The 72,089-nt window shown below is 40.6% G+C and overlaps 1 protein-coding gene, 1 non-coding gene and 2 pseudogenes across 2 annotated transcripts; 2 read left to right on the forward strand and 2 right to left on the reverse strand.

The window, feature by feature from the left end:
* Positions 1 to 28,262: 28,262 nt before the first annotated feature.
* Positions 28,263 to 29,956, reverse strand: LOC128577058 (DNA-directed RNA polymerase I subunit RPA34-like; annotated as a pseudogene).
* A 3,076-nt stretch (positions 29,957 to 33,032) lies between these two features.
* Positions 33,033 to 33,953, reverse strand: LOC128577511 (N-lysine methyltransferase KMT5A-like). Its single transcript, XM_053579745.1, has one exon. The coding sequence runs from the start codon at positions 33,918 to 33,920 to the stop codon at positions 33,033 to 33,035; it is 888 nt and encodes a 295-aa protein (XP_053435720.1). The 5' UTR covers positions 33,921 to 33,953.
* Positions 33,954 to 36,894: 2,941 nt separating this feature from the next.
* LOC128578712 (U6 spliceosomal RNA) lies at positions 36,895 to 36,998 on the forward strand. The gene has a single exon (XR_008377849.1). It is a non-coding gene; the product is annotated as a U6 spliceosomal RNA (small nuclear RNA).
* A 1,137-nt stretch (positions 36,999 to 38,135) lies between these two features.
* Positions 38,136 to 39,088, forward strand: LOC128577510 (E3 ubiquitin-protein ligase NRDP1-like; annotated as a pseudogene).
* Positions 39,089 to 72,089: the final 33,001 nt, after the last annotated feature.

Raw genomic sequence — 72,089 nt, forward strand, 5'->3', positions numbered from 1 at the left:
ACAAGATCCTAACAAACAGAATCCAGCAACACATCAAACAAATAATACACCATGACCAAGTGGGTTTTATCCCAGGGTCTCAAGGTTAGTTCAATATATATTATAGTAAATCTATAAATGTAATTGAGGACATAAACAAATTAAAAAACAATGACTATATGATTCTCTCAAGTGATGCAGAAAAAGCTTTTGATAATATCCAGCATCCTTCATGATCATAACAATAAAGAAAATTGGTATAGAAGGGACATTTCTTAAACTGAGAGAGGCCATCTACAGCAAACCCACAGCCAATATCGTATTGAATGGAATTAAATTGAAATCATTTCCACTCAGATCAGAAACCAGGCAAGGTCACGCGTTGTCTCCACTGCACTTTAACATTCTAATGGAAGTTTTAGCCATCGCAATTAGAAAAGAAAAGGCGATCAAGGGTATCCATATAGGGTCAGAAGAAATTAAACGTTCACTCGTCACAGATGATACAGTTGTATATCTGGAAAACACCAGAGATTCTACTACAAAACTCTTTGAAGTGATAAAGGAATACAGCAGGATCTCAGGTTACAAAATCAACATTCATTAATCGGTAGCCTTTATATATAATAACAATAATCAAGCTGAAAAACAGTGAAGAACTCATTCCTTTCACAGTAGTGTCAAAGAAGATGAAATATTTGGGAGTTCATCTAACAAAGGATGGGAAAGATCTCTATAAAGAGACCTATGAAACTAAGAAAACAAATAGCTGAAAATGTTAACAAATGGAAAATCATACCATGCTCATGTCTGGGAAGAATCAACATTGTTAAAATGTCAATACTACCCGAAACAATATACAATTTTAATTTAATCCCTATTAAAGCTCCACTGTCATACTTGAAAGATCTTGAAAAGATAATACTTCATCTTATATGGAATCAGAAAAAACCTCGAATAGCCAAGACATTACACAGAAATAAAAACTAAGCAGGAAGAATCATGCTACCAGACCTCAGACTATACTATAAATCGATAGTGAAAAAAACAGCATGGTACTGGCACAAAAAAAGAGAGGTAGATGTATGGAACTGAATAGAGAACCCATAGATGAATCCAGCTACTTACTGTTATTTGATCTTTGACAAGCTCATTGAAAACATTCAGTGGGGAAAAGATTCCCTGTTTAACAAATATTGCTGGGAGAACTGGCTGGCAACCTATAGAAGACTGAAACTGGACCCACACTTTTCACCACTAACTAAGATAGACTTTCACTGGATTAAAGATTTAAACTTAAGATATGAAACTATAAAAATACTATAAGACAGTGCAGGCAAAACCCTTGAAGAAATTGGTCTGGGCAAGTATTTTATGAGAAGGACCCCGCCGGGCAATTGAAGCAACTTCAAAAATACACTTCTGGTACCTGATCAAACTAAAAACCTTCTGCACAGCCAAGAACACAGTAAGTAGAGCAAGCAAACAGCCCTCAGAATGGGCGAAGAAATTTGCAGGTTATGTCTCTGACAAGGTTTTAATAAGCAGAATCCACAAAGAACTCAAGCATATTAGCAAAAAAAGAACAAGTGATCCCATCTCATGCTGAGCAAAGGACTTGAAGAGAAACTTCTCTGAAGAAGACAGGCGCATGGCCTATAGACATATGAAAACATGCTCATCATCCTCAATCATCAGAAAAATGCAAATCAAAACTACTTTGAGATATCATCTAACTCCAGTAATATTAGCCCATATGACAAAATCCCCAGACCAGAGATGTTGGCGTGGATGTGGAGAAAGGGGAACATTTCTACACTGCTGGTGGGAATGCAAACTAATACATTCCTTTAGGAAAGATGTTTGGAGAACACTTAAAGATCTAAAAATAGACCTGCCATTGAATCCTATAATTTCACTACTAGGCATATACCCATAAGACCAAAAATCACATTATAACAAAGATATTTGTACCAGAAAGTTTACTGAAGCCCAATTCATAATGGCTAAGTCATGGAAGAAGCCCAAGTGCCCATTGATCCACAAATGTATTAACAAATTGTGGTATATGTACAACATGGAATATTATGCAGCCTTAAATAAAGATGGAGACTTTACCTCTTTCATGTTTACATGGATGGAGCTAGAACATATTCTTCTTAGAAGTATCTCAAGAATGGAAGAAAAAGTATCCAATATACTCAGCCCTACTATGAAACTAATTTATAGCTTTCATATGAATGCTATAATCCAATTATAACCTAAGAATATGGGGAAAGGGGAAAAGGAGGAGAGGGGAGGGGAGAGGCTGGGTGGAGGGAGTGTGATTGGTGGGACCACACTTATGGTGAATCTTATGAGGGTCCATGTGAGACTTACTAAATTTAGAATATAAATGTCTTAACACAATAACTAAGAAAATGCCAGGAAGGCTATGTTAACCAGTGTGATGAAAATATGTCAAATGGTATATAAAAACAGTGTATGGTGCGCCATGATTGCATTAACGTACACAGCTATGATTTAAAAATAAAAATTAATTAATTAATTAATTCTAAAGAAAAACAATGGTAACACAAAAGCATATGAAAGTATAAATCTAGGGGATGATGGGAAGATAGCGGACTGAAGCCAGCTTTCTACAGAGGCTCCTGTCCTGAAGTAGAGTTAGGGGACGAAAATTTAGCAAGTAACCTGATGGATTCAAGCAACACCAAGCGAGAAAGTTGAAGAACGCACATCAACCACACTGAGGAGAGCTGCAACCACAAGGAAGCAAACAAAAGGTACAAAACCCATCACCAAGCAGACGGAAGTCCCCCCTCCCCCAAGTGATTGGCTTAAGGGCCCCACAAACAAAAGGGCAGAAATCACAGGCCATCCCACTACACTTCACAGGAGAGACCTACTACAAACTGGACCTACCTCCCTTACTAGGATGTCTAGGTGTGCTCCTGCCAGGCATAAAAATGTATAAATCTGTAAATATCCTTTGCCAGAAACTCTGAGCACCCAGCACTTCCCCCCACTCTCTCTGAGGTATGAAAGCCTGTCACCCAGGAGTTCGGATTCTTGGGTGACTCCTAAAGGGGAGAGGACAGTCCCCGAGCTGCGGCTGGTCAGCGCTGATTCTGGGCACAGGAGAGAGGTGAGGACAGTCAGCAGAGGGAGACCCTCACCAGGGTGGTGCTTCCCCAGGGGAGGTGCAGCAGCCCTCCTTGGGCAACAATACAACCAGGCATATAACTGAGTCGAACTCGCTACCAGCTGCTCTGAGCTCCCTGCTGCTCTGAGCTCCTGGCACTCCTCCCGTCCTTGCTCTGTGGTCCGGAGACCTGAGCGCCTGCTGTGTCACCGGGCAGGGAGCTTGGTGGAGCTGAGTCTGTTTCTCGCTGCCCGGCGGTTCTGGGCTCCAGCCACTCCCTCCACCCCACCCCTACTCTGAAGCCTGAAGGTTTGTGCTGCGATGGTACAACTGGGTGAGTAACTGGGAGGAACTGAATTTGCTCGCTGTCGACCGGGCTCCCTACGGCTCGGAGCCCCTGCTGGCTCTGGGCTCCAGGCGCTCCCCCGCCCTCACTCTGTGGTCCGGAGACCTGAGCGCCTGCTGTGTAGCCGGGCAGGGAACTGTGGGGAGCTGAGTCTGTTCGCTGCCCGGCGATTCTGGGCTCCATCTGCTCCCCCCACGCCACCCCCACTCTGAAGCCTGAAGGCTTGAGCTGCGGCAGTGCAACGGGGCGAGACCCTTGGAGAAACTGAATTTGCTCACTGCCGACTGGGCTCCCTGTAGCTCTGAGCCCTTGCTGGCTCTGGGATCCTGGCGCTCACCCTGCCCTCGCTCTGTGGTCTGGAGACCTGAGCGCCTGCCATGTGGCTGGGCAGGGAACTGGGTGGAGCTGAGTCTGTTCGCTACCCGGCGGTTCTGTACTCCAGCTGCTCATCCCACCCCACCCCCACTCTGAAGCCTGAAGGCTTGAGCTGCGGCAAGTACAACCAGGTGAGAGACTGGGAGAAACTGAATTTGCTTCCTGACGACTGGACTCCCTGCGGCTAGGACACCCTGCTGGCTCTGGGCTCCTGGCGCTACCCCTGCCCTCGCTCTGTGCTCTGGAGACCTGAGCGCCTGCCGTGTGGCCAGGCAGGGAACTGGGTGGAGCTGAGTCTGTTCACTGCCCAGCGGTTCTGGGCTCCAGGCGCTCTCCCCACCCCACCCCCACTCTGAAAGTGGAAGGCTTGAGCTGTGATGGTACAACCGGGCGAGAGACTGGGAGGAAATGAAATTGCTCGCTGTCAAACGGGCTCCCTGCGGCTCAGAGCCCCTGCTGGCTCTGAACTCTCGGCGCTCCCTCCCACCGTCGCTCTGTGGTCTGGAGACCTGAGCGCACACCGTGTGACTGGGTAAGGAACTGGGTGGAGTTGAGTCTGTTCACTGCCCGGTGGTTCTGGGCTCCAGCCGCTCCCCCCACCCCACCCTCACACTGAAGCCTGGAGGCTTGGGCTGCGGCGGTGCGGTGGAGCCAAAGATTGGGAGGAATTTAGTGAGCTTGCTGCCAGCGGCTCTAAGCTTCCAGCACCCCACCCCACCCTCACTCTGGGATTTGGAGGCCTGTCCCCAGGGAGCCCAGATTCTTGAGGGATTTGTCGAGGCATGAATAGTGCCTGAACTGCGGCTGGTCGGTCCTGACTCTGGGACACAGGAGTGGGGATGGGGGAGACACACATCAGAGCGGCAGTTCCCTGAGGCACCTGAAGCCATACCCCCGCCTCCCTGGGCAACCAGAGGAGGCCACCCCTGAGTATAGGATTTGCCTAAAGTGACTCACAGACCCCGGATACATCCAGAGTAGGGCCGACTCAGAGAACTGAGACTTCAACCCAGAGTAAGTGCTTCACTGAAGTCAAACAGAAGCCAGCTGACAATATGTCAGAACCACTCAGACCCACCACACCAGACAGGGCCCCATTCTCTCAGACTACAACACTGAACAGGCCCTCAACAAAACCCTAGGGGAAAAATCAAAGGGAGTAAAACAACCATGGGGCGGAATCAGCGGAAAATTTCCAGTAACATGAATAACCAGAATAGATTAAACCCCCCACCAAGGAAAAAAATGGCAGATGTAATTGAAGATCCCATTCATAAACAACTGGCAGACATTTCAAAAATTGAATTCAGAATTTGGATTGCATACAAGATTGATAAAATGGAATTAGGAATCCAAGGAGAAATTCAAACGTTGTCTCAAGAATTTAACGAATTTAAAGAAAAAAACCACCAAAGACGTAGACACACTGAAGCAAGAATTTGCAGCCCTTAAAGATATGAAAAATACAGTAGACTCCCTCAGCAACAGAATGGACCAAGCAGAAGAAAGTATTTCTGACATCGCAGATAAAGCTTTTGAACGCTCCCAAACTCTCAAACAGGAAGAGAAATGGAGAGCAAAAACGGATCTTTCTCTTAGAGAGCTCCGGGATAATTCGAAGAACGCAAATATACGAATAATAGGAGTTCCGGAAAACGATGACGTGGCATCGATGGGCACAGAGGCCCTTCTACATGAAATTATGAAAGAGAATTTTCCAGACATGCCTAGAGATTCTGAAATTCAGATAGCAGACAGTTTCAGAACTCCAGCACGATTCAACCCCAATAAGTCGTCACCCAGACATATCATAATTAGCTTCACTAAAGTCAACATGAAGGAGAAAATTCTCAAGGTTATCAGGAGAAAGAAAGCCATTACCTACAAAGGTAAGAACATTAGAATGACTGCAGATCTCTCTGCTGAAACTTCTCAAGCCAGAAGAGGGTGGTCATCGACTTTTAATCCCCTAAAGCAAAATAACTTTCAACCCCGGATCTTGTACCCAGCTAAAATGAGTTTCATCTATGATGGAGAAATTAAATACTTTAACGACATTCATATGTTGATGAAATTTGCCACAACCAAACCAGCTCTTCAGGACAGTCCCAGACCTACCTTCCATAATGAACAACCCAATCCTCTACCCCAAACGTAAACTCTCTCAGAAACTTCTGATCAAACTCCAACATCAACAATGGCGAAAAGATTAAAAAAGTTCACTGGACTTTTGAAAAACTCGATACCCAAAATTTCACCAAACTTATCAATAATATCCATTAATGTGAATGGCTTAAACTGTCCTCTAAAGACACATGGATCAGCTGACTGGATACAAAAACTCAGACCAGATATCTGTTGCTTACAAGAGTAACATCTTAACTTAAAAGACAAATACAGACTCAGAGAGAAAGGATGGTCATCCATATTTCAGACAAATGGTAACCAGAAAAAAGCAGGTGTTGCAATTTTATTTGCAGATACAATAGGCTTTAAACCAACAAAAGTAAGGAAAGACAAGAATGGTCACTTCATATTTGTTAAGGGTAATACTCAATATGATGAGATTTCAATTATTAATATCTATGCACCCAATCGGAATGCACCTCAATTCATAAGAGAAACTCTAACAGACATGAGCAACTTGATTTCCTCCACCTCCATAATAGTCGGAGATTTTAACACTCCTTTGGCAGTGAGGGATCGATCCTCCAACAAAAAGCTGAGTAAAGAAATTTTAGATTTAAATCTAACCATCCAGAATTTATATCTAGCAGACATATACAGAACATTTCATCCTAAGAAAACTGAATACACATACTTTCCATCAGCCCACGGAACTTACTCCAAAATCGATGACATCTTAGGTCACAAATCTAACCTCAGTAAATTTAAAGGAATAGAAGTTATTCCATGCATCTTCTCGGACCATCATGGAATAAAACTTGAGCTGAGTAACAACAGGAATCTACATAGTCATACAAAAACATGGAAGTTAAATAACCTCATGCTGAATGATAGCTGGGTCAGAGATGAGATCAAAAAGGAAATTGCCAAATTCTTGGAACAAAACGACAATGAAGACACAAACTATCAGAACCTCTGGGACACTGCAAAGGCAGTACTAAGAGGGAAATTTATAGCACTGCAAGCCTTCCTCAGGAGAACGGAAAGAGAGGAAGTTAGCAACTTAATGGGACATCTCAAGAGACTGGAAAAGGAAGAACACTCCAACCCCAAACCCAGTAGAAGAAAAGAAATAAGCAAAATCAGAGCAGAACTAAATGAAATTGAAAACAAAAGAACAATACAACAGATCAATAAATCAAAAAGCTGGTTTTTTGAAAAGGTCAACAAAATAGATAAACCATTGACCAACCTAATGAGGAAAAAAAAAGTAAAATCTCTAATCTCATCAATCAGAAATGACAAAGACGAAATAACAACAGACTCCTCAGAAATCCAAAAAATCCTTAATGAATATTACAAGAAACTTTACTCTCAGCAATATGAAAATCTGAAGGAAATGGACCAACACTTGGAAGCACGTCACCTTCCAAGACTTAACCAGAATCAAGTGGAAATGTTGAACAGGCCCATTTCAAGTTTGGAAATTACATCAAACATACAAAATCTCCCCAAAAAGAAAAGTCCGGGATCAGATGGTTTTACGTCAGAATTCTACCAAACTTTTAAAGAGGAATTAGTACCTATATTATTCAAACTGTTCCAAAATGTAGAAAAAGAAGGAAGACTCCCCAACATGTTCTATGAAGTAAACATAACCCTGATCCCCAAACCAGGAAAAGACCCAACAAAAAAAATTTAAATTACAGACCAATATCACTAATGAATATAGACGCAAAAATATTCAACAAGGTCCTAACAAACAGAATCCAGCAACATATCAAACAAATCATACATCATGATCAATTTGGCTTTATCCCAGGGTCTCAAGGCTGGTTCAATATACATAAATCTATAAATGTAATTCAGCACATAAACAAAGTAAAAAACAAAGATCATATGATCCTGTCAATCGATGCAGAAAAAGCTTTTGATAACATCCAACATCCCTTCATGATCAGAACACTTAAGAAAATTGGTATAGAAGGGACATTTCTTAAACTGACAGAGGCCATCTACAGCAAACAGACAGCCAATATCATATTGAATGGAGTTAAATTGGAATCATTTGCACTCAGATCAGGAACCAGACAAGGCTGCCCATTGTCTCCATTGCTTTTTAACATTGTACTGGAAGTTTTAGCCACCACAATTAGGGAAGAAAAGCCTATCAAGGACATCCACATAGGGTCAGAAGAGATCAAACTTTTGCTCTTTGCAGATGATATGATTGTATATCTGGAAAACACTAGGGACTCTACAACAAAACTCTTAGAAGTGATCAAGGAATACAGCAACGTCTCAGGTTACAAAATCAACATTCATAAATCAGTAGCCTTTATATATACCAACAATAGTCAAGTTGAAAAAACAATTAAGGACTCTATCCCATTCACAGTAATGCCAAAGAAGATGAAATATTTGGGAGTTTATCTAACAAAGGATGTGAAAGATCTCTATAAAGAGAACTATGAAACTCTAAGAAAAGAAATAGCTGAAAATGTTAACAAATGAAAAAACATACCATGCTCATGGCTGGGAAGAATCAACATTGTTAAAATGTCCATACTACCCAAAGCAATATATACCTTCAACGCAATCCCTGTTAAAGTTCCACTGTCATACTTTAAGGATATTGAGAAAACAATACTTCATTTTATATGGAATCAGAAAAAACCTCGAATAGCCAAGACATTACTCAGAAATAAAAACAAAGCAGGAGGAATCATGCTACCAGACCTCAGACTATACTACAAATCGATAGTGATCAAAACAGCATGGTATTGGCACAAAAACAGAGAAGTAGATGTCTGGAACAGAATAGAGAACCAAGAGATGAACCCAGCTACTTACCATTATTTAATGTTTGACAAGCCAATTAATAACATCCAGTGGGGAAAAGATTCCCTATTTAACAAATGGTGCTGGGTGAACTGGCTGGCAACCTGTAGAAGACTGAAACTGGATCCACACCTTTCACCACTAACCAAAATAGACTCTTACTGGATTAAAGGCCTAAACTTAAGACATGAAACTATAAAGATACTAGAAGAGAGTGCAGGGAAAACCCTTGAAGAAATTGGGTTGGGTGAGTTTTTTATGAGAACGACCCCCCTGGCGATTGAAGCAGCTTCAAAAATACACTTTTGGGACTTGATCAAACTAAAAAGTTTCTGCACAGCCAAGAACACAGTACATAATGAAGCAAACAGCCCACAGAATGGGAGAAGATATTTACTGGTTATGTCTCTGACAAAAGTTTAATAACCAGAATCCACAGAGAACTCAAACGCATAGTAAGAAAAGAACAAGGGATCCCATCGCTGCTGGGCAAGAGACTTGAAAAGAAACTTCTCCAAAGAAGACAGGCAAGCAGCCTTCAGACATATGAAAAAATGCTCATCATCCTGAATCATCATAGAATTGCAAATCAAACTACTTTGAGATATCATCTAACTCCAGTGAGACTAGACTATATCACAATATCCCAAGACCAGAAATGTTGGCGTGGATGTGGAGAAAAGGGAACACTTTTGCACTGCTAGTGGGAATGCAAACTAATGCATTCCTTTTGGAAAGATATATGGAGAACACTTAGAGATCTAAAAATAGATCTACCATTCAATCCTGTAATTTTTCTGCTGGGCAAATACCCAGAAGACCAAAACCCACATCATAACAAAGATATTTGTACCAGAATCTTTATTGCAGCCCTATTCATAATTGCTAAGTCATCAAAAAAAAAACACAAGTGTCCATCAATCCACAAATGGATTAACAAATTATGGTATATGTACACAATGAAATACTATGCAGCCTTGAAGAAAGATGGAGACTTTACTTCTTTCATGTTTACATGGATGGAGCTGTAACATATTCTTCTCAGTAAAGTGTCTCAAGAATGGAAGAAAAAATATCCAATGTATTCACCCCTACTATGAAACTAACTTAGGACCTTCACATGAAAGCTATAACCAAGTTACAACCTAAGAACAGGGGGAAGGAGGAAAGCGTGGGGATGGAGGGGGGGAGGTGAGTAGAGGGAGGGGGATTGAAAGGATCACACCTGTGGTGCATCTTACAAGGGTACATGTGAGCCTTGGCAAATGAGGAATGTAAATGTCTTGGCAAAGTAACTAAGAAAATGCCAGGAGGTCTATGTCATCTAATGAGATAAAAATGTGTCAAATATTCTATGAAACAATTGTATGGTGCCCCATGATCATATTGATGTACACAGCTATGATTTAATAAAAAAAAAAAAGAAAGAAAGAAAGTATAAATCTAGCTGGTTTAAGTAAGCATATAGTCAAATTCAAAATAATGTAATTTTGGAATGGTGAATATAAATTATTTGGATCTTTAGTATGAAGGTTAAAATATAAAATTATTAAAATAAAAATAATAATAGCTACAATAATTTGTTAAGATATGCACAATAGAAAAAGATGCAAATTATGATATAAAAATTTAAATATTGGATGGGGAAAATTATTCATGTTATCAAAGTTAAGATGTTACAAGATATTTTATGCAAGCTTCAAGGTAGCAACAAAGCAAAAATCTATAGTAGATAAACAAAAGTAAAATATATTGAATGGAAGAAAACCACCAGCAAAAATAATTTCATTTAAAGGAAGACAGTAAGAGAGGAAAAAAATAAATGAAGAATCTGCAAAATGAGAAAAGATTGGGGCAGCACCAGTGGCTCAAAGGAGTAGGGCACCAGCCCCATATGCCGGAGGTGGTGGGTTCCAACCTAGCCCCGGTCAAAAACTGCAAAAAAAAAAAGAAAAGAATGAACAAAATGGCAGTAGTAAATACTTAGCCATTAGTAATTATCTTGAATGTGAAGGTATAAAGAAGCAAGACATAAGCATATGCTGCCTACAAAAGAATTACTTCACCTTTAACAATATACATAGATCAAATCTGAAAGACTGGAAAAAGATATTAGATTTAAAATGAAACCACAAGACAGCAGGGGTGGCTGTACTTCTATCAGGTAAAATACGCTTTAAGTCAAATACTGCAAAATGATATAAATAATGTCATTATATAATAATGGAAGTATTAATTTATCAAAAGATGCACTCCCAGCTCAGTCTCCCCAGCAGTCATCTCTACATCCACCATCTCGGTTCCAATCAATCAATTTTTGCTGCATGTCAGCACTTACTACCATTGCATTGAGAGCTGTGCCAAGAGAGAAGGTAGAAGAATGCACATCAACCCTGCTGAGTTGAGCTGCAAAGCCAAGGATACAAACAAAAGGTACAAAATCCATCACCAAGCAGACAGGAATCCCCACCCCCATGAGAAGGGCTCGAAGTACACCATAAACAAATGAGCAGAGTTTAAAAGTCCTCCCAATATACTCTAAAAACAGGACCTACTTCCCCTACTAGGGTACCATGGCGCTATCCTGCCAGGCATAAAACTGTGTAAAACTGTATACATTCTCTATCTGTAATTCTGAGCTCCCAGCACTCCCCTCCACTCTCATTCTGAGGTCTGAAGGCCTGTCAGGAAGAAGTCCAGATTCTTGGGTGATTTCTCAAGCATTGTGTACAGGGCCTGGACTGCAGCTGGTCAGTGTTGATTCTGTGGCACGGGAGTGAGGAGAGGGTGGTTGGCTGATAGGGAACCATGCCAGAGTGGCAGTGCCCCAAGGCATAGAGCAGCACACGTTTTTGGCAACAGTAGGGCTCACCCCCAGATATTATGAAGTCACACCCCCTGTCTTTGGGCAACCAGAGGAGGCCGGGCATCTTCTCAGGTGAAAACCACCGGCAGAAGAGCATGGGCACTAGAAAACGAATACACAGAGCCAGGAGATTCCCAGGGAGGGGCTGACACAGAGGACTGCTTTACTGAACCTAAGACGCACCCAGACCCCAGGGAATCATCAGCATAAACAAAGGAGGGCAGGCAGAGGCTGGAACTGACAGGGAACCGTGTTACAAATACCAAGCACAGTGAGATAGGCACTGAGGCACAGGTTCTGGGAACTCAAAACAACTTCTCTTCTGCAGGGAAATTTAGCAGGTACAGAAACAAATTCCTGCAAACTTGTACTGTTCTGTCAATAATATCAATCAGGGGTAGGGCTGGAACTGAGTGAACAGCCCCAGCCTCCCAAGGTTGTCAGGCCTCAGCCCCAACACTGGATAGTGGCAGAGAGCAGTGGCCTGGCTGAGCAGACATAGATCTTCTTGTGCTTCAGGCAGGTGCAAACCCCTGGAGTATCTCCTCCAGGGAGGAGTTGGAAGCAGTTGGGTCACAGCCCTGCGGGGTTATCAGTGACTTAGTGTGACAGAGGTACAAGGTGGGGAAGAATGCATCAACCTTCTGAGACTAATCTATTAACTGGGTGGGTCCTCCTGACTTCACGGAGCACCGGAGCAAGGTATATTTGAGTTGCCAGCAGACCCCTGAAATCTAGTTCCCAGAGAAATTTTAAACTCTCCCACCTAACACAGGTGCTGGCTGAGACAATTGATTTGGAATTTTGAACTGAGCCAATCACCCAAGGAATAACCAAGTGGTGCCCTGGGTGTGTGGTTGTAGGAATGCCGCGGACCGCCCGGTCGGTGGCCTTCAGTCCGAGGGAATGCAGGGAGAAGGGACGAGGAAGATCGAGAGATTGGTGAAGAAATGACAGTCTGACACACTACGGGTGAAGTATGCAGCTGTGAAATTTACTAGGTGCACATGTTGGTATTTATACATTTTTTACACAATTACATAATGCAGTTTTCATTCTGCTGGTTATCTTTATTGCTTACAAATGTAGTTTATTATGCATTGTCAGGTTTCTCTACATTCCGTCCCCCCCCCGGAGGGTAGCGATTTATCAGTTAACTTTACTTGTTTCCTCTTATTTTTGTGTTGTAACCGCCTGTAATTCTTTTCTTGGTTTCTTATTATCTTTTTTGAACAGCTTGACATTCTTCTCATTTTAATGCTTGACTACTCCTATTTCTACTTTTAGTGATTATAATTTAAGAATTGATTTTTGGCATGAATTAAGTTCTTTCATTGATTTCTATTATATATGAGAGTTGATGAAGCATGGTGTTCTGAATAGAACTTTATTGTATTATGATGAGTGGATGTGTTCTAGTGAATTTGTAACTTATGTATGTAACTTGTTCTTTGTACTCTTGGGTTTGTTGTTTCAGCTCACTGGTATTTGCGATGGAAAAACATCTTTGTGTGCTCATTGTTGGTGCCACTGAGTCTGACAAGCTCACGAGGCTGTGCTCTATCTGAATCAACAGTGCATTGTGCTCATTCTTAAGAAAGTACATATTGACAATTTATTAGAGTGAATGAGTTTCAGGTACAGAATGACAATCACATGAACAGATGCCACAATCTTTAAACTTTGGCAAATACCTAAGACACGTAGTGCAACATTTCTGATGCTTGTACGTGTTGGGGGCGCTGGGGGCTAAGCTCCGCAGAGCACAATCCACCTTCCCGTCGTTCTATAATGCGGACAGCGCCGCCTCACAACGGCTATATGCCGTGGGCGCGGCATAGGAAGGTTTGATTCTCCTTTTCCAATTGTTACCTGTGGGGAGTGGGGTGACTTAATGGTGGTATTTCTCCACAGCTGAGAATTCAATCCATAGTAACTGTTTCCCCAGGGTTGGACAGAGACCAGCTGAAAACAGGACAGAGCCAATTAGCCCCACCACAAGAAACAGGTTGCCAGGATCTCAAGCCATAGCACAATATGGGTCCTTGGCAAAGCACCAGGGGAAAAGTCAAATGGCATAAAATAATCATGGGGCGGAATCAGCAGAAAAACTCTAGTAACATGAATAACCAGAGTAGATAACCCCTCCAAGGAAAGATATTACAGATGCAACTGAAGATCCCTTTCATAAACAGATGTCCGAGATGTCAGAAATTGAATTCAGAATTTGGATCACAAACAAGATTAATAGAATTGAGGAAAATATGGAATTAGAAATTCAAGGAGCAATTCAAATTTGGAATTAGAAATTTGAGAAGAAATTCAAAATTGTCTCAAGAATTCAATGAATTTAAAGACAAACCCACCAAAGACTTTGACACACTGAAGCAAGAATTTGCAGTCCTCAAAGAACTGAAAAATACAGTAGAATCCCTCAGTAACAGAGTAGAGCAAGCAAAGGAAAGATTTCTGACATTGAAGACAAAGGTTTTGAATTCTCCCAAACTCGAAAGGAGAAAGAGAAATGGAGAGCAAAAACGGATCATTCTCTCAGAGAGCTCTGGGATAATTCAACAAAGGCTAATATCCGCCTAATTGGAATCCCAGAAACAGATGAAGTGGCTTCTCAAGGCACAGAGGCCCTTCTCCATGAAATATGAAAGAGAATTTTCAAGACATGACAAGAGATTCTGAAATTCAGATAGCAGTTTCAGAACCCAAGCACAACTCAACCTGAATAAGACATCCCAAAGGCACATCATAATTAACTTCACTAAAGTTAATATGAAGGAGAAAATTGTGAAAGCAGACAGATGTAAGAAAACCATTATCTACAAAGGGAAGAATTACTAGAATGACTGCAGGTCTCCCTGCTGAAGCTTTTCAAGCTATAAGAGGGTGGTCATCGATTTTTAATCTCCTAAAACAAAGAAACTTTCAACCCCAGATCCTGTATGCAGCTAAACTGAGTTTCAACGATGATGGAGAAATTAAATACATAAATGACATTCACATCTTGAAAAAATCTGCTATAACCAAACCAGCTCTTCAGGATATTCTCAGACCTATCCTCCATAATGACCAGCCCAACCCTCTACTACAAAAGTAAACTCACTCAGAAACTTTTGATCAAACTCCAACTTCCACAGTGGCGAAAAAATTAAAAATGTCTATCGGACTTTCAAAAACTTCAATACCCAAAATTTTACCAGACTTATCAATATTCTCCATTAATGTGAATGGCTTAAATGTCCTCTGAAGAGACACAGGTTGACTGACTGGATCCAAAAACTCAGGCCAGATATTTGCTACATATAAGAATCACATCTTACTTTAAAAGATAAATAAAGATTCTGGGTAAAAGGATGGTCATCCATATTTCAGGCAAATGGTAATCAGAAAAAAGTAGGTTTTGCAATTGTATTTGCTGATTCAATAGGCTTTAAACAAAAAAACATAAGAAAAAATGAGAATGGTCACTTCATATTTGTTCAGGGTAATACACAATATAATGGATTTCAATTATCAATATTTAAGACAATTATATTCAACATTTACTAAGTTTCACATGTACCCCTGTAAGATGCACCGCAGGTACAATCCCACCAATTACCCTCCCTCCACCCATCTCCCCCCTCCCTCCCTCCCTTCCATTTCCCCCTTCCCACTATTCTTAGGTTAGAACGGGTTATAGCTTTCATGTGAAAGCCATAAACTAGTTTCATAGTAGAGCTGAGTACATTGGATACTTTTTCTTCCATTCTTGAGATACTTTACTAAGAAGAATATGTTCTAGCTCCATACATGTAAACATGAAAGAGGTAAAGTCTCCATCTTTCTTTAAAGCTGCATAATATTCCATGGTGTACATATACCACAATTCATTAATCCATTCGTGGATTGATGGGCACTTGGGCTTTTTCCATGAATTAGCAATTATGAATTGGGCTGCAATAAACATTCTGGTACAAATATCTTTGTTATGATGTGATTTTTGGTCTTCTGGGTATATACCTAGTAGAGGAATTATAGGGTTGAATGGCATATCTATTTTTAGATCTCTAAGTGTTCTCCAAACATCTTTCCAAGAGGAATGTATTAATTTGCATTCCCACCACCAGTGTAGAAGTGTTCCCCTTTCTCCACATCCACGCCAACATCTCTGGTCTGGGGGGCTAATCTTACTGGAGTTAGATAATATCTCAAAGTAGTTTTGATTTGCATTTCACTGATGATTAAGGATGATGAGCATTTTTTCATGTCCGTAGGCCGTGCGCCTCTGTTCTTCAGAGAAGTTTCTCTTCAAGTCCCTTGCCCAACCTACAATGGGATCACTTGTTCTTTACTTGCTTATACATTTGAATTCTCTGGAATTCTAGCTATTAAACCTTTGTCAGAGACATAACATGCAAATATCTTCTTGCATTCTGAGGACTGTTTGCTTGCTTTACTTACTGTGTTCATGGCTGTGCAGAAGCTTTTTAGTTTGATCAGGTCCCAGTAGTGTATTTTTGAAGCTGCTTCAATTGCCTGGGGTGTCCTCCTCATAAAATACTCGCCCAGACCAATTTTTTCAAGCATATTCCTTGCACTCTCTTCTAGTATTTTTATAGTTTCATGTCTTAAGTTTAAATCTTTGATCCAGTGAGAGTCTATCTTAGTTAATGGTGAAAGGTGTGGGTCCAGTTTCAGTCTTCTACAGGTTGCCAGCCAGTTCACCCAGCACCATTTGTTAAATAGGGAATAGTTTCCCCACTGAATGTTTTTAATTGGCTTGTCAAAGATTAAATAACGGTAAGTAGCTGGATTTATCTCTTGGTTCTCTATTCTGTTCCAGACATCTACTGCTCTGTTATTGTGCCAGTACCATGCTGTTTTGATCACTATCAATTTATAGTACAGTGCCAGGTCTGGTAGCGTGATTCCTCCTGCTGTATTTTTATTGCTATTATGTTTGGCTATTCGAGGTTTTTTCTGATTCCATATAAAATGAATTATTATTTTTTCAAGATCTTTAAAATATGACAATGGAGCTTTAATAGGAATTGCATTAAAATTGTATGTTGCTTTAGGTAGGATGGACATTTTAACAATATTGATTTATCCCAGCCATGAGCATGATATGTTTTTCCATTTGTTAACATCTTCAGCTATTTCTTTCCTTAAAATTTCATAGTTCTCGTTGTAGAGATCTTTCACGTTTTTTGTTAGGTATATTCCCAAATATTTCATCTCCTTTGGCACTACTGTGAATGGAATAGAGTCCTTGACTATTTTTAAGGCTTAGCTATTGTTGGTACATATAAAGGTTACAGATTTATGGGTGTTGATTATGTAGCCTGAGACATTGCTGTATTCCTTTATATCTTCTAAGAGTTTTGTAGTAGAATCCCTGGTGTTTTTCAGATATACAATCATATCATCTGCGAAGAAGGAAAGTTTGATCTCTTCTGACCCTATATAGATATCCTTGATTGCCTTTTCTTCCCTAATTGCAATGGTAAAACTTCCATTACAATGTTAAAGAGCAGTGGAGACAATGGGCAGCCTTGTCTGGTTCCTGATCTGACTGGAAATGATTTCAATTTAACTCCATTGAATACAATATTGGCTGTGGGTTGGCTGTAGATGGCCTCTATTAGTTTAAGAAATGTCCCTTCTATACCAATTTTCTTAAGTGTTCTGATCATGAAGGGATGCTGTATATTAGTAAAAGCTTTTCCTGCATCCATTGAGAGAACCATATGGTCTTCGTTTTTTAATTTGTTTATGTGCTGAATTGTACTTATAGATTTACGTATATTGAACTAGCCTTGAGACCCTGAGACAAAACTGACTTGGTCATGATGTATAATTTGTTTGATGTGTTGCTGGATTCTGTTTGTTAGGATCGTGTTGAATATTTTTGCATCTATATTCATTAGTGATATTGGTCTATAATTTTCTTTTCTTGTTGGGTCTTTTCCTGGTTTGGGGATCAGGGTGATGTTTGCTTCATAGAATGTGTTGGGTAGCCTTCCTTCTTCTTCTACATTTTGGAACAGGTTGAATAATATGGTACTGGTTCTTCTTTAAAGGTTTGGTAGAATTCTGACATGAAGCCATCTAGTCCCGGGCTATTCTTTTTAGGGAGATTTTGTATGGTTGATGCTATTTCAGAACTTGATATATGCCTGTTCAAAATTTCCACTGTATTCTGGCTACTCTTGGAAGGTGGCATCCTTTCAAGTATTGGTCAATTTCCTTCAGATTTCCATACTTCTGAGAATAAAGTTTTTTGTCATATTCATTAAGGATTTTTTGAATTTCTGAGGAATCTGTTGTTATTTTGTCTTTGTCATTTCTCATTGATGAAATTAGAGATTTTAGTCTTTTTTCCTGGTGAAGTTAGCCAAAGATTTATCTATTTTGTTGACCTTTTCTAAAAACCAACTTTTTGATTTATTGATCTGTTGTATAATTCTTTTGTTTTCAATTTCATTTAATTCTGCTCTAATTTTTTATTTCTTCTACTGGATTTGGGGTTGGAACGTTCTTCCTTTCCCAGTTGTTTGGGATGTCCCATTAAGTTGTTACCTTACTCTATTTCTATTCTCTTGAGGAAGGCTTGCAGTGCTATAAATTTCCCTCTTAGGACTGCCTTTGTGGTATCCCAGAGGTTCTGATAATTCTTGTCTTCATTGTCATTTTGTTCCAAAAATTTGGCAATTTCCTTCTTAATCTCATCTCTGACCCAGCTATCATTCAGCATAAAGTTATTCAACTATCACGTTTTTGTATGAATACACAGATTCCTGTTGTTACTGAGTTGAACTTTTATTCCATGGTGGTCCAAGAAGATGCAAGGAATAATTTCTATTTCTTTAAATTTACTGAGGTTAGACTTGTGACCTAAGATGTGATCATTTGTGGAGTATGTTCCGTGGGCTGATGAGATGTGTATTCAGTTTCGTTGGGATGAACTGTTCTGTAGATTTCTATTACATCCAAATGTTGGATGGTTAGGTTTAAATCTAAAATTTCTTTGCTCAGCTTCTTATTGGAGGTTTGATCCAACACTGCCAAAGGAGTGTTGAAATTTTCAACTATTTTGGAGCTAGAGGAAATCAAGTTTCTCTTGTCTGTTAGATTTTCTCTTATAAACTGAGGTGCATTCTGGTTCAGGGCATAGAAATTAATAATTGAAATCTCATCATGTTGAGTATTACCCTTAACAAATATGAAGTGACCATTTTTATCCTTCCTTACTTTTGTTAGTTTAAAGCCTATTGTATCTGCAAATAAAATTGCAACACCTGCTTTTTTTCTGATTACCATTTGCCTGAAATATGGATGACCATTTTTTCACCCTGAGTCTATATTTGTCTTTTAACATAATATGTGACTCTTGCATGCAACGAATATCTGGCCTGAGTTTTTGTATCCAGTCAGCTAACCTGTGCCACTTTAGAGAACAGTTTAAGCCATTCACATTAATGGAGAATATTGATATGTCTGGTAAAATTTTGTATATCGAGTTTTTTCAAAGTCTAGTGGATATTTTTAGTCCTTTCGCCACTGTGGAAGTTGGAGTTTGATCAAAAGTTTCTGAGTGAGTTTACTTTTGTGGTAGATGATTGGGCTGGTCATTATAGAGGATAGATCTGAGAATATCCTGAAGAGCTGGTTTGGTTATAGCAAATTTCTTCAACATATGAATGTCAGTAAAGTATTTAATTTCTCCATCACAAATGAAACTCAGTTTAGCTAGATACAGGATCTGGGGTTGAAAGTTATTTTGCTTTAGGAGATTAAAAGTCAATGACTACCCTCCTCTGGCTTGAAAAGTTTCAACAGAGAGATCTGCAGCCATTCTAATATTCTTCCCTTTGTAGGAAATGGATTTCTTACATCTGGCTGCTTTGAGAAATTTCTCCTTCATATTAACTTTAGTGAAGTTGATTATGATATGCCTGGGGGTTGTCTTATCGGGATAGAGTCCTGCTGGGGTTCTGTAACTGTCTGCTATCTGAATTTCAGAATACCTTGGCATGTCTGGAAAATTCTCTTTTATAATTTCATGGAGAAGGGTCTCTGTGCCTAGTGAGGCCACTTCACCAGTCTCAGTGATTCCTATGAGACGGGTATTAGCCTTCCTCAAATTATCCCAGAGGTCTCTGAGAGAATGATCCGTTTTTGCTCTCCATTTCTCTTCCTCTTTGAGAGTTTGGGAGCGTTCAAAGGCTTTGTCTTCAATGTCAGAAATCCTTTCTACTGCTTGCTCCACTCTGTTACTGAGAGATTCTACTGTATTTTTCAGAGCTTTGAGGGCTGCAAATTCTTGCTTCAGTGCGTCAAAATCTTTGGTGGTTTTGTCTTTAAATTCGTTAAATTCTTGAGACAACTTTTGAATTTCTCCTCAGATTTCTAATTCCGACTTTTGAATTGCTGTTCGAATTTCTAATTCCAAATTTTCCTTCATTTCATTAATCTTGTTTGCAATCCAAATTCTGAATTCGATTTCTGACATCTCGGCCAGCTGTTTATGAATGGGATCTTCAGTTACTTCTGCCATATCTTTCCTTGGGGGGTTGATCTATTCTGGTTATTCATGTTACTAGAGTTTTTCCACTGATTCTGCCCCATTTGATTTTTTTACACCATTTGATTTTTCCCCTGAAGCTTTGTCGAGGACCCATACAATGCTATGGCCTGAGAAACTGGGGACCTGTTTGGTGTGGTGGGGCTAAGTGGTTCTGTCTTGTTTTCAGCTGGTCTCTATCCAACCCTAGTGAAACAGTTACTATGGGTTGAAGTCTCGGCTGTGGAGGAATACCAGCAATTAAGTCACCCCGCCCCCCACAGGCAACAATTGGAGAAGGAAAATCAAACTTTCCTATAACCACACACCCAGGGTACCACCTGAATAGTCTTCGGGTGATTGGCTCAGTTTAAAAGGTCCAAATCAATTGTCTCAGTCAGCACCTATCTCAGGTGGGAGAATTTAAAAGGTCTCTGACAAGTAGATCACAGGGGTCCGTTGACTACTCTCATATGGCTTGATCCAGTGCTCCGTGGAGTCAGGAGGACCCACCAGCAAGTAGATCAGTCTGAAAATGTTGATGCCTCCTTCCCCAACTTGCACCTCTGTCACACCCAGTCAATGATAGCCCCCCAGGGCTGTGACCCAGTTGCCTGTAGTGAATAGATACTCCAGAGGTTTCCACCTGCCTGAATCACAAGGAAATTTATTTCTGCTCAGCCAGGCCACTGGGCTCTGCCTTTATCTAGCAGGGGGAGGTGAGGCCTGACAACCTCGGGCACTTGATGGAAGCTGGGGGGTGTTCACTCAGTTCTAGCCCTGCCCCTGATTGATGTTACTGACAGAACAGAACAGAACAACTTTGCGGGAATTTGTTTCTGTTCCTGCTAAATTCCCCTGCAGAAGAGAAGCTGTTTCGAGTTCACAGAGCCTGCACCTCAGGGCCTGTCTTTGCTCCTGCAGGTTTGTATTCGGTTACCTGTCAGTTCTAGCCTCCTATCTTCCTTTGTCTATAGGCTGACAATCCCCTGAGGGCTGGGTGTGTCTTAGGCTCAGTAAAGTGGTGCTCTAGGTCAGCCCCGCCCTGGATACATCCCAGCTCTGCTTGTGCGTTCCTTGTCCCGGTGCTCCACCCAGGCCAGTACCACCTCAGGGAAACCCTTTACTCAAAGGGCCTGCATTTCCATCCCAGATCTGTTCTGTGGTTGTTGCCACCTGAGTAGATGTCCGGCCTCCTCTGGTTGCCCAGGGAGACCCGGGGTGTGGCTTCAGAATATCTGTGAGTAATCCCTATTGTTGCTAAAAGACGGCTGCTGCTCTGCGCCTTGAGGCACTGCTGCTTTGGTGTGGTTCCCTCTCAGCCAACCATCCTCTCCTCACTCCCATGCCCCAAAGTCAGCACTGACCAGCTGCAGTTTAGGTTCTCTCCACACCCCTTGAGAAATCACCCAAGAATCTGGACTCCTGGGGGACAGGCCTCCAGACCGCAGAGTGAGAGTGGAAGGGAGTTCTGGGAGCTCAGAGTTGCAGGTAGAGAATATATACAGTTTTATGCCTGGCAGGAAACCGCTGTGGCACCCTAGTAGGGGAGGTAGGTCCAGTTTTTAGAGGGTCTCTCCCATGGAGTGTAGTGGGAGGACCTTTGAACTCTACTCGTTTGTTCGTGGGGCACTCCAAGCCGTTCTCATGGGCAAGGGGACTCCTGTCCGCTTGGTGATGTATTTTGTACCTTTTGTTTGTATCCTTGTGGTCGCAGCTCACCTCAGCGGGGTTGATGTGTGTTCTTCAACCTTCTCACTTGGTGCAGCTCAAATCCACCCAGTTACTTGCTAAATTTCTGTTCTTTAACTCTCCTTCTGGATGGGAGCCTCTTGTGGTCCTGCACGTTCAGCCTCTGCAGAGCAACTCCATCTTCAAACCATCATCAATTCCCGAAAGTATCCACAAGGCCCCTCTTCTCACGAAGCCTCTCTCTTCAGACTCCTGTTTCTCTGTTTTGGAATGGTCATGTCTATCCTATGCTTATCACACAGTTGTATTTTCAAAATATATATAATAATTGTCTGAACTCATTCGTGTTGCTATAAAGAAATATCTGAAACTGGGTAATTTATAAAGTAAAAGGGTTTATTTGGCTCATGATTCTGCCAGCTAGAGGATTGGGACTCAGGTGAAGGCTGCAGGCTGCTTCCACTCAGAATAGAAAGTGAAAGTGAACTGGTGTGTGCAAAGATAAGACAAGATAAGCTGGTACATGATAAGACAAGATGCAATGGGGAAGGTGCTAAGTGCTTTTTAGCAACCATCTCTTGTGGGAACTAATAGAGCCACAACTCACTCATTACCATGAGTATGGCACCAACCCATTCTTGAAGGATCCTCACCCATAACCAAACACCTATAATCAGGCACTACCTCTAACATTGGGGATCAAATTTCAACATGAGGTTTGGGGATTGAGGGATAAATATACAAACAATAGCAATAATTTGCTTGACTTGACCGGCTCACAAGTGGAGGGAAGTTGCCTCACATTGAATCATGCTTCAAGTCACATCCATATCTGATTTAAATGAGACGATGAACTTTAGGTTTATGAGTTGATTCTGAAACAAGTTAAAACTTTTGAGACCATTAGGATGGAATGAATGTATCTTGTATGTGAGAGAAGCATGAGTTTGGGGGGGCCAGGAACAAAATGCTATGGTTTTAATGTCTCCTTAAAACCCATGTTCAAATTTAACTGCCATTTTAATAGTATTAAGAAGTAGAGATTTTAGCAGGTGATTAGGCCATGAAAGGTTTAATACCTCTAAAAGGGGGGCTTCACTTTAGAGAGAGTATTCTCTTTTGCTCTTATGCTTGCTTGCCATTCTGCCCTTCCACCATGGTTGATGTAGCAAGAAGGCCCTTGCCAAAAGTGGGCCCATTGACCTTATACAACCCAGCCTTTATAACTGTAAGAAACAAATCTCTGTACTTTATAAATTACCCAGTCTCTGGGTGATTCTATTAGAGCATCAGAAAACAGACTATAATATACACATACACAGAACATTGTATCCAAAAGCTACAGAATACATATTCTTAAGTGCACAGAAAACACTCTCCAAAATAGATCATATAGTAAACACAAAACAAGTCTTACAGTGCCCCCAGAGTGATGTTTCTAAGCAGGACACTCTAGCCAATGGTGGCTAGAATCTTCTCCTTGTGAGTGGCTGGTGCATAGATGTCTCTAGTCTGACATTTTGTTCTGCCTCATCCTGACACAAAACAAGTCTTAACAAATTTAAGAAGACTGAAGTTATCTTTTTAAACCACAATGCTGTGAAACTAGAAATCAACAATTGAAGGAATTTCAGAAAATTCACAAATATGTGGATATTAAATAGCATATTCCTCCCTGGGCCAAATAAGCAATTATAAGAAAAATTTTTAAATATCTTGAAACAAATGAAAATGGAAAAATATACCACAACTTATTGGATGCAGCAAATGGAGTTCTAAGATGAAAGTTCATAATAATTAATACATACATAAAAAAGAAGAAAAACTTCAAATAAACAATGGAACATTACATCTCAAGGAACTAAAATCAGAAGAAAATCTCCAAGTTACTAAAATAAAAGAAAGATCACAGTAGAAATTACTGAAATAGATACTAGAAAAAAAATACGAAAGGTAATAAAAACTAACAGTTGGTTTATAAAAGCATTTTTTAAATCAATAAAAATTTAGCTAAAAAAAGAAACAAATAAAATCAGAAATTAAAGAGGAGACATTACAAATAATACCACACAAATACAAAATGTCATAAAAGACTATTACGAACAACTATAAACCAATAAATTAAATAACAAGCATTATTCACAATAACCGATATATATATAATTATTCTAAATGTCTATCAAAAATGAATAAAGAAATGTAGTACATTAGTACATAAACATGATGGAACACTATTCAGTCATGAAAAAGAAAGAAATGTCATTTGCAACATGAATGAACCCCATGACATTAGGTAAGTGAAATAAGCCAGGTAAAGAATGAAAAATACCACATGATCTCATAAGTGGAATCTAAAAAAAAGTTGATAATAAAAAATACCACATGATCTCATATGTGGAATCTAAATAAAAGTTGATACAGAGAGTACAACATAAGTTATCAGAGAAGGCAAGAGGGGACAGTGGGGAGAAATTGATCAAAAAGTACAAAGTTAAAATTAAATAGGAAGAATAAATTCTGTTCAATTGTACAGTAAAGCGACTGTGGTTAACAGCAAAATATTACAAATTACAAAATACCTAGAAGAGATAATTTTCAATGTTCTCACCATAAGGAACTGATGAATGCATGAGAAGATAAACTAAATACACTTATGGCTCATTATACAATGTAAGATGTGTCAAAACATCAAATTGTATCCTCATAAATATCTACAATTACAATGTGCCAATTAAAAAATAAGATAAAATGTTTAAAATGTTTTTTAATGGACATGGTAATCAATAGTTAATTTTCTTACTTCCCTCCCTTCCTTATTTTATTCTGCCCTTCTATCTTACTTCTTACCTTTTTACTTTTTCTACCATTCCCCACTGCCCCCTCCCATTCTTCCTAACTTTCTTTCCCATCATTTATCCCTGTGTCTCTTCCTAATGAACTGATGAATAAATATTCATTGACCACTTTAGATACATCAGATATTACATTTAACACATTGGGAATGTATCAAAGATTGTAAACACACATTCATTGCTTTACAGGACGTTGCATAAGACATCTAAAATTAAATGTGAAATCCCAGTGTTGAATCTCAGTCAAATTTTGCACACACTGATCATGGACATAAAATTTAATACAGATTGAGATGGCAATGCTAATGCTTGTGCTACTATCTTGTGTTTTTGATATGGGGAAAGGGTGAACCATGTGAATAATGGTATAAATCACAGGACCAACTCCGCATAGTAAGCAGATTATACAAGTATGTAGTCGAGAAATTTACCACAACTCCAATTTTTTCATAACATACTTTGGAATAAAAGCAGTAGGTTTTATCTCTATGCACTAAACAGGAGACAAAATATAATATGAACACCTCATACCCATTAGGATGGATACTATAAAAAACATAAAAAATGTTGGCAACTATGTGAAGAATACTTGTGGACTGTTAGTGGAATTGTATAGTGGCGGAACTGCATAGCAAAACGTAAGGAAGTTCTTTAAAAAATTAAAAATAGAACCATTCTATTATTCAGCAAACCTAATTCCATATATCTGTGATGGTTAATTTGATCTATCAACTTAACTGGGCTAAGGAATGCCTGGAGAGCAGATAAAAGAAACACTATTTCTGCATGTGTTTGTGTGAGGGTGTTTCCAAAAGAGATTAGCATTTGAGCAGGTACACTGAGTAAAGAAGATCATGCTCACCAATGTGGGTAGGCATTGTCTAATCTATTGAGAATATGAACAGAACAAAAAGGCAGAAGAAGGATGAATGCTCTCTCTCTCTCTCTCTCTCTCTCTCTGACCCAGGACATCCATCTCCTCCTGCCCTCAGATATCAGTGCTTCTGGTTTTCATTCTTTTGTACTGGGACAGAGAGTTACACATCAGGCCCTCATCCCAGTACCACTGCCTGATTCTCCCACCTTCATCTCCCTTGTTTTCAGGTCTTTGGACCTAGACTGGATCACACTACCAGCTTTCCTAGATCTCCAGCTTTCCTAGGTCTCCAGATGGTAGTTTGGAGAACCTGTTAACCTCCAGGATCACATGAGCATATGTATATATATATGCATGATATACTTGTATATGTATGTCTGTATTGCATTGGTTATGTCTCTCCAGAGAACAATAACTAATGGAATACGTGCCAAAATAATTGAAAACAAAATCTCAAAGAGATATTTGCACACCCATGTACATAACACTATTATTCACAATAGCAAAGAGGTGGAAGCAACTCAAATGTTCAACCACAGACGAATGGCTGAACAAAATGTGATATATGCATTGAATTGAATATTATTCAGCCTTGGTCTTAAAAAGAAAGAAATCCTGCCACATGCAACATAGCTAGCCCTAAAGGACATTGTGCTAAGTGAAATAAACCAGTTATAAAAATAACAAATGGACTTAATTAAGCTGAAAATCTTCTGCACAGGTAAGGACATAATAGGTAAAGCAAAAAGACAATCTGCAGCATGGGGAAGGTATTTGTAGGGTATCAATCTGACAAAGGGTTGATAACTAGAATCTACAGAGAACTCAAATTAATCAACAAAAAAAGAGTAAACAATCCCATCTACCTCTGGGCAAGAGATATTAACAGAACCTTCTCTGACAAAGACAAATGGCTAACAAACCTTTGAAAAAAATTCTTATTGTCCCTGATCATCAGAGAAATGCAAATCAAAACCACTCTGAGATATCACCAAACCCCAGTGAGGAAGGCCACATCACAAAATCTCACAGCTGCAAATGCTGGCACAGATGAGGAGAGAAGGGAGCACTTTTGCACTGCTAGTGGTACTGTAAACTAATACAAACTTTTGGGGAGGAACTATGTAGAATCCTCAAAGAACTCAAATTAGACATCCTATTTGATCCTGCAATCCCATTACTATGCATCTACTCAGAAGAAAAAAATCCTTTTACCATAAGGACATTTGCACTAGACTATTTGTTGCTGCTCAATTTACAATCCCCAAAACGTGGAAACAACCTAAATGCCCACCAAGCCAGGAATAGATTAACAAGCTGTAGTGTATGTATACCATGGAATACTATTCAGGCATTAAAAAAGATGGCGACTTTACAACTTCTGTATTAACCTGGATGAAGGTGGAACACATACTGCTTAGTAAAGTAGCACAAGAATGGAGAAGCAAGAATCCAATATACTCAATTCTTTTTTTTTTTTTTTTAACCAAGTATATGGCTCATTTAATGACTGGGATCTCATTTTCTCCCCTACCTCTAGGCTGGGAGACTGTTTGATGTCCTGCATGAGCCCTTCTTTAAAGTGCCCCAATGACCCCAGCCACCTAGGAGATCCCCTGTATAATAATAAAGCATTTTTCCAGTCCAGGCTCCTGCTGGATCTGCTGGTGTGGTCACCAAGGAGGGGTTCTTCTGCTGGACCAGGTGGCCACCTTCAGCTTTGATGAGTTCCCTAGTTTCCCTGGGGAACACTACATAGCATTCTGTTGCAGCTTCTTCTTCCTTTTCTTCTCCTGTCCTCCTATGGGAGCAACCTCCCGAGATTCTAGGTTCAGCAGCACCTCGGGCCTCTCCTTTGGGGATGCTGTTTCTGGGTTCTCTCCTTCCTGACTCTGCTTCTTCTCCTTTTGGTGGATCCTGGAACTGCCTTGGCCTCAGGCTCACTCTCACCTGCCACCTCAGGATCCATCGTCTCCCTTGGGGGGGTCAAACATCTCAGTCCTCGGCTCTGTTACTTTGTGACCTCTCTCTTTCTTCTTCCTCTTGGTGGATACTAAATCTGACTGAGGCACAAGGTCACCTGCCAGCTCAGGTTCTGCCACCTCGGTCCCTGGCTCTGTCCTCACATTTTGCCACTTTTCTTTATTCTTCTTGATGGAAACCAGAGCTGCCTCCACCTGAGGCTCAGTTTCCTTGGGCAGTTTGGGCTCTATCATCTCCCCAGGGAGCTCTTGAGGGTTCATTTCTGGCTCCACAGCCTTAGTCCCTGGCTCTGTCATTGCATTTTGCCACTATTCTGTTTTCCTTTTCTTCATGGGAGACAGTGAGATGGCTTCCTCTTGTGGCTCCACCTTCATCTGAGATTAAACTATTATCCTTTCCACTGGCTGCATCCCTTTTGTTTCCTTTGGCCTCTTTCTCTTCTTGGTGGGAGACAGGACTATTTTTTTTTCAAAGGTTCAGTTTGAATGACTTTGAGCTCCCCGGTCTTCTCTCCTGGCTCAAATGTTTCTGCCGCTTTGGGCTGCTGTTTCCCGGCGTGGATGGGAGCAGCACTCCCAGAGGCTCCAGCATCTCAGCCATAGGCTCTGTCACCTCTGGTTCATTCAGCTGCTGATTTTTCTTCTTCTTTTTTCTTCTTCTCCACATCCATCTCCAGGGACCCCAACACTCTGTCCATTTCCAGGGCCCCATACAATTCATTGCCTCCTGAATGACTGAAGCCTCTCGAATCTGCATTTTCTTTTTTCTCTTTCCTGAAGTGGGTGAGTTGTGTGCCAAGCTGACCCAGGCACACAACTGGTGGGTTGCCTCCAAAAGCACAGATCGAGGCTTCAGCCCAGGGGGTATCTGTGGTGGGGGACATGCTGGAATGAGCTGCAGAGGAGTCCCTAAAAGGGATTCTTGTGGACCCTCCATGATTCGTAGGCAGTCCTGTGGGGGCTGGAGCACAGATGAGCCCACCTCCCACCTCCGCTGAGGGGACCAGCAGGGTTGTTTCTCCAGCTTGGGTGCTGCTGAGGACTCCATAACGGTGCCGCTTGCCTGCCAATTTGCCTTTCACAGTCTGGGAGCCAGAGAGAGACATGCGCTGCCCATTGAGGCAGTCTGGGGTAAAGTCTACAGGGGCCTGGATAAGCCAGTTTAGTATCAGGGCCCATCAGTGCCTCCAAGGAGAAACGAGGGGATTCTGAGGCTGGCTGCATCGTGGCAAAATTGGGGGGACAAGAGAGCTTAGCAGCACCGTTGGACTGGGCCCCCTACATCCTAGGATCCACACTGCCTGCACACCCACCAACCACAGCTACTTGAACCCTGCTGCAGACCACGTGGACCCAAAGGGGTGGGACTTTATCCAGGAGCATCCAAGGGACGCAAGAGTGGGGAGGATTGCTCTGTGGCTGTTCAGTTCTGCGGGCAGAACTGGGGTAAACTTCCATTGTGCAGAGTAGAAGACAGAGAAATGATCTTTTCCTGGAAATATGCTCCAGAAAACAGATGATTCTCTGTTTTGCTGGAGTGAGAACCTGCCAGGTCCCGGCAGGCTCCACCTCCCCCCCCCACACACACACACACACCCGCCAGTAGCTCAGATGTGATTTGTTCCAACATTGTCTTAAAGGGGCAGCTGCGCTAATAGGCCTTAACCCTTAAAGAGACGCAAAGGTCTATTGGTCTTAAATTCGTAAGAGACAGGTAAGAATCCTGAACAGTACAGCTGTGCTTTCTGCGTTACAATCCCTTCTAGGGAGGCTCAGATACCTTGTACATTCAGAACTTGAGTGAGAGAAGTGGGAAAATGGAGGAATGGGAGTAACCCCTCCCCAGGGCGTGAAGTACTAGGTCAGGGGCAGAGCGTCTAAACTCCAGGGGAGCAGGAAATGCAGGGGGTGGAGCCTCGAACTTGGAGCTAGACTTACGTGGGGTGGCGCTAGCGGATTAAGAGAGACTTGCAGATGCCTTCGAGGGTTTAGTCTAGCGCCTGGGAAACACTCCTGATGGCTTTGAGGAAGGGGGGGGTGTAGAAGGCGGGATCGGCAATCCCTCCCTGCCAGGGTGCGTGTAGAAAGCGGCAAGGGGACGCAGATTTGGGAAACCAGGCCAAGTATCTTCCTATCGCTACCGCACCACGTGGAGCGACAGTTGGAGCCGCAGGACTGCTACTACACAGGATGATCCGACTGCATTCCTGGCCGCTGTGTCAGCGCCGCTTCCCGCCCTTCTGCCGAAAATTCGGATCCTACTCCAGAATTGGGGCACTCTCCTCTTCCCCAGGAGGGAGAAGCTTTCTAACATAGGTCGCAGAAGATGCTGGGAATTGTAGTTCAGCCTCCAACTTTAGGCTCCGTTGCTGAGAGATCCTTTTGGTAATGTCCAAATGTTCACTCAGTAAAGTGGAAACTGAGCCTGAAGTGGTGGGGCAAGAGCTCAGTAGTTCGTCCGTGTCTTGCAGCCAACAGCGCGGTAGACGTCTCATTTCTTCTCCCTGGCCTGGCCGGTCCTCTTTGATCTTCTGGGGCTTGCCCTTCCTGTCTCTGAAATGGACTACTAGGGAAAACAAATGAGAATGTCTTAGTCTGGGTCCAGCCCCTCCGGGACTACCCTCAATTCTTATATGAAGGCAGCACATGATCTAATACAAGGTGGGGGGTAGCAGAATGAGAAATCAGGGGAGGAGAGAGGGGGATGGGGGTTACGGTGTATGGCACACCTCTGTGGGTGGGACACAATTACAAGAAGGACTTTACCTGACAAACGTAATCAGTGTAACCTAAGTCTTTGTACTTTCAATGAATCCCAAACAATAATTAAAAAAAAGAATTATGGATAATCCTCAAAGAACTAAAATTAGATCCCCCCCATTTGACCCCGCAATCCCAAAATTAGGCATCCACCAACAAGAAAGAAAAATCATTTTATCATTAGAACATTTCCACTAGAATGTTTAATGCAGCTCAATTTATAATTGCCAAAGATATGGAAACAACCTAAATGCCCATCAACTCAGGAATGGATTAACAAACTGTGGTATATGTATACCATGGAATACTATTCAACCATAAAAAGATGATGACATTACATGTTTTGTATTAACCTGGATGGAGCTGAAATGAATTCTTCTTAGCAAAGTATCACAAGAATGGGAAATCAAATATCCAATGTACTCAACACTAAAATGAAACCAGTAGATAGATAGTCTATTCATGCCCACAGAGAAGAAAACTTCATTTCAATTCAAGTTGAAGGGAGGGGGAGAAAGAAGAAGAGGGGGTTTGGGGGTGCTCCCACTTAATGGGCACAGTGTAGGGGTGTATAGCTCAACACTGGGGTGCAGGACACAACTGCAAGATGGATTCTACCTAACAAATATTGTGAACTAGTTGTTTATACCCTCACATTAACCTGAAATAAAAAAAACTAAATAAATAAAAATTTAAAAATAGAAAGTAATGTGATAGTCAAGAAGAAATAAAAGGCTAGAATGGAAATCACAATGCCTTGATGCCCAGAAATCTACAGTAATCAAAAATAGACCATAGTGTTCTTATAGTTAAAACAGGTAGATAATCAACTAAGCAGCTGTTCAGTTCTTTTATCATAAAAAATAGAAATTTAGTGATCGGAATGTTGATGTCAGGTGCCATATGGAACATTGTACTTCCTCATGCAGTGTTCGTATCTATTTAAAGTTCATAAACAGTAAAATTCTTTTTTGGGGGGGGGCCTGGAAATAAATATTTTAATTTTTCTTGCTTCATTTTTATGATGACAAATCATTTTCAAGTTTATTTCCTTTGTTTGTTCATTTAAATACAAAGCTAAACCACAAACAGGTACAATCAAGACATTTTTATCTCACACTTACACACTCCTGTCGGATCCTCCTCCAATTTGCTGACCGCTGACCAGGCTGGCTAGGGTGGAGGGGAAGATTTTCTTAGGTAGCACCGTCGTGAGGCCTGGGGTGGGAGATGAATCAAGGATGAGGACAGGTTCTCATACCTGTCTCCATTCACATTTACCTGGGACCAGAGTGAGCTAGAGACCCCAGGGCATGGCTCCTGAGCCCCGGCCCACTGGACTGAAGGGACAGTATGTGAGAAGCAGTCCACTTAAGGAGGGAGAAGGAAGTTGAGGTGAAAACTTCAGCCTTATCCTTGATCCCTGGGGGCTGCTGGGCCCTGCCCCCTCCCCTGCACACCTGGGAACCTTTCTCTGAGGCAGGCAAAGGTGGCTGTGGCTGGGGTGCTCACACTCCAATTCATGGCTGTGTCTTCACAGGAAGGACACCGGGTGGTCTGACAAAACAGAAAGCCTTGACAGCAGGTCTGGAACTTTCAGCCCAGCAGAATCAGATGAGTGGGGTAGGGATAGGATGTCAGGTAAGTAATTTCTGGTCCCACTACAAAACTTTACTTCTGATTAGAATAGAGTACCATCTCAAATCTCTTCTACAAAAACGAAAACAACCTCCCCCACCCCAATATAACGCAGCCACTTCACTCACTTAAAGACCTATATACATGTAAGTTGTTTTCTGTGGGATTTTTTCGTTCTTTTTTAAATTTTTTTGGTTTCTTTTGATTTTTTACTATTATTTTTTTTAAATAAATTCAGTGTTTACATTTCTATAAAGAATTAACCCAGTTTCAGGAAACCCTGCCCTGGCAAGGTAGATAAGAAATGCTTTCCCTGCCCACATCTGGTTTGATTTCCTGCACTGGTGCTTCAAGGTGCCCAGAAAAGCGGCAGCCTCTGGAAGAGTGAATCTATGCCCGGCCCATGCTCCAGGCCATGGGGTCAGGTCAGTAAGCTTTCAAGAAAGCAGAGGGGAAGACTAGCTTACTGTGAAACCTTTTTAAAAAATATTCATACACTTCAATGTGTACCTGACAAGATATCAGGAGAATAAGAGCTTGAAAACATCTCGTCCAGGCTTCAGGAGGCAGCTTCTTTCTCACACCCACCCCGTCCCTAGATGTTGGGAGTGTGGGGACAAAGTCCCGGCTCTTTTCACTGGAGGCAGGAAACTTGCCCAGCTTCCTAATTCATGTCTGACTCTTTCCTCTAAAACCTGTGCTGAGTCTTTGCACGCACAGGAAGCACAAACGTTCAACTTGTATGCAAAAAAGTACAAAACAACTAGAATATAAAATTTTTGGTAATTTAAGGCCATCTGTTCAAGTCCACCTTGGAAACCTGTAACAGCTATTTAAATACTACAGTGAAAAGGCATCTTAATATACTTTTCAAAAACATCTGAAGTCATCTGTTAAGATTAAGTGTGTAAAAAAAAAATCAATTCCCTTTGAGGGCACTTTGTCCTTTGAAGAAGAAGGGGTGAGGCAAAGGAGGGCGATGGGCCAGCCAGCTAATGCTTCAGCCACGGGTAGGCTTCAGTGGAAGCCTTGCTTCTGTCGCCATAGTCATACAAGAGCTCCTCCCCAGCCTCGATGTCTCGGGAGGCGAAGAGGATGAGGTGAGGTACGCCGTTGATGCCGTGCAGTTTGGTTTGGCAATTTCCACGTTTGCTGTGATTGATCAGCCTTCCCAGGCGGTTTGTCTCTCTAGTTGCATCCACACAGTAGCTTTTGCTCAGATACCGGAAATAGTACATGTAACAGCCTGTGGAGGGGTCTTGCGCATACAGAGCCTCCCGCTTCTTGGCATCAGTGATCTCGATGAGGTCCCCGTGGTATTCCACCACAAAGTCACCCCGGGAGAACTGCTTGGTGGCTATCACACCCCTGCCTTTGCCATCAATGAGGTCAATCTTCATGCCTTCTTCTTTCCCACTTTCGATCAATTCATCTATTCTTTTCCTTTCTTCTGACTGCAGCTCAGCTTTGCTCTTCCTGGAGCTCCTTCGGACAGGGTAGAAATCTGTGAGTTTGCGATTCTGTGGTGTTTTTCCTTGAGCTTTTTTCCGAGAGGTCTGTTTGCCCTTGATGGGCTTTTTCAGAGCTTGCTTGGCAACTGCTGCATTGGTAGAATCACAAGACGAGGATGGAGTTTTTGGAGGCTCTGCTGCTTTAGACTTTTGGTTTGGAAAACGTGCCAGGGGACCTCTTCTCACGTTTTTGATCTTCTGTTCCTCAGACTTCATGGTATTCCGTATTGCATTTCCAGGATTTCTTTTCTCTTCTCGTCGCCTGTAGGTTCCAGCTAATGGTTTCCCCTGGCATTTAACATCATGATGTGCGGCTGAGTTCTCTTCCTGAAGGGGGGAACGCACTCCAGAGCGTTTCTTCGGACTCATGTAGGAATAGATCTTTGATTGCCCAGTAAATACGGTCTCCTCTAGCCAAGGCCGGGCTCAGCCACCGCCTGGGATCTCCCGGGAAACCGAGCTTTCGAAAAAAGTTGCAATAACTGTAGCCAACTGCTCTGCCGAGCTCCAGCTGCTTCCCCTGATTGGCACCAACGCCTAACAGTGAAATTCTTATGTCCACTACTCACTCTGATGTTTCCCCAATGGGTGCTTCAGTAATTTTCCAAGGTTAATTATATACTGGGGGTGTGATTCTATTATATTTAGATTTGAAAAAAATATTTGATAGACAATTATGCCAGAGAACCTAAAATACTTGTTCCTATAATTAGTATGGAGCCTCATAGAATCCAGATGAGGAATGAAATTCTGGCTCAACCCCAACTCATAGTGAGTCATATGGGGCCACACATCTGCATGGTGTCTTTTTACCTGGTCTTTGAGTTTATGATTGGAATGCACATTCTTAGATGCTGGATCTCTTCTGCTGTTTTCCTAACCTGTGGAATAATGACCATTATAAAAGGAAAAAACATGTGGAAAACCCCCAGAAAGTCCAGAAATATAAATTGAAATAAATATTACATTGTTAAAAGCACTGCAGTGTCATGGTCAAAATTTAAAAGATGTGGACCCTATTACATCTCTTTCATTTCCCCAGTTTGGCCTCTCCAAAATCAGGTAGCTTATGATTGATGATAGTGGACTACTATAAACATTATGAAATGGAAGTCCTGATTACAATTCCTATGCTGAATGTAGTATAATTTTAGAAAGCAAATCAACATAATCTTGGGCACTTACTATCATGCTATTGATTTGGCAGAATACTTTCTTCCTGATACACAGCAACAGGGAGCATTGAAAGCCGTTCACTTTAGCATGTCAAAGATAGCAGAGTACATACGTTTTCTTGCCTGAATACTATATTAACTCTTTGTTCTCTGACATATTACCATCTATTAGGACCTTGAATATTTTGAAATTTCTCAGAATATCATTCTGATCCACTTAACGTTAATTGGATCTGATGAACTAGAAGTGACAGATACTCTAGATGCCTAAAAAGACACTGGTATACCAAAAGATAGAAGATAAATTCTACATTTATAAGCCTGCTGTATTGTTGAAATTTGTATGCTAGAAAGGTGGTAAATAAACCTCATAAAGATTTATAGGTTTGTCAGATTGGTGAAGTTTTAGAAGGAAATTCTGTGATGCTGTGACATTTTTCCAAAGGAAAAAAAAACATGTTGTTTCTCTTTATAACTCTCACCACCTACAGAGAGAAACAGTATTTACTTGGCCTCAGTCAGAGAATTGCAAGACAGACACGTAGGACTTTAGAGAAAAAAACATTCTCTCCTTAGCAAAGAAATATTCTCTCTTTGCAATACATTTTCTGCTGTGCTACTATGTCCTAATCAAGATGGACCGCTAACCATAAGACACCAAGGAACTTTGCAAACTAAAATACCCATCATGACCTAAGGGTTATCAAATACATCATGTCAAGGGTATATGTGAAACTTGTTAAACGGTCTGTGAAGCTAGTGAATGATGCCCCATGATTATATCAATGCACACAGCTATGATTTAATTTAAAAAACAAACAAACAAATATACCATGTCATCTGTCATTTAACCCCCTGTACAGTGAAGTAATACTTTTAAAACTGGGCTCCAGTGTGTCTACAGGTATGAATCAATGACCCAGATACTCATGTCATCTAACTTTGTTGCATTAACTCCTATTCTTCAATTCACACTAATGGCCTCAAGAGGTGGAGTGTGAGAGATCTATATAACCAACTGGCTAATGAGGAAAACACATGGGCCTGATTCACAGACAGGTCAGCACAGTATGTAGGTAACAGCCAGATATGGACTGCTGCTGCCACATTACAATCCTACCCAACTGGCCCAAATTAGAAAACTAGAACATTGGTATAAGAGAGAGCCATATGGATGAACCTATGGGAATGGACACAAAATATATAATACTTATATTTCAAGTCGATATGTATCAGATACTATCCATTGCCTTACAAGAGAAATGTACCTTAACAACCAGGTAGAAAAGAGACTCATTCGGTGGATTTAAGCCCTTGTCTTTCCTCAGCTACCCCAACACTTATATAATGTTCTCAGGGATCCCAACTATCCCAAAGGGATCCCAACTATTCATAAACCCAAAACATGGATTCCCTTTCAAAATGGTTAATCCTTCTGCAACTGCTGAATGCCCCAATCCTCTAGTAGTAGAGATAGACAATGTATTCTCAGTATGGCACCATTATTCAGGTCAATCCAACACTTGGTAGAATTTCAATTACATAAGACTCCTTCTAATTTTGGAAAACACCAACTCATCTTTATCTGAATTGACACATCCTGAGATATGTATTTGCCTTCTTTGACTGCAGAACCTTCCATCATTTCCACCATACAAGGGATTAAAAAAATTTTTTGGTCCATTGACATTAAAATGTACACAAAAATTCACAGTACCAAAGGTCCTATTTTATAGCAAAGAAAGTCCAACAATGGGTTCATGAACATGACAATACCTGGACATGCCATGTACTTCATCACTCAGAATCAGCAGGCCTAAAAGAATTGCAGAATGATGTGTTGAAGGTTTATCTAAGGCACAAACTCAGTCACAAAATCTTGTGCTTCAGCAGCACATACACTAAAATTGGAACAATTGGCTTGGTGCCCATATCTCAGTGGTTAGGGCACCAGCCACATACACCAAGGCTGGCAGGTTCGAACCAGGCCTGGGGCTGCTAAACAATAACAACAGCAAGAACAACAACAACAAAACATAGCCAGGCATTGTGGTGGGTTCCTGTAGTCCTTGCTTCTTGGGAGGCTGAGGCAAGAGAATCACTTAAGCCCAAGAGTTTGAGGTTGCTGTGAGCTGTGACACTACAGCACTCTACCAAGGACGACATAGTGAGACTTTGTTTCAAAAAAAAAAAAATTGGAATGATAAAGAGAAGATTAGCATGGCCCCTGTGCAAGGATGACATGCAAATTCATGAAGCATTCCATGTTTTTCGAGAACAATGTAATCTAAAATTTGTACCCTCATATTAATATGAAATAAAAAATAAAATAAAATTTTATTTAAAGAAGAGAATATTAGATCAATTAAGTTAATGTTAACTGTGTTAGTCTTCCCATCCTGTTTGTTAAACTTTTCTGAGATTGTGTGACACAACTATCTGATTATAATACTTGAAGCTATTAACTTTTTACTGTCAACTCACGAATGCACAGAGAACGTTCAGGAGCTACATAATGTGTCAGACGGAAAAGAGATGAGAATTCAGCCATCTGCTGTTAAGCCAACAATTTGTGAAACTCTCTGCTCACTAAAATTCTTGTTTGGTAGACAAAAAAAAAAAAATTGTGATGTAGTATAATCACTGAAACTATAGCCACTGTATGATGCTTTTCCACATAGATAAAAAATTGAGGTCCAGTAACCATAGAGATAGGTAGTGGTAGTCCCAATGACCCTTACTCCTGTGACAGTCTGTGGAATTTGTTTCCTCATTCCTGAAAACCTAGGCTATGCTGGGTTTGTGGTACTGATTCCAAGAGCAAGGGGTGAGAAGTCCACCTGATGACAAAGTAAATGCTTCAGTCAACCAGAAGCTACAACTACCATCTTTGAGCTCCTAATGCCAGTGGAACAACAGGCAAAGAAAGAAGTTCCTACACTTACAGAAGTAATCACCCTTATTTCTGTCAGCAGTTAGCTTCAGCTGTTATTATACACAGGAATAGGAGAATTCTGTTAGAGAGGATTATGTTTGAAAGTCAGGGATCAGTCCCCTTCTTGAGTGCTTCCTTTCCCAGTCCGAGTGCTTGGAAAGGCTGAGACCCAGCACTCAGGCTGTCCCGTGGCTGCTGCGGCTCCAGTTCCTACCAGGCCAGCGTACGGAGAATCTGGGCTGCGTCCAGGGTGGTGTGTACTGTGCCTGCGCCGTCTTCCTGATTGTGACGCATCCATCCCCTTGGCAATGGAGTTTGTCACTAGGAAAGCAGACTCAGTCAGACAATAGCAAGCAAGATATGTTACTAGGAACACCTCCTGAGTAGCACTGAGTGGAAGCATCAGGGGGTTGGAGTCTTGTGAACAGGCCCTCCCCCCAGCATTTGGAAGTAGCTAGGTTTTAGTGATGAGAAATGGGGTATGATGTAACCCGTTTCCAGGGGGATGTTGATGAAGACCTTATCTGCCCTATTTGCAGTGGAGTCTTAGAGGAGCCAGTACAGGTAGCCCATTGCAAGCATGTTTTCTGCAACTCCTGTATCACCCAGTGGTTCTCTGAACGACGCACGTGTCCAGTGGACCGTAGCGTCGCGACGGTTGCCCACCTCCGCCCAGTACCTCAGACCATGCAGAACATCTTGTCAAAGCTGCAAATTGCCTGTGACAACGCTGCGTTTGGCTGCAGTGCCGTTGTTCGGCTTGACAACCTCAGGTCTCACCTCAGCAACTGTGAGCATAACCCGAAGCGGCCTGTGACCTGTGAACAGGGCTGCGGCCTGGAGATGCCCAAAGATGAGCTACCAAACCACAACTGCGTTAAGCACCTGCGTTCAGTGGTACAGCAGCAGCAGACACGCATCGGCAAACTGGAGAAGACGTCAGAGAAATACAAACAACAGCTGGCAGAGCAGAAGGGAGAGATCCAGCTGCTAAAGTCATACATTAGTGCAATCTGCAATGTCATTCCCGACCTTCAGAACCTGGAGGAAACAATTAAACACAATGAGATCCTACAGTGGGTGAACTCCCTTCAGCCAGCAAGAGTGACCCGCTGGGGAGGGATGATCTCAACCCCAGATGCTGTGCTCCAGTCCACAATCAAGCACTCCCTAGTGGAGAGTGGCTGCCCTGCCTTTATTGTCAACCAGATGATTGAAAATGCCCATGAGAGTAGCTGGCCCCTGGTCTGGCCACACTAGAGACAAGACAGATGAATCGGGGCTACTATGACAACTACGTGGCCAAGCGCATCCCTGGCAAGCAGGCTATTGTAGTGATGGCCTGTGAAAACCAGCACATGGGGGTTGACATGGTGCAAGAACCAGGGCTTGTCATAATATTTGCACATGGTGTGGAGGAGATATAGGAGAACTCAATGGACTATCAGGAAGCAATAGAAAAAAAGAAAATCCCATTGCTCCAGCAGCTGGATCCTGAGTCCTCCCCCACTGTCCTTAATACTGTGACTTACATTTGAACCATACATCCCCGGCTCTTCTAGCACTGAAGGCGCCTGGGATACTCTGCTCAGCCTTGCAGGTGGGAAACCTAGAATTCATCCTTTTGCCATATTTGTTGCCCTAAAATGTCTGAAATTCTCAGTCTGGGGAAATTTCCACCTGTATTCCTGCCTAGGGTCTCCTGTTCTAGATATTTTCAGAAATCACAAAGAGATTGTTTTCCCTAGAGGATCAGGGTGGAGTGAAAAGTCTAATCAGTCCCTCTTCTCCAAAACCAGGGAACAGAGTAGGCAGGCCTGTGGACCCCAAACAACATTTAGAGGGCAGCTCTGAGGAGCAGACATCCTGAAGAAAGGTAAGGGTAGAGCCAACACCCTAGAAATAGTGAGGCCCATGACTGGCCATCACTGATGACCCTTAGGAGAAGACTGGATCTCTGTGCCAAGTAATATCCCTGTTCAGCCCACCTTAAAGGTGCAGGATCCCTCAGGGCCTGTGGGTCTACAGGTTGGAATACCAAAAATTTCCAAATTTCTTCTTTCCTACACTTTTCATAATTAGGGAATAGCAGGGTTGGGATTATGGGTTAGTCTCTCTGGGTTTCTGTGTTCAGCAAGAAGCTGCTGTCTGGCTTTTGCTGAAATGGCATAGGTCCTACCTCCTGTGGCACAGGCCACCATAGTTCCACAGACTGCTCTCTATCGTGTGAGTGTAATTGGTCATTTTGATCATTTCCCTTGGCCATTATTTGTTTATATTTCACAAGCCCCACCCTCTCTTCACTATTTTTTTTTTTTTTAGAATGGCCTGATTATGGTTACCCCACTTTCTAGCCCAACCACATTGGCAATTTAATTTATTTACTTTTTTAAGAAAGGAATAAAGAAAGGGTGGTGCCTGTGGCTCAATGGAGTAGGGCACCGGCCCCATATGCCAGAGGTGGTGGGTTCAATCCCAGCCCTGGCCAAAAACTGAAAAAAAAAAAAAAAGAAAAGAAAAGAAAAAGAAAGAAAAAAAATCAACAAAGCTGAAAACTTTACTTTTGCTGTTCCTATTGTGGGGATTCTGGATAGGGTGGGGCAGTGATGGAGTCTGTTTTATACTTTCCCTTTTTGGCACAACCTTTGGCTTTAATATAGGAAGAGCCAAGGGAGTCCTTAGCTGAAGTTATCATGATGTCTCTCCCAACCTTCCAAAACTCCATCTGAAATGAGGAGCTTCGTCTACTGCCTTGATGGATGTGATAGTTGTATTAATGCTTGTACCCTTTGGAAAGTTTGTTCCTAGCCTTTCCAGGGTTTCATCATAAAACTCTGGAGTTAGAGTATTAATTTTGAAGGTACTCCTCCTCCCCCCAGCACACACACACCCTTAAGTTTCCTTGGAGCTATCTAGCTGGGTTCACCAGACAAATGAGATAGAAATTATATTTCTGTATCTCTAAGAACAGGCTTTGCCGGGCCTCATCCATGCCCCTCTAGGACTTCAGCTCCATTCCAGGCTACCTGGGGCATCCCTTGATTCTAGGGTGACTGGCAGACTGAGAAGCAGTGGGATAGTAGATGTGATCATTTTAATATGCAGATGGGATTAGGGTTGGAGAAAGAAAGTCTCCTCACTACCATATAATGGCTTCTCTTCTTTTTAGACTTTTTCTCCAGGTCAGCTTGCTGTAGGCATGAGCAGTTGAGTCATGGCTCCACTGAGATTGGAGTGGAGGGATACAGTTGGAGGGGAGTAAGGAACAGTCCTATGTCCCAGCTCCAAAACACAGTTATACTTAGTCTGGTCACTATATTTCCTCCGCTCCCCTGCTCCTTCCTGCCTTACCCTCAGTTGAAGCCAGGAAGCTCAGTTAAGTCTTACCCACCCTTTGCAGTAGTGTTGCTGGTTGTGCTGTACATGCTGTTCTGTGGTATTGACTGTACTAATAATAAACCTTTCACTCAACTCTTAAAAAAAAGAAAAAGAAAGTCAGGGATCTACTGATGTGTCTCATAGTGCATCTGTTACCAGTGATAATAGTTAATATTCAATTGTGCCAACCATGGACCAGAAAGAGAAAGCAATTGACTCCTCAAATCCCTTCAGGATGAAGTTCTGGGTCATCCCACCAGATAAATAACCTAAATAAGCCAATTTGCTAGCTTGTTGTGAGGAAAGCATAAAACGTATGGTTATAGATCAGTGGTTCTCAACCTTCCTAATGTTGCAACCCTTTAATACAGCTCCTCATGTTGTAGTGACCCCCAACCACAAAATTATTTTCATTGCTACTTCATAACTGTAATTTTGCTACTGTTATGAAATGTAATGTAAATATCTGATATGCAAGATGTATGTAGGCGACCCTTGTGAAAGGGTCATTCGACCTCCAAAGGGGTCGTGACCCAAAGGTTGAGAACTGCTGTTACAGATGAAGATGATTAATATAAATTATGGCTCTGAGACCAGACATAGTGGCAGGTATATAGTGTATCTTGGCCTGATAACCCTTGATAGGCCCTTTAAGGAAATGTAACTGGCCATCAATTTGAAGGACTGCTTTCTCATTCAGAAAAGACACAGATACATGTCATTCTCACAAGAATGGATGCTCCAAAAAGTAGATTTCATCAGCCTCAATTTATACCTTTCTTCAGTTTATGTAAGTCCCTGCACACTTGCTTGAACAACATGCCTGGCTGGCACCACTATTACTCTGTCTCCTAATATCACCGTCTTAGTCTCCCCTGGGCTTCTCAGTTCTAGTAGAGCCTCCTTTATGAAGCTTCAGCGTAAGATCTGACCATATCAGACTCCTGAAAACTCTGGCTTTTTCATTTCTTCCAGCTTTAAATGAAATGCCATTAGATGGGCTGTGGGATCTGACTTTCTGGGAATTATTTGAAAGAGTGAAATAACAGACCTATAAGTTCAAAGGAGTTAATCAACCGAACCAATATGTAGTTATTTCATACTGTTCATTTAGACATATCCAATGTGACCAAGCAATCAGCTGTATTTCCTCATGAAGCTTCAGAACTCTCTGTAATGTGCCATGTTGTATTTGTTGTCTCTCCTCCCTTGCCTCATTTTCCTTTTCCTATTCACTTTAACTGCTCTGTAACTACAGTCTTCAATACCTTCAGCACAAAGTTTAGCTTCAATCTCTGTTTTCTAGAGAAGTCAGCCTAAGATATGCCATGTCTCTCGGCCATCAACACCATATTCTAGTTTCACAGATCATAAACCTGAAGGCTATTCCTAGACACATCCTGCTTATTCAACATCTAGATCTGCCTGTGTCACCTACCAAGCAAAATCTAAACATTGAAGCATGATAAACAATGGCCTCCATGTTGTAGTTCCTGCTGTCTCTACAACCACTCCTATTGTGGTTCACCTCCTTATGTGGTTCTCTTTAGCTACAGTGATCTGCTTTCAGGATGTTGTATGCTTTCTTCTACACATCTTCTCATGATCCTCCCAAATTCACCTTTCTCTGCTCACAGCATTGCATCCTTCATGCTCAGGAAAACAAACAAAAAAACTACTCATCAATCAAAAGGAAGCTCATGAGTCATATCCTCTGTGAAGATGTACATAACACTGCTTCTAAATGGATAATGTAAGACAAAAATTTAGCTAACACTTATACAACAGTCCTCATTCCATGCCAGGTGCTGTCTTGGGCACTTTGCATGTAATGCATACACTTAGTCATCATAACAACTCCATAAACTAGGTACCATTATTATCTCCATTTCACAAATAAGGAAACAGAAATAGAGGACTTAGGTCACAGAGGTAGTCCAGTACAGATGCTCCTCAAATTACCACCATACATTGAAAATATGGTAAATCAAAATGCATTTATTTTTTATTTTTTTTATATTTTTTTCCTTTTGTTTTATACCTTTATTGAAATAAGACTAACATGCACATATTAAAGTCCACAATCAAGACAATGAAAATGGCCATCACTGCCCAAAGTCTCCTCATGCCCCTTTGTAATTTCTCCTTCCTGCCCCTCCCCTTCCCATCCTCTAGCTACACATCCGCTCTCTGTCACTATACATATTTTTTTTATTTTTTTATTAAATCATAGCTGTGTACATTGATATGATCATGGGGCATCATTCACTAGCTTCACAGACCGTTTACCAAGTTTCACATATACCATTGTAAGATGCACCGCTGGTGTAATCCCACCAATCCCCTTCCCTCTACCCACCTCCCCCCTCCCTCCCCTCCCTTTCCCCGTTCCCCCTATTCTTAGGTTGTAACTGGGTTATAGCTTTCATGTGAAAACCCTAAATTAGTCTCATAGTAGGGCTGAGTACATTGGGTACTTTCTCTTCCATTCTTGAGATATTTTACTAAGAAGAATATGTTCCAGCTCCATCCATGTAAACATGAAAGAGGTAAAGTCTCCATCTTTCTTTAAGGCTGCATAATATTCCATGGTGTACATATACTACAATTTATTAATCCATTCGTGGATCGATGGGCACCTGGGCTTCTTCCATGACTTAGCAATTATGAATTGGGCTGCAATGAACATTCTGGTACAAATACCTTTGTTATGACGTGATTTTTGGTCTTCTGGGTATATGCCCAGTAGAGGAATTACAGCATTGAATGGCAGATCTATTTTTAGATCTCTAAGTGTTCTCCATATCTCTTTCCAAAAGGAATGTATTAATTTGCATTCCCACCAGCAGTGCAAAAGTGTTCCCTTTTCTCCACATCCGCGCCAACATCTCTGGTCTTGGGATTTTGTGATATAGGCTAGTCTCACTGGAGTTAGATGATATCTCAAAGTAGTTTTGATTTGCATTTCTCTGATGATTAAAGATGATGAGCATTTTTTCATATGTCTGAAGGCCGCGCGCCTGTCTTCTTCAGAGAAGTTTCTCTTCAAATCCCTTGCCCAGCCTGTGATGGGATCCCTTGTTCTATTCTTGCTAATGCGTTTGAGTTCTCTGTGGATTCTGGTTATTAAACCTTTGTTGGAGACATAACCTGCAAATATCTTCTCCCCTTCAGAGGGCTGTTTGCTTGCTTTACTTACTGTGTTCGTGGCTGTGCAGAAGCTTTTTAGTTTGATCAAGTCCCAGTAGTGTATTTTTGAAGCTGCTTCAATTGCCCGGGGGGTCCTCCTCATAAAATACTTGCCCATCCCGATTTCTTCAAGGGTTTTCCCTGCACTCTCCTCTAGTATTTTTATAGTTTCATATCTTAAGTTTAAATCTTTAATCCAGTGAGAGTCTATCTTAGTTAATGGTGAAAGGTGTGGGTCCACTTTCAGTCTTTTACAGGTTGCCAGCCAGTTCACCCAGCACCATTTGTTAAATAGGGAATCTTTTCCCCACTGAATGTTTTTAATTGGCTTGTCAAAGATTAAATAACGGTAAGTAGCTGGATTCATCTCTTGATTCTCTATTCTATTCCAGACATCTACCTCTCTGTTTTTGTGCCAATACCATGCTGTTTTGATCACTATTGATTTGTAGTATAGTATACACCTAACCTTCTGAACATCATAGCTTAGCCTAGCCTACATTAAATGTGCTCAGAACACTGACATTAGCCTACACATCTAGGAAAATCATCTAATACAAAGCCTATTTTTAATAAAGTTGGATATGTCATGTAAGAGCATGGGTTATTTACCCTCATGATTACATCAATGCCTTGGAAATGTGGCTCACTCACGCTACCCAGCATCACAAGAGAGTCTCAGACCACCTACTGCTAGCCTGGGGAAAGATCAAAATTCAAAACTGAAGTAGGGTTTCTGCTGAATGTGTATGCATTGCTTTCAGACCACAGAAAAATCAAAAAATCTTAAGTCAAATCATAGTAAGTTGAAGACTGCCTGCATTTACATGAGCATCTATTCTGTTCCAAATCATACTCTCCTGTCTTGTCATTATACTATTCTGTCTGGCCAATATTTCTTTTATGGAGCACCAACCATGCTTGAGTCCCCTTTTTGTTCATATGTGTGCCTCTCCAGTAGATTGAGTTCCTGGAGTTGAAAATTTTAAAATCATTACTGTATGCCTAGCATACAGCACAGGATCTTATGCAGAGCAGATACCTGATAAATATTTACTAAATTAATTAAGTAATCAATTAATGTGATACAATTCTTGAGAATGACAGATCTTAAACCTAACTTTGTTATTTTACAAAACACTTTCCCATGAATTATCTCATTTGGTCCTACCTATATTTTTGGTATAATATTTAATCTTAGCTTAGTCACACATTTAGTAAGTAAAAGCAAGGCTTGAACTAAAATATTTTTATACAAAATTCTATGCTTTTTCTCAGTGTATGCATTGGCTCATCTGGTGATCTCTCTGTGATAAGGAGATATATTTTTTCACTCTTATATTCCACAGGTTAGGTAAATTTTACCTACAACTGTGAAATTTTTTAGGAAGATGACCAGGCTTAGGGAGAATTTTATAGATCAAAAGTTGTATTTTATTAGAGTACAGCCATTCTAACAGAAAACAAGGTTAAACAAGCCATCTAATTTAAAGTAAAGTTGGAAGCTTCTCTGGTCAATGTATTGGTCCTCCAGTGTGTTAAAAATAATAGTACGAAGCATTGCAAAAGTCCTTACCTTTGATGTTAAAGGATCCTTCACCTCCCTCAAAAACCCTAGATCATAATCTTTTGAAATTGTCCTTGGTAATCCTCTTAAAGGACTTACTAACATTTAAATCTATTAAACATAAGTCTTGTAACTTAAATCTTTGATGCTCACTGAAAGTTTTATTAATGTATTTTGACACTCTGACAACTTAATAGAATTAGCTAGAATCAAAGCATTGTTGTAGGCCAGGCACAGCAGCTTACACCTGTAATCCTAGCATTGTGAGAGGCCAAGTTTGGAGGATCATCTGAGGTCAGGAGTTCAAGATTAGACTGAGGAAGAGCAATACCCTGTCTCTATTAAGAAGAGAATTAGCAGGGCATCAAAAAGACTGACACATGGCAATTTAAAAAACACATGAAAAAAATGTTCATCGTCCCCTAATAATCAGAGAAATGTAAATCAAAATCATTTTGAGACATCACTTAACACCAATGAGAATAGCCTACATCACAAGGTCCCAAAGCTGCAGATGCTGGCATGGGTGTTCAGAGAGGGGTACAGTTATGCACTGTTGGTGGGACTGCAAATTAGTACAGTGTTTTTAGAAAGCGGTATGGATCAATCATCTATTGGCTTCATAATAAATTGAGTACATTGAAAAAAAAAAAGGCAATATGGAGAAAATACTCAAACAAATAAAAGCAAACTTCCCATTTGATCCTGCAATCCCATTACTAGGTATCTACCCAGAAGCAAAAAAAATAATTCTACCATAAGAACGTTTGCACTCAAATGTTTATAGCAGCTCAATTCACAATTGCAAAAATGTGGAAACAACCCAAATGCCCATCAACCTGTGAATAAATAAACTGTATTTATATTTATAACATGGAATACTATGCAGCCACAAAAAACATGGAGACTTTATATCTTTTGTATATACCTAGATGAATTTAGAGAACATTCTCCTAAGTAAAGTGTCTCAAGGATAGAAAAGCAAGCATCTCATGTATTTAACACTGATCTGAAAATACTAGACCAATAACTATATGCCCACTTGAAAGAAAAACACAGTTAAATTCAATAAAAGGGGAGGGGCTTTGGTAAGTTCTTCTCTATCATTTACAATGTAGGGGTATATGGCACACTTCCTAGGTGAAGGACTCAACTACAACTCAGACTTTGGATTTTACCCTACATACACAAGTAATGTAAACTAATCCGATGTACCCTTATATTAACCCAAAATATAAAAATCTAGATATGTCAATTTCAAGAGAGTGATGAGCTCATGAAACTAAATTAATAAAATTCTCTAAGAACTCAAAAAAGAATTAGGTGGGCATCTATAGTCCCAGCTACTGAAGAAACTGAGCCAGAAGGATCACTTGAACCCAGGAGTTTGGAGTTACAATGAGCTATGATGATGCCACTGTACTTTGGCCAGGGTGATAGAGTGAGATACTGTCTCAAAAAAGGGGAGGATATTGTTAAATCTTAAAAACTGTGACTGTGACATCTCAAAATCACTACCTTTCATATAAATAAAAGGTCATGGAAACATTAACTAAACTGCTAATGTGTTCTAGGGATTATGACTAACACAGATGGAAAGAAAATAAACTCCATGTGGATGAGGATGCTATTTTAACTCACCATCATATATACATAAATTAACACCGTGCTTGGCAAGTAGTAGGCCCTCAGAAATACTGAAAGAATGTATAAGTAAAATAAGACAGATATATAGACCTTGCCCTTGAAAACATGGCAGTATGTGACATTTGAACTGCCGATCTAAAAGGAAGAAGTTGAGGCAAAATTAATAGAAGTAGAGGGTTTATTTGGGCCATTCTGGAGGATTATAACCCAGAAGCATGGATTCATGTTTCCCTGGATATACAGTTCAGTTAGGATCAGTTATAAGTAGGTTTTTAAAGAAAAAGAAGAGGTAGTTTCAAGGTTGTTTACCAAGAATTTATATTAAAATAACATAAGCTATTAATTGGCTAGACACTGATCTTTGTATCATAAGTTCCAGAAACACAAAGATAGTGGGTGAGACAGCTAGTTAAGAATAAAATGCTCTTAAATAATTGTCTCCAGGCATGAGTGTGTGTTGGTGTTGATGGTGACTAAAGTCCCATATTAATGTCTCTCCAGACCTGATAAATTTTGCAGACTTCACATAGCTCAGACTGCTCTGAGCTATTCTTCTTTTCTCATAACCACATAAGAACCTATTGTAAGCCGTGGGCAAGCTTATTCTCCACAATTGGGTATGAGTATGGGTAGGACCATGGGTCCAACATAGGAAACCTAATTAAGTATGATGAGATCTAAAGACCATGAGGTCATGTTTTAAGGCTTTGCCTACAGGAGACAAGATTGTCGAAAAGAAAAGTAACTCAATGTGCTCAGAGGTCTTACATCGCACATTGTAAGGGGCTCTATTCTCCCATTTGTCCCTGTAAAGGAAAAAATGAGGTTTGGGATGTAGGAGCTGCTCATTTGTAAAGAGTTCAGATTTTCCCTATTGTAGCTTGAATTCTTCAATGAACTCTGCCACTCAAAGAGAGATCTCAGCATAGGACCACAAATTAGAAAGAGCTTCTTATGTATAGTATAGTGGGATGAAGAAAACTGAGTTAGACGAAATGGTTGCCATCAGCATCTTAAGTCAAAGGGGAGAATTCCAGCCCAGCTCTCTATCAGCATCTTGTGGTCATTGTGCATGACACCCAACCCCAGAAATGAAGAGCAACTCACTTTTACAGGTGGGTGACAGGAGAAAAGAAACTTGATAAAGGAGAGAGGGGAGGAAAGAAAAGCAAATGCTCTCTAAGGGAAGGACTGGCTTCCACTCAAGACTCTGACCCAGGACTGAATGGGTACACAGACTACACAAGCAGTAACTAAACAGTCAATTATCTTCTTATAAAGACAGATCTCTGGACTGTAACTGGGCTGAGAAAGTGACTTATTTCAAGGAGTTTAGATCATCTCAGAACTTGGACCACAGGGTAGATAAAAGTCCCTATCATATCTCCCCAGTGACAATGCTAAGCAATTGGGATGAAAGTGAGAAATTCAGCTACCAAATCACAACTGTGTGAGAACAAAAGAAAGACTCCAAAGTAGAAAGAAGTCCAAGAATATTAAGATGCTAAGGAGAAAAATAAATACTAGCTGTAGGTGGTCATCAGTGAACTAAACATGACTCATGAATCACCAATATGGAGATATTCTGATCTGAGGAAACAGGTGGATACACTAGCACAGGGGAGAAGCATCAAGTTTAGAAAGCCCAGTTGAATCTGTATTTCTTGGTATCCCTCAGATTTCAGCCTGGTTTTACTTAGTAGTAGGTTCATTTGATGTTCCAAACCAGGGAACTTAGACATGGTGACTGGAGAAAGGAAGATAGAGCAGGGCTATTGCCCAGGAGGTAAATTGCATAAAAGAGCTAAATATGAAAGAAAAATTTCTGGAAATAAGTACTCAATAAGGTTACTGAACAGAGTGTAAAACTCTGCAATCTGTGATTTTTAGGTCTTGGAGGTATGGAAATGAAACCTTTCCTTTTCTCTTTTTCATTTGAATAACAGTGAATGATATCAGATATTAAGTTAATAAATTTTTGGAAAACACATACACACGCACAAAAGACTCCAAACTGAAAAGAGAAAGATTGAAAAAAACATATGGCCCTGCTCCTGAAAGAGAAGGGATATATTGTAGGTATAGGGAATATTGATCAATCCAGGAATATTAGCTTTGCCCTACCTATTCATTTACCTCAAAAAGACAAGGATTACATACCACCTGTTGTTTATCCATTCATCAACCACAAAAAGGAACGAAGAAAAAATATTCTGACTGGATTAAAAAACACAAGCCATCCATTTGCTGTCTGCAAGAAACACACCTGGCTTCAAAAGACAAATTAAAACTCCGAGTCAAGGGTTGGAAGAAAATTTTTCAGGCAAATGGAATTCAGAAGAAAAGAGGAGTTGCAATCTTATTTTCAGATATATGTGGATTTAAAGCAACTAAAGTCAAAAAAGACAAAGATGGTCATTTTATATTGGTCAAGTCAAAATATTCTGACTGGATTAAAAAACACAAGCCATCCATTTGCTGTCTGCAAGAAACACACCTGGCTTCAAAAGACAAATTAAAACTTCGAGTCAGGGTTGGAAGACAATTTCTTAGGCAAATGGAATTTAGAAGAAAAGAGGAGTTGCGATCTTATTTTCAGATATATGTGGATTTAAAGCAACTAAAGTCAAAAAAGACAAAGATGGTCACTTTATATTGGTCAAGGAAAAATACAACAAGAAGACATTTCAATTCTAAATATTTATGCACCCAATTTAAATGCTCCCAGATACTTGAAACACACCTTACTCAGTCTGAGCAATATGATATCCGATAATACCATAATAACAGGGGACTTTAACACTCCTCTTACAGAGCTGGACAGATCCTCTAAACAGAAATTAAAGATATAAGAGATTTAAATGAGACCCTAGAACAACTGTGCTTGATAGACGCATATAGAACACTCCACCCCAAAGATAAAGAATATACATTCTTCTCATCACCCCATGGAACATTCTCCAAAATTGATCATATCCTGGGACACAAAACAAATATCAACAGAATCAAAAGAATTGAAATTTTACCTTGTATCTTCTGAGACCATAAAGCACTAAAGGTGGAACTCAACTCTAACAAAAACGTTCGACCCCACCCAAAGGCATGGAAATTAAACAATCTTCTGTTGAATAACAGATGGGTGCAGGAAGAAATAAAACAGGAAATCATTAACTTCCTTCAGCATAACAATGAAGACACAAGCTACCAAAACCTGTGGGATACTGCAAAAGCAGTTTTGAGAGGAAAATTTATTGCTTTAGATGCCTACATTCAAAAAACAGAAAGAGAGTGCATCAACAAACTTACAAGCCATCTTATGAAGTTGGAAAAAAAAGAGCAATCAAAGGCTAATGTCAGTAGAAAAAAGAAATCTCCAAAATCAAATCAGAGATCAATGAAATTGAAAACAAAAGAATCATTCTGAAAATTAATAAAACAAGGAGTTGGGTTTTTGAAAAAAATTAATAAAATAGATAAACAATTGACCAGACTAATGAGAAATAGAAAAGTAAAATCTCTAGTAACCTCAATCAGAAATGATAAAGGGGAAATAATAACTGATCCTACAGAGATACAAGAGATCATCTCTGAATACTACCAGAAACTCTATGCCCAGAAATTTGACAATGTGAAGGAAATGGATCAATATTTGGAATCATACCCTCTCCCTAGACTTAGCCAGGAAGAAATAGAGCTCCTGAACAGACCAATTTCAAGCACTGAGATTAAAGAAACAATAAAAAATCTTCCAGCCAAAAAATGCCCTGGTCCAGATGGCTTCACACCAGAATTCTATCAAACCTTCAAGGAAGAGCTTGTTATTGTATTGCAGAAATTATTCCAAAAAATCGAGGAAGAAGGAATCTTCCCCAACACATTCTATGAAACAAACATCACCCTGATACCAAAACCAGGAAAAGATCCAACCAAAAAAGAGAATTTCAGACCAATCTCACTCATGAATATAGAAGCAAAAATTCTCAACAAAATCCTAGCCAATAGATTACAGATAATCATTAAAAAAGTCATACATCATGAACAAGTAGGTTTCATCCCAGGGATGCAAGGCTGGTTTAACATAGGCAAGTTCATAAACGTTATCCACCATATTAACAGAGGCAAAAATAAAGATCATATGATCCTCTCAATAGATGCAGAAAAAGCATTTGATAAAATCCAGCATCCTTTTCTAATTAGAACACTGAAGAGTATAGGCATAGGTGGCACATTTCTAAAACTGATTGAAGCTATCTATGACAAACCCACAGCTAATATTTTACTAAATGGAGTAAAACTGAAAGCTTTTCCTCTTAGAACTGGAACCAGACAAGGTTGTCCTCTGTCACCTTTACTATTCAACATAGTCCTGGAAGTTCTAGCCAATACAATTAGGCAAGACAAGGAAATAAATGAAATCCAAATGGGAGCAGAGGAGGTCAAACTCTCCCTCTTTGCTGATGACATGATCTTACACTTAGAGAATCCCAAAGACTCAAACACAAGACTCCTAGAAGTCATCAAAAAATACAGTAATATTTCAGGATATAAAATCAATGTCCACAAGTCAGTAGCCTTTGTATACGCCAATAACAGTCAAGATGAGAAGCTAATTAAGGACGCAACTCCCTTCACCATAGTTTCAAAGAAAATGAAATACTTAGGAATATACCTAACTAAGGAGGTGAAGGACCTCTATAAAGAAAATTATGAAATCCTCAGAAAGGAAATAGCAGAGGATTTTAACAAATTGAAGAACACACCATGCTCATGGATGGGAAGAATCAACATTGTTAAAATGTCTATACTTCCCAAAGCAATCTACCTATTCAATGCCATTCCTATCAAAATACCAACATCATACTTTCGAGATTTGGAAAAAATGATTCTGCATTTTGTATGGAACCAGAAAAAAACCTGTATAAGCTAAGGCAGTTCTTAGTAATAAAAATAAAGCTGGGGGCATCAGTATACCAGATTTTAGTCTGTACTACAAAGCCATAGTGGTCAAGACAGCATGGTACTGGCACAAAAATAGAGACATAGACACTTGGAATCAAATAGAAAAGCAAGAAATGAAACTAACATCTTACAACCACCTAATCTTCGATAAACCAAACAAGAACATACCTTGGGGGAAAGACTCCCTATGCAATAAATTGTGTTGGGAGAACTGGATATCCACATGTAAAAGACTGAAACTGGACCCACACCTTTCCCCACTCACATAAATTGATTCAAGATGGATAAAGGACTTAAATTTAAGGCATGAAACAATAAAAATCCTCAAAGAAAGCATAGGAAAAACACTGGAAGATATTGGCTTGGGGAACGACTTCATGAAGAAGACTGCCAGGGCAATTGCAACGACAACAAAAATAAACAAATGGGACTTCATTAAACTGAAAAGCTTCTGTACAGCCAAGGAGACAACAACCAAAGCAAAGAGACAACCTACACAATGGGAAAGGATATTTGCATATTTTTAATCAGACAAAAGCTTGATAACTAGGATCTATAGAGAACTCAAATTAATCCACAGGAAAAAACCAACAATCCCATATATCAATGGGCAAGAGACATGAATAGAACCTTCTCTAAAGAAGATAGATGAATGGCTAACAAACATATGAAAAAATGTTCATCATCCCTATATATTAGAGAAATGCAAATCAAAACCACCCTGAGATACCATCTAACCACAGTGAGAATGGCCCACATCACAAAATCTCAAAACTGCAGATGCTGGCGTGGATGTGGAAAGAAGGGAACACTTTTACACTGCTGGTGGGACTGCAAGCTAGTACAACCTTTCTGGAAGGAAGTATGGAGAAACCTCAAAGCACTCAAGCTAGACCTCCCATTTGATCCTGCAATCCCATTACTGGGCATCTACCCAGAAGGAAAAAAATCCTTTTATCATAAGGACACTTGTACTAGACTGTTTATTGCAGCTCAATTTACAATCGCCAAAATGCGGAAACAGCCTAAATGCCCACCAACCCAGGAATGGATTAACAAGCTGTGTTATATTTATAGCATGGAATACTATTCAGCTATTAAAAAAAATGGAGACTTTACATCCTTCGTATTAACCTGGATGGAAGTGGAAGACATTATTCTTAGTAAAGCATCACTAGAATGGAGAAGCATGAATCCTATGTACTCAATTTTGATTTGAGGACAATTAATGACAATTAAGGTCATGGGGGGAGGAAAAACAGAGAGAGGGAAGGAGAGAGGGGGTGGGTCCTTGGTGCATGCCACACCTTCTGGGGGCAAGACATGATTGCAAGAGGGATTTTACCTAACAAATGCAATCAGTGTAACCTGGCTTATTGTACCCTCAATGAATCCCCAACAATAAAAAATATATATATTGAGAAGAGCAAGATGGCTGAGTAGAAGCATCTTTTATCAGAAGATTCCATCCAGAAAGAGGAAAATTTGACTGAAGTGAACTCAGAGCAGTTTAAATTGGAGGGGGAGAGATCACAGGAAGAAGAAATTAAGGTATTCAACAACCCCACTGTGAAAAACTGCAAAGATGAAGACAAGAAAGAAGGGAGAGAAAAGAAGACAGTTACAGAACAGACTACACTTGGAGGAACCCAGAGCAGAATAGGAGGGTAAGGGGGACCTTTTTCCCCATGAGTGGGGTTCTCCATAAGCAGTGAACCACAGGATTTCCCACCTCATGAGAGAGCCATGAAGGACTGAAGATCCAGTTTTCTTGCACTTGGCATATCCTCATCTGGGTCTCCCTGATGCCTGACAGAATAGAGCACTTTTGGCTCCAACCACCTTGTGGTCTCAGCTCATCCCCCCTTTTTCTTTGGTCACTAGACAGATTTCCTGTGCTAAGGCTTGATTCCCTCTGCACAGGTTCAGACAGCCTGGAAAGGCTGCCCCACCCCCAGGCATCAGAGAAGCTAAGGAACTTTGGACCTTACCCAACCCCCATTTTGACCATAGAAGCAACAGTTAGAGGCTTCTCTCTTTCTTTCTTTCTTTCTTTCTTTCTTTCTTTTCTTTCTTTCTTTCTTTCTTTCTTTCTTTCTTTCTTTCTTTCTTTCTTTCTTTCTTTCTTCCTTCCTTCCTTCCTTCCTTCCTTCCTTCCTTCCCTCCCTCCCTCCCTCTCTCCCTTCTTTCTTTCTTTCTCTCTCTCTCTCTCTCTCTTTCTTTCTTTCTTTCTCTCTCTCTCTCTCTCTCTCTCTCTCTCTCTCTCTCTCTCTCTCCTTCCTTCCTTCCTTCCTTCCTTCCTTCCCTCCCTCCCTCTCTCCCTTCTTTCTTTCTCTCTCTCTCTCTCTCTCTCTCTCTTTCTTTCTTTCTTTCTTTCTTTCTTTCTTTCTTTCTTTCTTTCTCTCTCTCTCTCTCTCTCTCTCTCTCTCTCTCTCTCTCTCTCTTTCTTTCTTTCTCTCTCTCTCTCTCTCTCTCTCTCTCTCTCTCTCTCTCTCTCTCTCTCTCTCTTTCTTTCTTTCTGACAGAGTCTTACTCTTTCCCCAGGCTAGAGTATCATGGCATCATAGCTCACAGCAACCTCAATCTCCATACACTCAAGTGATCCTTTTGCCTCAGTTTCCTCAGTACCTTGGAGTAAAGGTGCATACCATCATGTCTGGCTATTTTTTTCTATTTTTAGTAGATATGGGGTCTCACTCTTGCTCAGGTTGGTCTGGAACTCATGAGCTCAAGCAATCCACCTCCTTCAGCCTCCCGGAGTGCTTAAATTAAATGCATGAGCCACTGTGCCTGGCCAGAGCACACTTTCTCTGTCATGGGCAACTGGTGGGATTCACATCCAGCTGGACAAAAAAGGGAAGGAAAGCAGGCCCTGCCTCCCTACCATATCTGACAGAAACTCAGAGGGACCTCTACACCTTGAGGCCTAGTGAATTGGGAGCACCATGTCCCACACTGCAGGAAGAAACTCTAGCTCAACTACACTAATATTCATGAGGTGGGGTCTCAGCAGAGTCTGCCTCCTTTTAGGAGGAGATCTCTCCCCACCCTGTGGAGTGACTTGGTCAGCATTTGTGCCCTTCAGGTTCCTCTTGGAGGGTCTTCCCTCAGCTTTACACCTACCAACTTAGAGATAGGTGGGCCTAGCCTCTGGAGACCCCCTCTCTGGGAAATCCTGAGGAATCCTGAGAGGTGTACAGCAAGCTGCAGATTCCCCTCCCCCAATCACAGGTGAAAGAAAGGCTCAGCTTTTCAATTCTGTAGAGGACGGTACTAACTCTTTGGCAAAAACCATAGCTTGAAGCTATTATGGGTAGAGGTGACACTTTGGCTGGAACAGTTTGAATGGCTATCTGGGAGCCTCCCCCATCCTAGGAGCATCTCCTGGAGATCCTAACCTCCCACCCCACCCTATCCAGCTTAGAGAAAACACGGCAAGCCTTCAGAGACTCCCACACAGTGCAGTCCTGAGAAGGAGCTTTGGGAGGCTGTATGTGGAAGAGGCATGGGTGGATGTAACAACTCATTTAAACAGTCAGTGGTGGAAGGCAATGATGAGCTCCATAACCTGGGGCCTATGGATCAGATTGTAGCCCCCAGTTTTAGTTGTCAAACAGTCTTAACACACTGCTGAGTAGATAAGCATGAGAACAAGCTTCCTCACCACTTTGACAGGCCCTAGACAGGGCACATGAACTCCAGTGCTCCTTGAAACTAGTAAGAGCCAGCCTGTTTTCATATCAAAACAGCCCCAAATCCCTGATAAGCAAAGTAATTGTGTAGCAAGAAATGGTTATTCTCTGGTAGGTCCTGGAAGGGTTAGGGCAAGCTCCACATCCTGAGGCCCCTGAAATGTAGACATGAGTCCCTCAGATTAGACATCCAATCAGTCCTAAAACAAGCAGCCCAATAGCACTAATACATGCTGAGCAGCTGGAGGAACAAGGAACTGATGCTTGGCACTGACAAGTCCTAAAAGGGGCATGGAGAACTCTGTGCTTCAGGGAATATAGTGATATCAGAATATATCAGAATATCAGAATATCAGATATCAGAATATCCCATTCAACATCCAAAATTCCCCAGAGCAAGTTGAATGACACTATTGCTGGCAGACAGATGTGCCACTCAGTTCAGGTTCAGTCCTCAAGGCCCCAGCTGCTTCCAGGGAGTGGCTAAGAGATTCCAAATAGAATATCCCTGAATATCAATTTAGAGACAACCTAACATTCCAGCCAAAAAGGTATAATAAAAATATATATAAATTGAAAATACACAGGGAGAGGAATCAGCAGAAAATCCCAGGCAATATGAAAAATCAGAACAGATCAACTCCCCAAAGAGATTACAAGAGAGATCCAGCTGAAAATACCATCCATAGGGAAATTATCGAAATGACAAAAAATAGAACTCAGAATATGGATGGCAAATAAGAAGAATAGAATCAAGGATAGGGTAGAGAAAAATTTCAAACAGAAGAACAAAAACTGTGTCAAGAAATCAATGAAATTAAAGACAAAGTCACCAAGGATCTAGACATAATTAGGAAAGATGTAGCAGAGCTTACACAACAATGGAAGCAGGCATTCAAAGAGTTTCAAAACATAGTAGAGAAACTCAGCAATAGAGTAGAACATGGAGAAGAAAGAATCTCAGAAATAGAACACAAGACTTTTGAACTAATGTAAGAATTCAAAGAGGCAGAAAACAAGAGAACAAAAGCAGAGCAATTTCTTAGAGAGATATGGGACTACATGAATTGTGGAAACATGTGAAAGAAAGCAGTGAAACAAAAAGATGAATTTTTGAAAAGATTAATAAAATTGATAAACCATTGGCCAGATTAACTAGAAACGGAAAAGCAAGATTATAAGGATCCCTGAAAGAGCAGAAGAGAATCCAAAAAGCATGAAAGCTCTACTTAAAGACATCACGGTGGAGAAATTCCCAAGTTTCTTCCTGGACATCCTGTGCTCCCTGTAGATTTGATTTCTCCATAGATTTTGTTTTGTTTTGTTTTTATTTATTTATTTTATTTTATTCATTTTTTTATTAAATCATAGCTGTGTACATTAGTATGATCATGGGGCACCATACACTTGGTTCATAGACCATTTGACACATTTTCATCACACTAAAGCAGTTAACATAGCTTTCCTGGGATTTTCTTAGTTATTTTGCTAAGACCCTTAAATTCCACATTTACTAAGATTCACATATACCCTTGTAAGATGCACCGCAGGTGTAATCCCATTAATCCCCCTCCCTCCACCTCCCTCCCGCCTCCCTCCCACCTCCCTCCTCTCCCTTTCTCCCTTCTCCCTATTCTTAGGTTGTAATTGTGTTATAGCTTTCATGTGAAGGTCCTACATTAGTTTCACAATAAGGGTGAGTACATTGGGTACTTTTCCTTCCTTTCCTGAGACACTTTACTAAGAAGACTATGTTCCAGCTATATCCATGTAAACATGAAAGAGGTAAAGTCTCCATCTTTCTTTAAGGCTGCATAATATTCCATGGTGTACACATACCACAATTGATTAATCCATTCGTGGATCGATGGGCACTTGGGCATTTTGCATGACTTAGCAATTATGAATAGGGCTGCAATAAATATTCTGATACAAATATCTTCGTTATGATGAGATTTTTGGTCTTCTGGGTATATTCCCAGTAGAGGGATTACAGGATTGAATGGCAGATCTATTTTTAGATCTCTAAGTGTTCTCCATATATCTTTCCAAAAAGAATGTATTAATTTGCATTCCCACCAGCAGTGCAAAAGTGTTCCCTTTTCTCCACATCTGTGCCAACATCTCTGGTCTTGGGATTTTGTGATATAGGTTAGTCTCACTGGAGTTAGATGATATCTCAAAGTAGTTTTGATTTGCATTTCTCTGATGATTAAAGATGATGAGCATTTTTTCATATGTCTGAAGGCCGTGCCTCTGTCTTCTTCAGAGAAGTTTCTCTTCAAGTCCCTTGCCCAGCCTGGGATGGGACCCCTTGTTCTTTTCTTGCTAATGCGTTTGAATTCTCTGTGGATTCTGGTTATTAAACCTTTGTCGGAGACATAACCTGCAAATATCTTTTCCCATTCTGAGGGCTGTTTGCTTGCTTTACTTACTGTGTTCCTGGCTGTGCAGAAGCTTTTTAGTTTGATCAAGTCCCAGTAGAGTGTTTTTGAAGCAGCTTCAATTCCCCGGGGGGTCCTTCTCTTAAAAAACTCGCCCAAACCAATTTCTTCAAGGGTTTTCCCTGCACTCTCTTCTAGTATTTTTATAGTTTCATGTCTTAGGTTTAAATCTTTAATCCAGTGAGAGTCTGTCTTGGTTAATGGTGAAAGGTGTGGGTCCAGTTTCAGTCTTCTACAGGTTGCCAGCCAGTTCATCCAGCACCATTTGTTAAATAGGGAATCTTTTCCCCATTGAATGTTTTTAATTGGCCTGTCAAAGATTAAATAACGGTAATTAGCTGGATTCATCTCTTGGTTCTCTATTCTGCTCCAGATCTACTTCTCTGTTTTTGTGCCAGTACCATGCTGTTTTGATCACTATTGATTCTTAGTATAGTCTGAGGTCTGGTAGTGTGATTCCTCCTGCTTTGTTTTTATTTTTGAGTAATGTCTTGGATATTCGAGGTTTTTTCTGATTCCATATAAAATGAAGTATTGTTTTTTCAAGATCTTTAAAGTATGACAGTGGAGCTTTAATGGGGATTGTGTTGAAATTATATATTGCTTTGGGTAGTATGGACATTTTAACAATGTTGATTCTTCCCAACCATGAGCATGGTATATTTTACCATTTGTTAACAGTCTCAGCTATCTCTTTTCTTAGAGTTTCATAGTTCTCTTTATATAGATCTTTCACGTCCTTTGTTAGATAAACTCCCAAATATTTCATCTTCTTTGGCACTACTGTGAATGGGATAGAGTCCTTAATTGTTTTTTCAACTTGAATATTGTTGGTATATATAAAGGCTACCAATTTATGAATGTTGATTTTGTAACCTGAGATGCTGCTGTATTCCTTGATCACTTCTAAGAGTTTTGTAGTAGAGTCCCTAGTGTTTTCCAGATATACAATCATATCATCTGTGAAGAGTGAAAGTTTGATCTCTTCTGACCCTATGTGGATACCCTTGATCACCTTTTCTTCCCTAATTGTGGTGGCTAAAACTTCCATTACAATGTTAAAAAGCAATGGAGACAATGGGCAGCCTTGTCTGAGTGGAAATGATTCCAATTTAACTCCATTCAATATGATATTGGCTGTGGGTTTGCTGTAGATGGCCTCTATCAGTTTAAGAAAGGTCCCTTCTAAACCAATTTTCTTAAGTGTTCTGATCATGAAGGGATGTTGGATGTTATCGAAAGCTTTTCTGCATTGATTGAGAGAATCATATGGTCTTTGTTTTTTAATTTGTTTATGTGCTGAATTATATTTATAGATTTATGTATATTGAACCAGCCTTGAGACCCTGGGATAAAACCGACTTGGTGATGATGTATGATTTGTTTGATATGTTGCTGGATTCTGTTTGTTACAATCTTGTTGAATATTTTTGCATCTATATTCATTAGTGATATTGGTGTATAATTTTCTTTTCTTGTTGGGTCTTTTCCTGGTTTGGGGATCAGGGTGATGTTTGCTTCATAGAACGTGTTGGGTAGTCTTCCTTCGTTTTCTCCCTTTTGGAACAGGTTGAGTAATATAGGTACTAATTCCTCTTTAAAGGTTTGGTAGAATTCTGATGTAAAACCATCTGGTCCTGGGCTTTTCTTTGGGGGGAGATTTTGTATGGTTGATGTTATTTCTGAACTTGATATGGGAGAGTGGCCTCGGGTGGGAGAGTTCAAGAGGTCCCTGGGAACTGGATCACAGGGGTCTGGTGACTGCTCTAATATGGCTTGCCCCAGTGCTCTGTGGAGTCAGGAGGAGCCACCCAGTAAATAGATCAGTCTGGGAAGATTGATGCCTCCTTCCCTACCTTGCAGCTCTGTCACACCCAGTCGCTGCTAGCCCCACAGGGCTGTGACCCAGTCAGTTGTCTGCAGTAAGCAGATACTCCAGAGGTTTGCACCTGCCTAAGTCACAGGGTAGTCTGTGTCTGCTCGTCTAGGCCACTACTCTCTGTCTTTATCCAGCAGGGGGTGGTGTGGCCTGTCAACCTCGGGCAGTTGATGGAGGCTGGAGGTGTTCACTCAGTTCCAGCAGCACCCTTAGTTTATGTTACTGGGTGAATGGAACAAACCTGTGGGAGTTTGTTTCTGACCCTGCTAGATTCTTCTGCAGAGAGGCTGATTTGAGTTCCCAGAACCTGTGCCTCAGGCCCTGTCTTTAGTCCTGTGGGTTTGTATTCGCAGCACAATTTGTTGTCAGCTGTAGCCTCTTGGCCTCCTTTGTCTATAGGCTGGTGATCCCCTGAGGGCCAGGTGCATCTTAGGCTCAGTAAAGCAGTCCTCTGGATCAGCCCCACCCTGGGAGTTTCCCAGTTCTGTGGGTGTGTTTTCTAGTCCCTGTGTTGCACCCAGGTCAATGCCGCCTCAGGCAAACCCTTTACTCACGGGGCCTGTGTTTCAGTCCCAGGTCTGTTTCATGGTGGTTGCCATCTGAGAAGATGCTCGGCGTCATTGGTTGCCCAGGAAGACAGGAGGAGATGCTATGGGATATCTGGGGGTGGGCCTTGTTATTGCTGAAGACGGCTGTTGCTCTGCACCTCAGGGCACCACCGCTCCAGTGTGATTCCCTCTTAGCCGACCATCATTTTCTCGCTCCTTTGCTGCAGAGTCAGCACTGGCCAGCTGCAGTCCAGGTCCTGTCTACACCTCTCGAGAGTTCACCCAAGAATCTGGACTCCTGGGGGGGCAGTTCTCCAGATCACGGAGTGAGAGTGGAGGGGAGTGCTAGGAGCTCAGAGTTGCATGTTGTAACACCAAGCTCATTGAGACCAAATGAACAAATAAACAGATACAAAGGTTACCAGGCACATGGGCCCATAGAGACAGACGGAAACACATAGACATACAAGCAACAGCCACGACAACAGCAATATAAGAACAACTGCAATAAAAATAGTGATAATCATAAAATAATTGAAAGAAAGGAAAAAAAGGAGAGAAAAAAGTGGTGTTAGTAGAAATGTTAGAAGAAAGAAAAAATTAAAATTAGAAAACATAGAAATAAAAAATATATCTATATAAAAAGTAATAATAAAAAATTATCAAAATCTCCTCCAAGAAAATGGTGAGGAAAAAACAGACCAAAACAAAACACCCCCCAAAAAAACAAGAAAAACAAAACAAAAAAAAGGCACCAACTACAAAAAGATTCTTGCATGTAGAAATATACCTATATATATCTATATGTCTGCTGTAGGGATCAACTTTTGTAGGAATATATTCATACTGCAATATACTTTCTGGACACCAGGTGGCGCTGTGAGTGGTTCCGAGGCTTATACCTGATTTTCAGTTTATACTGTTACCATGGTAACCACCTTCCATGGCCGATGGCCATTTTGGAATTTCTGTAAATGTTTGTTGCCTAAGAATTGTGTAACCTCGGCTGTTCTTTTCCAGATAGCACTTGCAACCGACCTTCCCATTCAGTGCAGGTGTCCACGCTTCTTAAGTCTTTCCACTCTGTTCCCAGGTTCTCCTGCAAACTGGCGACTGCAATGGGCTGTGGGGGGAGTGGTGCTGAGTTCACGCGGTCGCTGGCAGGTTTGCGTTTTAGCTGCTATAGCTGGTTCCCAGGGCTGAAGCCGAGTTCGCAACTTTAGCAGCTGAAGCCGGGTCCACAGCTTCAGCAGCTGTAGCTGGTTCCCGTGGTTGGAACATTCGGGGAACTTATTCTGAGTTTTATGGTTCAGAGTTTCCCTTTTGGATGTCACCCGCCAGTTCGCCACGCAGCCTTAACCGCCAGCCCCCTCCAACACCTGGGGGAAAGGTGCCCGCCCTTTTGGGTAGTTCAAAATGTCTGTTTCCTGGGCAGGATCCCTTCCCTTCAATTGTCCAACAGTTTGCCCAGCTCCCCGTGGTTTTGAGTGGCTCTCCTTTCAGATGCCTCCCTCAGTTCAGGAATAAATATTTGTCAATTGGGTTTTGTCAGCATTTACAAGCTGCTGACCTCCGTAGGGGAGGGGCCTGCTGGCCGGCACGGCGAGCAGGGAAGAATCTCTATAACAGAGTCTGTGGTTTTAAATTACCCCTCATATATAGCAATCCGCCAGTTCACTGGGCGTCTCCAGCTGTCTGTCCACTCCAATAATCCACACACAGGGAAGGTCCAGACCCCCTTTCCTCTCACCTGATGGCTTGGGAGAGGTGGGTTACACGTCCATCCTGTCCATCATCATGCTCCGCCTCTCTCCATAGATTTTGAAGCTTATTTTTAGCAGGATACAGAACTCTGGGCTGAAAATTATTTTGATTGAGAAACTTAAAGAGAGATGACCACTCTTTTCTGGCTTGAAAGGTTTTCAGAATTTTCTCTTTTAATTTCACTTTGGCCAAGCTAATTATAATGTGTCTGGGAGGTGCTTTGCTTAAATTGAGTCATCCTCGGGTTCTGAAACTATCTAGTATCTGTATTGTGGCTCTCTCAATGCAGAACAGTTATCAACTGCCAGATACAGTTAATGGGGCCAGGGACACAATCCATGGTCAAAAACTAGGAGCTCAAGATATGAAATCTTGAGAAAAATAGATAATCATGAGGCCTTACTATGAGGGTCCAAGATAACGAATTAGACAACCTAACATGTATAGAAGGCTTAATATGTGCCAGGCACTGTCATAAATGTTTAGAAATGTTGATTCAGGGCGGCACCTGTGGCTCAGTTGGTAAGGCGCCGGCCCCATATACCGAGGGTGGTGGGTTCAAACCCGGCCCTGGCTGAACTGCAACCAAAAAATAGCTGGGCATTGTGGCGGGCACCTGTAGTCTCAGCTACTCGGGAGGCTGAGGCAAGAGAATCGCTGAAGCCCAGGAGTTGGAGGTTGCTGTGAGCTGTGTGATGCCACGGCACTCTACCAAGGGCCATAAAGTGAGACTCTGTCTCTACAAAAAAAAAAAAAAAAAAAAGAAATGTTGATTCATTTCATACTCACAATAAACCCATGATGTGCTATTGCAATTTTCATTGTAACCATCAGGTTACAATGGGAACTTCATGGCTATGGAGAGGTTAAGTAACTATCTCCAAAGCACACAGCTACTGAGATATAACCCATGTCCTTAGGCAAAGCTACATTCCTAGTTGTTGTCAATTATGATGACGTAAAAGGATAACCTGCACCTCCAATCACCTACCACATGGGTAGACAGGCTGGAGTTATGGAGAACACAGAGACAGCCAAAGACAGCTACATCCACTGTGCCTACCCTATCTGATGTTATTTGCATTGAATGTAAGAAATGTAACGTCACACTGTTGGAAGGAAGGGGGAGATGTAAAGGCAGAGTATCCCAGCAGAAAGTGGTTTGTGGAGTCCCTTCACTCACAGATGTGTATGTGAGGTGAGGGGAAGGTATGGGGTCACTGGTTTGTCCTGAATGCTAATTTCACCCATTGGAATATGGAAAGTTTGACCTGTGAAGATGTTTCCCTCCACCCTGGAGCAGACAGTAAAATGTCTTGCCATGATCTCTGCCGGCATCTAGCGGTCACTGTCACATATGACACCCAGTGCAGAATTTGGGAGTGTGAAACTCAAGTTGGGAGAAGAGAGACAGAGAGGGCAGGGGTTATTAACTTGGGGCTTAATGGGACAGGATAGGGAGGTTCTGTGAAAGCAAAACCCCTTGAATCTTATGTATAAGCATTTGTGGTGCATTTTTCCGCAGCTGTCATCAGATCTGCATTGGGTTTTTGACACAAACAATTTAAGAACCACAGCTGGAGAGTTAGGAAGTGGTGTCCAAGAGAGAGGCCAGTTCTAGACTGGGGTACTCTCCTGCTGTGCTCTGACCAGGTAGTTCTGATAGAAAGTGTCAGATGGGACCTCACCACTATGCTTTCCTCACACAAAGGTGACATCCTGCAGGGAACTGCACCTGGGGCAACTTCTCAGTGGAATTGAAGCCCTCTTGGCATTAAGAAGATGAGCTCCCCAGTTGGAGCCATTTACCTTTACTTGGCCACCAAGGCCTGGCCTGGAACTCCCAGAGTCTTTCTTCTGCTCATCAGCCCGGAGCTCCCCCCAGGGAGGTACCCCATACTCTTCTTATCTCCATTTGGTTTAAGACTCTGGGAGCCTGCCTGCTGCCCTCTCAGTAGCTGCCACCTCCTACTCTACCCTATAGATTCAGCAGCCACCCCAGCCCCTTCCTTCCCTGGGACCCAGTACAGACTGTTCCTGCTTTTTTGGCCTCTCTCTGGCTCAGGCAGGGAGACATTCAAGGCATGAGCAGCTGACTGACACATGGTGGCTGCAAATAGCAAAAAAATCTGCAGATGGCTCATAGTCACCATAGTTGGTCTGTAGGTTTCTCCTCTCTTTTGACAGAGTGATAATACCTGGAAGCCTATTTAGGCTCCATCCCTCATCCTAAGGAAGGAATGATTTTCCTGATCTGATCTGATTCATTGTTGAGGAGTTTCCTTAACTCCAGATCCTTTTAACCTTTTGTCTTTCCTGATGGACCTAAATCAAACTTATCCATACTTTAATGTAGATAATTCTATCTGCAATGTGAGTCAACCTCATATGTGACTCCATCACAGTCTACCAAGGTCAACATAGTGAGACTCTGCCTCAAAAAAAAAAGTGATAGTTTGTCTCCCCTTTCCTGATTTGGATATGCTTTATTGCCTTTTGTTGTCTGATTACTCAGGCTAGGACTTTCAGCACTACGTTGAATGGAAGTAGTTACAGTAGGCACCCTTGTCTTGTTCAGATCTTAGTGGGAATGCTTTCAACTTTTCCCCATTCAGTATTTATGTTAGCTATGTATTCCTCACATATGGCTTTCATAATTTTGAGATATGTTCCTTTATACATTATATGTTCAGGGTTTTTACCATGAAAAGATGTTGAATTTTGTTAAATGCTTTTTCTGCACCTATCCAAATGATGAAAAGGTCTTTGTTTTTCCTTATGATTATGTGATGAATCACATTCATTGATTTATGTATGTTGAATCATCCTTATCTTTTTGAGAGAAAGCCCTTGGTCAGGGTAGATTATTTATCTGATATGCTGTTGAATTCTGTTCGCTAGTACTTTATGGAGGACTTTTTTGCATCTATATTCATAAACGATATTGGTCTGTAGTTTTTTGTTTTATTGTTGTGTCCCTTCTTGACTATGGTATCAATGTGAAACTAATTTTGTAGAACGAGTTGGGAACTATTTACCTCAATATTATGGAATAAGTTCTGCAGTACCTTTGGTATCAAGGTGATACTGGCTTCATGGAATGAATTTGGGAGTATTTCCTCCTTCTCAATGTTATGAAATAATTTCTGCAGTGTGGGTTCCAGCTCTTCTTAGAGGTCTGGTAAAATTTAGCTGTGAATCCATGTGGTCCAGGGCTTTTTGATGTTGTTCAAAGATTTTTTTTATTACACCTATGCTCTATTTGCTCATTATTAATTTAGGAGTTCTATTTGATCTTGATTGACTCTTGTGAAATTGTTTCCAGGAATTTGTCCATTTCCTCTACATTTTCTCATTTGTGTGCATAGAGATTTTCATAGTATTCACAAGTGAAATTTGTATTTCTGTGGCATCAGTTATAATATTGCCTTTTCATTTCATTTCTTTTTTTTTGAAACAGGGTCTTGCTCTGTCACCCAAACTAGACTGCAATGGCCTCTGCCTGGCTCATAGCAACATCAAACTTCTGGATTCACGCAATCCTCCTGCCTCAGCCTCTCAAGTAGATGAGACTAGAGGCATGTGCCACCATGCCAGAATAATTTTTCTATTTTTAGAAGAGAAAGGATTTCACTCTTAGTCTGCTTTTGAATTCCTGACCTGCAGCAATCCTCCCACCTTGGCCTCCCAGAGTATTAGAATAATAAGCATAAACCTGCCATTTTCATTTGTTTTTTTTTTTACTTTATTATTAAATCATAGTTGTGTACATTAATGCGATCATGGGGCACCATACACTGGTTTTATACACCGTTTGACACATTTTCATCACACTGGTTAACATAGCCATCCTGGGATTTTCTTCATTATTGTGTTAAGACATTGATATTCTACATTTAAAATAAGTTTCACATGTACCCTTGTAAGATGCACCATAGGTGTAATCCCACCAATCCCCCTCCCTCCGCCCATCCTCCCCCCTCACTTGCCTCCCTCTCCCTCTTCCCCATATTCTTAGGTTATAACTGGGTTATAGCTTTCATATGAAAGCCATAAATTAGTTTCATAGTAGGGCTGAGTACATTGGATACTTTTTCTTCCATTCTTGATATACTTTACTAAGAAGAATATGTTCCAGCTCCATCCATGTAAACATGAAAGAGGTAAAGTCTCCATCTTTATTTAAGGCTGCATAATATTGCATAGTGTACATATACCACAATTTATTAATCCATTTGTGGATCGATGGGCACTTGGGCTTTTCCCATGAATTAGCAATTATGAATTGGGCTGCAATAAACATTCTGGTACAAATATCTTTGTTATAATGTGATTTTTGGTCTTCTGGGTATATACCAGTAGAGGAATTATAGGATTGAATGGCAGATCTATTTTAGATCTCTAAGTGTTCTCCAAACATCTTTCCAAAAGGAATGTATTAATTTGCATTCCCACCACCAGTGTAGAAGTGTTCCCTTTTCTCCACATCCACGCCAACATCTCTGGTCTTGGGATTTTGTGATATGGGCTAATCTTACTGGAGTTAGATGATATCTCAAAGTAGTTTTGATTTTCATTTCTCTGATGATTAAGGATGATGAGCATTTTTTCATATGTCTGTAGGCCGTGCGCCTGTCTTCTTCAGAGAATTTTCTCTTCAAATCCCTTGCCCACCCGGAGATGGGATCATTTGTTCTTTTCTCGCTTACACGTTTAAGTTCTCTGTGGATTCTGGTTATTAAACCTTTGTCGGAGACATAACCTGCAAATATCTTCTCCCATTCTGAGGGCTGTTTGCTTGCTTTACTTACTGTGTTTACTTACTGTGTTTCTAGTTAATCTGGCCAAGGGTATATCAATTTCATTAATCTTTTCAAAGGACCAACTTGTTTTTTCACTAATTTTATGATGGGTACTTATGTTCTCAATTTCATTTATTTCTGTTCTAATTTTGATTATTTTCTTCTGCTAGATTTGGGATTGAATTGCTCTTCCTCTTTTAGGTTTTTCTGTTGGATCATTAAGTTGATTTATGCACTCTGTTGTTTGGATGTGGGCATTTAATTAGATAAATTTTCCTCTTAGGACTGCCTTTGCAGTATCCCATAGGTTTTGGTATCTTGTGGCCTCATTGTCATTTTGTTCAAAAAATCTAATAATTTTGTTCAAGAAATCTTATTATTTCCTTCTTTATCTTCTCCTGAACTCAGCCATCATTCAGCATAAGGTTGTTTAGTTTCTATGATGCTGTGTGGGGATGAAGGTCTTTTTTTTTTGGGGGGGTGGACTTCTAACTTTATTTTTTCATGGTCTCAAAAGGAATAAGACATAATATCTGTATGTTTAATTTTGTTGAGGTTTGTGTCCTAGTGAATGATTGGTTTTGGAGTATGATCCATCAGCTGGCCATAAGAAGGTAGACTCAATAGTTTTGGAGTGGTATGTTAAGTATATGTCTATTATGCCCAATTCATCTAGGATTGTGTGTAAGTCCCTTATTTCTTTGTTTAGTTTCTGCTAGGATATGTGCTGTTCTTTCAGAAGGGTGTTGAAGTCCCCAGTTAATATGCTGTTGCAGTATATCATTTTGTTCACATTGGTTAGGGTTTCTTTTAAATATCTGGGAACATTTGAAGTGGTTGCATAGATATTTTGTATTTAAATGTCTTCTTTTGTATTGTTACCTTCACCGGTATATAGTGTCTACCTTTGTCTTTCTTAATTTTTGTTCATTAAATTACAATCGTCTGTAAATAAGATTTCAATGTCTCCTTTCTTCTGATTTCCATTTATCTGAAACATTGTTTTCTATCCCTTCACATTGAGCCTTGTTTTGTCCTTAGTGTTTAGATGTGTTCCTGAAGACATCATATAGTATATTTGTGCTTTTTTTAATACACTCAGCCAGCCTGTGCCACTTATGTGGGGAATTCAAGCCATTCACATTTATTGAGACACTTAACAAGGATGATGGAATTCTGCTAATCTTGTTTTTTAGAGGTCCATTGCTTACTTTTATCCCTTGCACCACTGCAGAAGCTCAGCTTTGTCCATTAATTTCAGGTCTCCTTTACTTTGCCAGTGGTCAATTGTGCTGGTCATTGTGAAGAATGGGTCCTGCAGAGCTGGTCTTGTGTGGCAAATTTCCTGAATGTTTTCATGTTAGTAAAAGATTTGATCTCTCCATTGAATATGAAGCTTAGTTTAGCAGACTATCAAATCCTGAACTGAAAATCATTTTGTTTAAGAAGATTAAAGACATATGGCTATCTTCTTCTGGCTTGAAATGTTTCAGCTGAAAAGTCCATTGTCACAATGATAGTTTTTACTTTGTGGATGAGAAGTTGCTTATCCCTCACTGCTTGCAGAATTTTCTTTCATTTTGATCTTGGCCTAGTTAATTACAATGTGTCTAGGAGATGCTTTGTTTTAACTGAGTCATGCTAGAGTTCTGAAACTATCTAGTATCTGGATTTCTTAGGTTTTTTACAATGCTTAGGAAATTCTTCCCCATGCTACCTGGAAATAGTGCTTCCATGCTATTCAAACACTTTTATTCTCCTTCAGGAATCCCTATGACTCAAACTTTCAATATTTTGGAGTAGTCCCACAAGTCTCTCAGAGAAAGCTCTGCTTTTATTCTTTTAATCTACCTTTTTGATTGTTTTGGTTAGAACAAAAGTCTTGTCTTCAATTTCTGAGATTCTTTGTTCTCCATGTTCTACTCTATTGCTTAGACCCTACTGTGTTTTGAATCTCTTTGAATGCCTCTTTCAATTTCTTAAGCTTACTATAGCCATTCTAATTATGTCCAAATTTGAACACAATTGTCTTTAATTTCACTGATTTGTTAAGAGTTTTGAACTTCCTTTTGGATTACTTTTTTTATCTTCTCCTCAATTCAATTCATCTTATTTGCCATCTACATTCTGAATTCTATTTCTACCATCTCAGCATTTTACCAATGGGTGGTATTCTTACCTGTCTCTCTCTTATTATCTCTTGGGGGAGTTAGTCTGTTCTGATTTTTTCTGTTACCAGGTTTCTTCTAGTGATTCTTCTTCTGTGATAAGGGTACGAACACTCCTGCCCATATTTCAGGGCTTGAGCACTTCCCTTGATCTCTGCCCTGGCCATAATACAAATCCCCACAATGGGTATTTGCTTTGAATGTTGACTGGGAAGGGGACAGCCTGGTTAATTTTCCTCCCCAGCCCTGCATGAAGGTCATCTATGGCCATTCTCCTTCACAGTGTTTACAGACACAGCAGGGATGATTTAAAGCTGTATCTCTTGTAAGACAGGTTTCTAGTACAAGCAAGAGCTGCTCAAATAAGTAATTTAGCTGCTGATTTAAAAGTGAACTAGCTAAACTGTTTTTATTCTGGCTTGTTCAGCTTATTTCTGTTTTTCCCTTTTTTCTGGGGGTGTTTTCCCTTGCCAAGAATGGGATCTTCAGTCTCCATCCTCCCTGCAATTTTATTTTATATAAAAACAACTTTGCATTGATCCTTTGTAGCTTTTGTTTTCAACTTCATTTATTTCCACTCAGATTATTATTATTTAATTTATTCGAATAATATGACATTTGTAATGCTTCTGTTTTTCTAGTTCTTTGAGATGTATCATTGGGTTATTTATTTGAAGCTTTCCTACTTTTTAAATATAAACACTTATTGTTATAAAGTTTCCTCATAGTACTGCTTTTATTGCATGCCAAAATTTTTGATATTTTGTTTTAATTTTCCTTTGGAGAAATTTTTCAGTTTTCTTTGTAAAGTCTTCATTGACCCATAGCCATTCAGAAATATATGTTTAATTTCCATGTGTTGCTATATTTTAAAAATGCTCCTCTTGTTAGTAATTCCTGATTTTATTTGATTGTGGTCATAAAAATACTTGGTATGATTTATTTTTTAATTTTATGACTTATATTGTGGCCAAACAACTGCATATACTTGACTATGATCAGGGAGCTGAAGAATATTTACTCTGCATTTGTTGAAACAATCATTCTGTAAATATCTATTAGATTTGGTCGATAGTGCAAATGCAGTCCAATGGTTCTTCATTGATATTCTGTCTGGATAGATCCGTCCAAGGCTAAATGTAGAGTGTTGAGGTCCCTAATTATTACATTGGAGTCTAACTCTATCTTTAGCTCTGATAAGATTTGCTTTATATATCTCAGTGCTCTAGTGTTGGGTGCATAAATATTAAGAACTGTTATGATCTTTTGCTGAATTGGTCATGTTTGTTTCTTGGTGTAATTTTTGTCTTGAAATCTATTTTATCAAATAGAAGTATACCTACTCCTGCACTTTTTATTTACATTTACATGAAATATCTTTTCCCATCCCTTTATTTTCAGTCTATGTGTGTCTTTACACATGAAGTGCATTTTTTGCGAACCACATATAGTTGTATTTATCCATGAGTCACTCTTTTTTTCTACTCAAGATAGGTGTATTAAAGTTAAAAACGTACATAAATGAGATTATTTTGCTGTATAAGTGTAACCACCCTGGCAGCACCTGTGGCTCAGTGGCTGGGGGCCGGCCCCATATACTGAGGGTGGCAGGTTCAAACCCGGCCCCAACCAAACTGCAAAGAAAGAAAGAAAAAGTAACCACCCAAAGAACCCCAACTAGAATTATAAAAGTGCCCATTGTTTACATAGATGTGTTCGATTTATCAAAATGTGCTGAGCTGCTTTCATTACAATTTGGGTAGTTCTCTTACTATAATAAAAAGTTTATATTAAAAAGTGGCTGCCTCCATGAAGAGGGACTCAAAGTTGGAAGGACAAAGAGGAGACTTGCTTTTCATTATAAAACCTGCTCTTCTTACCTTTTAAAAAATGCTATGAGTGTAATTACATATTTTGGATAGAAAATACATTTTATTTCTGAGAATTCATTGAGGGTACAAGAGACAAGGTTATGCTGATTACATTTGTTAGGTAGATTCCCTCTTACAATTGTGTCTTTCCCCAAAAAGGTGTGTCACACACTGAAAACCCACCTCCCTCTTTTCTTCTCTTGCTCTTCCTTTCCCCCACCTCCTCCCTCCTTCTCTCTCTCTGCTCTCCACTTCCCTCCACCTCCCACCATGTACTAGATCATTAATTGTCCTCATATAAAAACTCAATACACAGGATTCATGCTTCTCCATTCTTGTGATAGTTTAATAAGAATAATGTGTTCCGCTTCCATCCAGGTTAATACAAAGGATGTAAAATTTCCATTTTTAAATGGCTGAATAGTATTCCATGGTATACATATACTATAACTTGTTAATCCATTCCTGAGTTGGTGGGGATTTAGGCTATTTACACATTTTGGTGATTGTAAGTTAAGCT

The sequence above is a fragment of the Nycticebus coucang genome, chromosome X (assembly GCF_027406575.1).
Source record: "Nycticebus coucang isolate mNycCou1 chromosome X, mNycCou1.pri, whole genome shotgun sequence".
Lineage (NCBI taxonomy): Eukaryota > Metazoa > Chordata > Mammalia > Primates > Lorisidae > Nycticebus > Nycticebus coucang.

Coding starts and splice junctions, on each gene's coding strand:
- LOC128577511 (XM_053579745.1), bottom strand. CDS start 33,920: ATGAGTCCGAAGAAACGCTCTGGAGTGCGTTCCCCCCTTCAGGAAGAG.